Raw genomic sequence first — 70664 nt, forward strand, 5'->3', positions numbered from 1 at the left:
CTGTGATGGAGTCACCCGCCGTGTGTCAGCTGCCCCATGGGGGAGCCCACGTCCAAGTTCATGAGCAATTGCACCCTGCCAACGCCACGCAAGAGTCTGAGGCCCCATGGCCACGGCCGCAGCGGACGCCTGGGTTGCAGCCCACGAGAGACCCAGAGCCAACCGCCGGCCGAGGCACACCTATTCCTGATCACAGAAACTGCGAGAGAATCAGGTGTCGAAATTTCATGTCATTTTGTGCTAAGTTACACAGCGGTTGGTAACTGATCCGTTGCCCCGGCCCTTGACGGAGAGGCTGCGTGTGAGTCCACCACGAACAGCGTGCGCACGTCGGAGGTGCTCGGGGGGATGCGGGATCGGTCTGTGAGCTGTGCGAGGTGTCTCAGAGGCCTGGGGCCCGGCACCAGCAGGAGCTTGCTCAGTCACAGAGATGACGGGCCAAGGGCCGGGCACAGATCGCCTCGGCACAGGCCTGGCAGCACCCTGGCTTCCTGGTCCGGTCCTGCTGCCAAGCTGCCCCCCCCCCCCCCCGCCCCGGACCAAAGCCCTTGTCGCAGCCGATGACAGCTGCCCTGTGTGTGTCTCGCCTGCCCACCTGCCAGGGTCTGTCACTTTTCACTTTTGAAACAGGAGGGGAGCGAACCGCCCCTAAGCATTTTTGAGTTTGCACGTGCCCAGTGTCACTCTGCTGTACCCTGGCGTTCGGTACGGAGTCTGGAACGCAGCGGTGGTGGGGGACATATTGGGTCTGGGACACAGTGGCTATGGGGACGTGTTTGGCTTGGGACACAGCGGCGGTGGGGGACATATTGGGCCTGGGACACAGTGGCTATGGGGACGTGTTTGGCCTGGGACACAGTGGCTGTGGGGGACAGGTTCAGCTTGGGACACGGTGGCGGTGGGAGACATATTGAGTCTGGGACACAGAAGCTATGGGGGATGTATTGGGTCTGGGACACAGCAGCTATGAGGGACGTGTTTGACCTGGGACACAGTGGTGGTGGGGACGTATTGGGTCTGGGACATAGTGGCTGTGGGGGACGTGTTCGGCCTGGGACACAGTAGTAGTGGGGATGTATTGGGTCTGGGACACAGCAGCTATGGGGGACATATTGGGTCTGGGACACAGTGGCGGTGGGGGACGTGTTTGGCCTGGGACACAGTGGAGGTGGGGATGTATTGGGTCTGGGACACAGTGGCTATGGGGGCATGTTCAGCCTGGGACACAGTGGTGGTGGGGACGTATTGGGTCTGGGACACAGTGGCTATGGGGGATGGGTTCAGCCTGGGACACGGTGGCGGTGGGGGACATATTGGGTCTGGGACACAGAAGCTATGGGGGACGTGTTTGACCTGGGACACAGTGGCAGTGGGGACGTATTGGGTCTGGGACACAGTGGCTTTGGGGGACGTGTTCGGCCTGGGACACAGTAGTGGTGGGGATGTATTGGGTCTGGGACACAGCAGCTATGGGGGACATATTGGGTCTGGGACACAGTGTCTATGGGGGACGTGTTTGGCCTGGGACACAGCGACGGTGGGGGACATATTGGGTCTGGGACACAGCAGCTATGGGGGATGGGTTCGGCCTGGGACACAGCGGCGGTGGGGGACATATTGGGTCTGGGACACAGTGGCTATGGGGACGTGTTTGGCTTGGGACACAGTGGCGGTGGGGGGCGTATTGGGCCTGGGACACAGTGGCTATGGGGATGTGTTTGGCCTGGGACACAGTGGCTATGGGGATGTGTTTGGCCTGGGACACAGTGGCTGTGGGGGACAGGTTCAGCCTGGGACATGGTGGCGGTGGGGGACATATTGGGTCTGGGACACAGTAGTGGTGGGGACGTATTGGCTCTGGGACACAGCAGCTATGGGGGACATATTGGGTCTGGGACACAGTGTCTATGGGGGACGTGTTTGGCTTGGGACACAGCGGCGGTGGGGGACGTATTGGGTCTGGGACACAGCAGCTATGGGGGACGTATTGGGTCTGGGACACAGAAGCTATGGGGGACGTGTTTGACCTGGGACACAGTGGTGGTGGGGACGTATTGGGTCTGGGACATAGTGGCTATGGGGGACGTGTTCGGCCTGGGACACAGTAGTGGTGGGGATGTATTGGGTCTGGGACACAGCAGCTATGGGAGATGTATTGGGTCTGGGACACAGTGGCGGTGGGGACGTATTGGGTCTGGGACACAGCAGCTATGGGGGACATATTGGGTCTGGGACACAGTGTCTATGGGGGACGTGTTTGGCCTGGGACACAGCAGCGGTGGGGGACATATTGGGTCTGGGACACAGCAGCTATGGGGGATGGGTTCGGCCTGGGACACAGTGGCGGTGGGGACGTATTGGGTCTGGGACACAGTGGCGGTGGGGGACATGTTTGGCCTGGGACACGGCGGCGGTGGGGGGCGTGTTTGGGGTAATAACACCCGAGCAACTGCTCTAGAATTAGTCAAACCCAGATGCTTTGCTCTGAAGGTGGGCAAAAGTTCGCCCAAGATATTCCCTCTTCCCTGTTGGTGCCTGAGGTGACCTCCCTTACAGTGTCTGCTGGGGTGAAGACAAAAGGGGCAATTGACTTGGCTGCCATGCCCGCCCCTCTGGCCGTCAGGCCTCGGTGGACCCTGGCTTCTTGTCGGGGGCCCGGGGGAGAAGAGGCTTAGCCACCGGGGTGCGGGCCCAGGGAGGCTGGCGAGACTGTCTTCCCTCCGGCCTGCCTGGCAGGACTGAGACCACAGACGGGTGTAGACGACTTGGACCCACGGCAGGGCGCGTGCTGGGCCTGGAGGAGGCTGAGGCGGGCCGTCTGCCGCGGCGAGGTCCCTGGGACTTTCTGAGTTTCCGAGATGGGGGGAACGTCCTCTCTCGGTGCCGTCCGACCCGGCAGCCGCTGGCCACACGTGCCCGCTGGTCTCTTGAACTGTGGCTCGTGTGGCGGAGGAACCAATTTTAGTTTTGTTCATTTCTCCCTACTTTAAATTTAACTTTGAGTAGCCACGTGGGGCCAGTGCTTCCGTGTGGAACATGGCGGCTCTAGAACTAAGACAGTAAAGTGGGGGCCACTCGGTCTTTATGTCTGGAATCAGATCTTTCCAAGAACGCTAAAAATAACCCGTACAAAAGAAGGAATGTTGAGAGAGATCTCGCTGGGCTGCGAGGGGTGGGGAGGAGCCGAGGGCCTCCAATCCATCAGAGAGATTTCGCCATCTGTCCAGGAGACTGCTTGAGGGGAAAGAAAATTCTTGACTCATTCCTATTTTTAACAGTGTTTATCTTCAGATCCAGGAGACGCCAGGGGATAAGTCTGGGATGAACGCGCCCTGTGCCCTGTCGTTCTCATTTATGGTGACCGGGCTCTGCCCCGGACCCAACAGACCAGGTGTGTTCTACGTGGTCATGGCCACGACCAGCTGCTTTGTCACCACGGCCCGTGGTTGTAGGCCACCGTGACCCCAGCCAGAATATCATCCCCCACCCGTTAACACCATCAGGGCTCCCACCACCACCTCCAGCCTTAAATACTGCAGCACTGCCACGGCCAACTCCCTTTATCAACCTGGACTGGCCCTGGGGCCACACAAAGAAAACCCCAGTACCCGCCTTGGGAACCCTGCAGAGCGAGGCATGTCCCTGGTCCTGGTTCCCACAGTCCAACCAAGCACTCGGGGGGCAGTGGCGCGTCTAGGCTGGCCTGGCCGGAGGAGTGGATGGCAGGCAAGGAGACGGCCGGGAGGCCTGCCCTTGGTGGCACCACAAACGCTGTCCCTCGCCCCCTGCCACGGGCTCACTCTCCCGTCTGGCCTCGGCAGGGCCCCAGGGAGACCCGCAGGGATTGGATCCGAATCCCCCTTGCATTGGAGGCAGGGGCAGTGCCCCCAGAGAGCCAGGGGATCATCCACATCCACTGCCCGGCTATTTCTCATCATGCAAAGTGCAAGCTGTCCCAGTGTGACCTTCCAGTGCCCCGGTCCCCTGAGACTGCCCCCGCCCACAGCTGCTCTCGGTACCCCCCACCCCGACTCCACCTCTCCCAGCTCAGGCAGTATTCCAGAATCTCGTTACTAACAAAGTTCTAATCCAGGCAATGCTCTTCCTGGGGGTGGGGTCAGGCCGTGCAGGGTGGGGTGTTTATGACCCCAGTGTCTGAGAGATGCATGCTGATGCGCACCTCTGGGCTTTGACACGCAGATGTCAGCAAGGGGGCAGGCTTTTCCCCTGGGCAGTCCAGGACTTGTGGGTCAATCTAGTGCCAAGATGAAAGTCGGGGGGAGTGCAGACCCCCGGTGCCCTTGGGACCTCACAGGGGCTCTTTTGGGGTGAAAAATAGAGTGTTTGTGCCCTGTGCTGCGCGTCCCCCACCCCTCTCTTGGTCAGCACCTGCTGGGTCCCAGGCAACAGGCAGGGCTGACGGTAACATGCGTCTGTGTGCTGGCCGGCGGACGGATGAATGGCTGAATACCAGGCCTTGAGTTCCGGAGCCCCACAGAACCAATCTGGAACCCCAACTCTTGCTTTTCCCTGCTGTGTAATTCTGGGCAGCTTGCTTAACCTCTCTGAGGCTCGGTCTCCGTACGTGTAGATGTGGGTAATTACGGGTGTCCTGATAGGAGTCTCGGGCTGAGCACGCAGCGCTTAACCCAGCACCTGGGACCTCGGTAGTCGTAGCAAGGGGGCAGTGGTCGTCATTTATATTATTATTAGGTGCTTTACACATTCAATACCTCATGTAATTTTCAAAATAGCCCCGTGGGGGGCTTCTAACAATCCCCGCTTTATGATGAGAAAGGCTTGCAGAGGTTAGACTGAAGGAGGGCTCAGGGCCACTCAGCTCCCGTGCACAGCGCTGGGCACATGTGAGAACATGATAGGGTGTCATGATAGAATGTACTCAAGGGCAAGCCCAGGGCCCGGGCGCTCTGCCTTGAGCCCCAGGGGATGCCTGGGGCGGCCTAGCGGCTCCACAAGCTGTGTCGGTGAACCTGAACAGCGTCACGTCAACGGCTGCAGCCTGACTCCACCCCTGCCCGCCTCTGTGGACGAGATGCTCATATACTCATGCCCCACCTGTGACGTGGGGCATAGAAGCGGCTTCGCGGGTGGGGGCGAGGCACCCATCTCAGGAGACTGTGGTAAGGGGCCAGCGTGGTGCTCAGCGAGGACGAGGGTCACGTGAGAGGAGCCTGCACGTGGTAGCGGTGAGGTGACTTCGCAGAAGCTGGCCGGCACCCGGCTGGTCCGACTGGGGCAGGCCAGGCCAACAGCTAGCAGGCAGCAGGGGTGCTGGGGGGCCTGGAGCCGACGGACAGGTTCCCTCTAGGGCAAGTGCATGTGATGCCAGTTGTGGGGGACAGGCTCCTGCGTGCAGGCCGGAGACAGGAAGAAGACCAGCACAGAGCCCAGTGCCCAGGTTCCCTGCTCGGCAGTGCTCAGGGCCGAACACTCCCTGCAGGCGGCTGGGTGTCCTCCCCGCCCCAACATCCCAGGGTCACGAGTGAATGACTTCAGGGCCACCCGTTGAGTAGTATGTGACAGACAGGAGCTCCAGGATCTAAGGAGGTGTCTCTGCGGGCTTAAGGGGGTCAGGGGGCTGCTGGGGTCAGCAAGGGTCCTCTTTCTGTCTGCCAAGCCTCTTCTGAGGTGCTCCCTCCAGACCACCATCCCCTACAGGCAGCCCTCCGGATTTTACCCCGCGTAGGCGCTGGGCTGGGCCCTGGCTCTAAGAACTGCTCCTGCCGACCCCCGCCCCCCAACATGCACCAGGAGACAGGTGCTTTCAACGGCCCTCATCCACAAATGGGCAAACTGAGGCACAGAGAGGCCGAATGGCTGGGCTGGGCCCTGTAGCTGGTGTGGGGTCCAGACCTGCTTCTCTACTCCTGCCCCAGTTTCTGCAGCCTGCGTGGGTCTGCGTTTCCCTGGAGCAGCTCATCTCACCCCACCCCTGCAAGGGGGATGCTTTGTTGTCTTACGGGTGGCCCTGCACACAGTGGACCGGGCGTTCACAGGCTGCAGAGCTAGGCCAGCCCAGCAGCTCCGACGGCATGAGGAGGCAGCCCCGAGCTGGCCCTCGTGTCCAGGGCAGGAGTCAGGAGGCTCCCGGGCGCCAGGCTCCTCTTTGGGGTCTGCTGCCTCTTGGGGCTGCTCCCCGCGTTGGGGCGGCTGTTCAGGAATATGCACCAGCCCTCCTCCACGGGCCCTGGGCCCTGCCATCTGGGTCTGGCCTCCCCGAGGCTCCCGGGCACCGTCTCTCTACCCTCCCAGGGTCTCTCGAGCCGCCTCCCCTCTCCTCAGGGCCGCCCGTCCCTGGATCCAGCCCAGGACCCAGAGCCACAGCCCCTGCGTGCTCTGTGGCGGGGGGTGGCCGGCTGCTGGGCTCACTCAGATGCGGGGGAGCGGGAGCTGACTGAGGACCCTTGCCTCCAGCAGCGATGTGGAGACTGCGCGAGGGAGTGAGTTCTCCAGCGTGGCAGCCGCGGGACGCTGCGCTTTGATGCATAATTGCTGCTTTCCTGCCTGCTGGCCATTCAGAGGAGGAGAGAGAAAGCTTCCTTCATTTTATCTCGGGAAGGTGGCAGCCTTTTCTGAGATCACAGTGAGGGCGGCAATTAGACCGCAGCCTGGGGTCCGCGGCAGCGCCGAGGGACACGCAGCTCAACAGCGCAGGACGGCCTTCCTGCCTGAGCGCTCCAGCCCTGTCCTCAGGCCAAGTCTGCATTTCAGGAGGTGGGCAAGGGGCTGGCCTGGGTGGGAAGGGTCTTCGGGCGCCAGGGTCCTTGCCTAGGAGGGTCTCTACTCCCTGTCTACCCGGGGCCTCCCGTGGCTTCAATGTGGCCCCTGTGCCCAGGCTCCAGATTCACGTCCGTGGCCCTCTGCGCCTGCTGCGGCCTCCGGGCCTGCTCACATTTTGGACCTCACGGTGTCCAGAACAGAGTTCCTGGCTCCCCCATTCTGCACTGGGGACATCATGGCCTCGGTGCCGGTCTCTGTGCCCCCTCGCTCCACCAGTGCCCTCCTATACCAGTGTGACAACGCTGACCGTGGGTCACAGGCCCCCACGGGTTCTTTTCACACCCAGACTCCTGCTTGTGTCCTCGACCCGCCTCTGTGCTCCAGCTGCTAAGTCTGTTCCTTGGACCCCGGGGCTTTGGGGGCTCTTCCCCTGGGTCTCAGCACCAAGGCCACCTCCTTGGCCACCTCCCATGTTGGCTACCTTCCCCTCCCTGTCACTGTCACTCCCTGAAGGTCACTGTCCCCTTTTTACTTACTTCACTTCATGAGGGTCTGGAGGACGGGACTGTCACCTTGTTCCTGGCAGGAGAGCGCCCCTGGTGTGTGTGAATGTTCGCCCAGGCATGTGTGCTCATACAGCAAGGGGGGAAGGACACACGAGTGTGCTATGCCCACCTTAGCGTCTTGGCTTCTGGCTCTCCATCAGCCAACCCCGCCCCTTCCCGCTCCCAGGGTGACACCTCCCTCTCTGTGGTGAGCTGAGTCCCCGCTCTGCCCACGACTCTGCCCAGGAGCCTGCCGGGCCATCCGGGCAGGAGGACCGAGGGCACCATGGAACGACACCACCCAGGAGAAAAGACAAGCACACACAGGAAGGGAAGCATACTGGGACGGCATGGCGAGGGGTGCGTGCAGTCTGCGGTGGTGAGGAGCGTGTGCAGGCGGCCCGGAGTCTGACAATGAGGCTGCATTGGGAAGGGTCTTGGGGACCTCTCCAAAGCCCCTGCAACGCAGATGGGTGTGCATTTGTTCACCAATGTCACTCACGAATCATCTACTCTGTGCCGGGGCCAGGGACCCAGCCGTGAAGAAGGCACAGCCCCCGCAAGGGAGGCAGAAAACCAGCACACCCTGGCTCAAGTGTACTCAGGACCTGCTGAGGTGAAACATCGGCCCGGGCTTCCTGGAGGAGGTGACACCCACTGGAGTTGTAAAACATGGGCTGAAGAGGGGTTCTGGCAGGAGCAAAGCAAGAGGAGTGATGGTACAGTGCTGTTGGCGGGGAGGGGGTCTTGGAAGCAGGGAGGGTGGGGTTTGCAAGCAGGCAGGGGCTGGTCATGGCGGGCCTCATGTGCTGGCTTCCAGGCAGTGGCTAGAGAAGTAAGTTAAATCCCTTTTAGGAAAAGAAACAGAACAGTGAACAGAGCTGAAGCTACGGGGGCACTGGGCTCAGGGTTCAGAAATGGGCATCGGGGGCTGGATGCTTGGCTCCCACAGGTAAATGGCACTAAAGGTCTCCATGGGACAGCAGGACCAGCCAGCTTCTCGGCTTGAAGCCAGGGCTGCCTCTCCCTGCACCTACCCACCTGGAAAAGGCAGCAGCAAACAAACAAAACAAGACCAGGGGTGGCCACCTGGGGCCACAGACAGGCCAAGGGAGGCAAGTTCGATGCGGAGAAAGACTGTGCCAGGAGCCCAGCCCCAGCATCTGCAAGGGGACCTGAGGGACAGGTGCCCCTGCTGTCAGGACCCCAGCTCAGTGGTCCTGCACGGAGCTGTCCAGAAGTTCAAATAATGAGAGAAGAAGAAAGAGAGTAAGAGGGAAATAAAACGAACAAGACCCTGCTCCTCTCTATGAGCTGCGAAGCAAATCCCAAAGCATGCAAAGAATGGGATGTTCATGAAGGCAGCTGGAGACCCAGAGCGAGTGGCTCTGGACAGGACAGATGGGGTGCCATCCCTGCCTGGCAGTCAGAGGGAGTGAGGTGGGGGGACATTGAGGATTCCGCCCTCCTTATGGTGTGTCTTCCCCTGCGGCCTTGCAACTGCGGGGGAGGGGGGGTCTGTCCCCCTGGGGCAGCGCTTCCTGCAACAGGGGCTCAAGTCTGCCTCCCGCTGGGCAGCCCCATGGCGCTTGCAGCAAGCTTCACCCTCCAACTCAACCTTTCTCAGCAATAAAGGTGATAGTCTGGCTTCCATAAAAAAAAAAAAAAAAGTGAGTGAAAATATCAACAATGGGAACGTGAATTCGCTCCAGATAAAATTAATTTCATAGAACAATCTGAGGAGGACTTTAAAATAAACTGGTTCAGGTTACAAGAGATTAATGAAGGTGTAATTCTTATTAAGAAAGAATAAGAAAGTATGGGGGAAAAGGCAGGAAAGAAACCAGATCAAATGGATGTGTATAACCCAATAAAAATCCTGGATATAAAAACAGAGCCATAGGAAATGATGCCATAAACCTCGGAAGGGACATAGCACAGAGAAGAGTAATGAGTTGGATGCACTGTGCTGGAGCTCACCGATAGCACAACACAGACAGAGCCAGAAATGAACGAGCGGTCAGCGGGGTTGGGGAAGAAATGGAGGCCCTGCCACTGGATGCCATAGTAGAGAAGCATGGTTTGAAGAGATAATGGCCGAGAATTTTCCAGAAATAAGGAGCCACGCTAGTCCTCAGATCAGAATTGCCCTCAGAGAAACAGAGCCAGACAAATAAAGATGCCCCGTGCATGGCACATTGTCACGATTAAAAATACAGAGGATTAGTCACCAGCCTTCAAAGCTACCGGAAGACTTCTGCTTCCAACAAAGACAGAGGAACAGGAACTGGATTTACTCCCGTGGGAAACAAGCTCTGAATTAGAAATAATAGGAGACGGTGGCTTTCATTGCACTGGGCCTCAGGCAATGAAGCACACTGGCCTCTGAGATGTGAGATACTAATGAGGAGAACCCTAGAGTTGTCCCTGCTTACAGCCCCGAGTCTCTGGGCCACATCAAGAGGATGGGCACTCAGGCAGACCCTGGAAGTCTCCCTGAGCTTATTAAGGGGGCAGGGAGCCTGGGGAGAGTTCCCAGGAGGAGGGCCAGCGAGGAGAAGCTGCATGGGGGGGAAGGCTGAGGGCGGCGGAAGGTCCCCTTTGGCAGTCAACCAGGTACTGATGAGCACACACATGTGAGGAAAGTCACTGAGGCTGGATGGGATGAAATAGTGCCTGACACTCGCACCAGCCAGGCTGGAAGTCCGTGTGACTCATGGGATGTTTGTTGGGCAGAGCACACAGAAGGGCTTTACCTCAAGTGTGGGGATGATTGGGCATACATGGGGCACGTCTCTCATCCTGTCCAACAGTTCTAAAAGCAAGACCTGAAAATATCTAACTGTTTCTAGGTACCTGAACTGCATCCCAGAAAAAAAAAAGAGGAAACATACTTATAAGTATCTAAAAATAGCACCTAAAAAATAAAACGTTCTGTGTCTGACTTCCAATAAAAAGCCACCAGGCATGAAGCAAAGTGGGAAAATATAACCTATATGAGGAGGAAAAAATCAATTGAAGTCTATCTAGAACACAGATGTTAGAATTAGTAGATATGATATGAATACATATGTGTTAAAAATTTTAACTAGAAAGGATTAATAAATATAAATCTTAATAAAGGGAACAAAAAACCTCAGTAGAAACATGGAAGGTGTAAGAACAGGACTCAAATCAAACTTGTAAATATGAAAATGTCAGTGTGTGGGATAATATGCATTGTATGAGATTAACACAGACTTGAACAGCAGCAGAAAAGGTGAGTGAGCTTGAAGACATAGCAAGAGAAACCATCTGCAATGAAAGTGAGAGGGAAGAGATCATGTTTTTAAATATGAAAAAACCCTCACTGAGCTGTGGAACAACTTCAGATGGCCTAGTAGGCATGCAGTTGGTGTCTCCCAAGGGAGAAAAGAGCACAGAAATTGGGAGACATAATAATAAAAAAATTTTTTTTTTCTAAATGGATGTGATACAAAATACAAGCTAGAATATATTCTGGGCCATTAAAACATTTACAAGGATTTAAGTCATATGAAATAGATTTTCTGACCACATGGAATCAAACCTCAAAAAAATAATGGAAAGATATCTGAAATACCTCAAAATATTGGAAAATTAGTCATTTATAAAGTATGCATAGGTGAAAAAATTGGAAAAGGGAACTTAGAAAGCATTTGGAACCAAATTGACATGACTATGTAACATGTCAGAATGTTAGTGGTGTCATCACAGCAGTACTCAGAGGGAATTTGTAGCAATAGTTGTCTATACCAGAACATAAGAAAGGTCTGAACTCAGTGACTCAGTGCCTCGGGCTTTTGCCCTAAGAGAAGGGTGGATTAAACGCAAAGTTAGCAGGAGAAATGAAATGATAAAACATCAGATGAAAGGCAATGAAATAGAAAATGCAAAAACAATATAGAAAATCACTAAAATCGAAAGCTAGCTCTTGGAGAAGGCAAATCATTTATAAATCTCTAAGCAGACTTATTAGGAAAAAATGACATAAGACACAAATTACACCAAAATCCTTTTTTTTTTAATGTTTTTTTTTAAACGGGGCGCCTGGGTGGCGCAGTCGGTTAAGCGTCCGACTTCAGCCAGGTCACGATCTCGCGGTCTGTGAGTTCGAGCCCCGCGTCAGGCTCTGGGCTGATGGCTCGGAGCCTGGAGCCTGTTTCCGATTCTGTGTCTCCCTCTCTCTCTGCCCCTCCCCCGTTCATGCTCTGTCCCAAAAATAAATAAACGTTGAAAAAAAAAATAAAATTTATTGTTGAGAGAGTGCAGTGTAAGTGAGGGAGGGACAGAGAAAGAGGGAGAGAGAGAGAATCCCAAGCAGGCTCTGCACTAACAGTGCAGAGCCTGACTTGGGGCTTGAACCCACGAACCGTGAGCCAAAATCATGAGTCGGACACTCAACCGACTGAGCCACCCAGGCACCCGCAAATTACACGAGGATTCTAAAAGGCGAATCACTACAGATCCTACAGACATGAAATAGATTGTGAAAGGAATATCACAAACCAGTTTTTACCAAAAAAGTTGACAGCTTAGATGAAATGGATAGATTCCTGGAAAGACACACTCAAGAAGAAAGAGATAACCCAAAGAGGTCCATATCTGTTATTGAACTTTTGGTTAAGCACTTTCCCACAAAGAGACTATAGCCCCAGATGGCTGTACTGGTGAATTCTACCAAGCACTTAGGGAAGAAATAATGTCAATTCCGTAGAAACTCTTTCAGAAAATCGAACAGGAGGGAATACTTTCTGCTATGGACTGAATATTTGTGTCCCCTCCAAATTCATATATGAAGGTATAATGCCCATCACCCTGATGGCCTTTGGAGGTGAAGCCTTTAGGAAGTGGTTAGAACCTGAGTGTGAATCCCTCATTAATGAGGATAGTGCCCTTGTAAGAGAGACCCCACCCAGCTCTTTTACAGAGAGCCTTTCTGCCACGTGAGGACACAGTGAGAAGGCAACAACTATCCACCAGGAAGTGGGTCCTCACCAGATACTAAATCGGTTGGTGCCTTGATCCTGTATGTCCAGCCTCCAGAATTGTGTGAAATAAGCCCCCCAGTGTGCGGTATTTTGTTACAGCAGCCCAAGTGGACTAAGTCACCTCCCAACTCATTCTGTGAGGCCAGCATTACCCTGATGTCAAAACCAGACAAAGATGTTGCATAAAAAAAATAAACAAAACCACAGGCCAATACCTCTTATGTATATAGATGTGTAAGTTCTAAACATAATTGTGTCAAATCAAATCCAGCGATGTATAAAAAGGATCATACACCATGGCCACGTGGAATGCAAGGTTCATTTAACCTTTGCAAGTCAGTTAATTTGATTTATTACATTAACAAATGAAAAAAGAAAAATTACATAATTGTCCCAATGGTATTTAACTGAAAAGAAGTATTTGACAAAATCCAACACATTTTATGGTTAGAAATTGTCAGCAAATAAGGGATAGAAGTAGACTCGGGGTGCCTGGGTGGCTCAGTCGGTTAAGCGTCCAACTTCAGGTCAGGTCATGATCTCACGGTTCATGGGTTCGAGCCCCATGTCGGGCTCTGTGCTGACAGTTCAGAGCCTGAAGCCTGTTTTGGATTCTGTGTCTCCCTCTCTCTCTGCCCCTCCCCTGCTTGCTCTCTGTCTCTCTCTCTCTGTCTTTCAAAAATAAATAAACATTAAAAATTTTAAAAAAGAAGTAGACTCCTCAACCTGATAAAAGGTATCTAGCGAAAACTTTCACATAACATTTTTCTTAGTGATGAAAGGCAGCATTTTTTTTTTTTTGCTAAGATTGAGAGCAGTACCATATTTATTCTCCTCACTTCTATTTAACGTTATAGTGGAAGTTCCCATCAGTTCAACAATGCATGGAAAAGAAATAAGAGTCATGGAGCCTGGAAAGGAGGAAGAAAAACCTCTTTATTCACAGAAAACATGTTTTTTTTGGGGGGGGGGGAGTCTAATAGTATCTACAAAACACAACAACACAAAACTGTGCTAAGACCGATAACTGAGTTCAGCAATGCTGCAGGGCACAAGATCAGTCTACAAAAACAATCGTATTTCCATGTATGAGTAAGGATCAGTAGGAAATGGAATTTAAAGGTACCACTGGGAATAGCATCAAAGTTATGAAACGCATAGGAACATATCTGTGAAAAACATGAAATACCTGTACATTGGAAAACTAGAAAACATTGCTGGAGGAAATGAAAGAACTGAATAAACGAGGTGACCTACCCTGTCCCCATGTCAGAAGATTCAGTGCTGTTAAGATATTAATTCTCTCAGATTTGGTCTGTAGATGCAATGCAATCCCAATCAAAACCTAAGCAGTTAAAAAAAAAAAAAGCGGACTGATTCTAAGATTCCTGTGAAAATGTAAAGACCTAAAGAGAATCCAGAACTATTCACAAAAAGCAAGACTGATTATGGACACTATCTGATTTCAAGGCTTATCATAAAAGCCCAGGGGTTGAGAGTGTGCATGGGCATGGAGCTAGACAAACACACCCATGGAGCAGAACATACACACACACACACACACACACACACACGGACTAATGACTTCAACAAGGGTGCGCAAGCAAGTTCGTGCAGAAGGGATGGTCTTGCCAACAAATGGCGCTGGGACAATTAGACACCCATATGCCAAAAAGAAAAAAGAAACCTCAATCTATTCTTTGTATAAAAAGATTAATTTCAGAATGGATCATGGGCCTAAATATGAAGGAAAAACATCAACTCCTAAGAGAAAACATGGAAACAACCTTTGTGACCTCACAGCGAGCAAAGATTTCTCAGCCTGAACACCACAAAATAAATGAACAAACTCGACTCCATCGAGACTGCACACGTCTCACTGAGAGACACTGTGGAGCGCCTGACAATAGAAGCCATGGGCTGAAAGAAACGACCCGCACGTCATGTACCCGATGAAGGACTTTTATCCAGAACAGGTGCAGGATTCTCCATGCTCAATAGTGAGAAAACGACCCAATAAAGCATGGCTGCAGACTTGAATAGACACTTAAACATACATGGAGGCAAGGGAGCGTATGGGAGGATGCTCGATAGCACTTGTCTTTAGGAACCGTCCCCACGCGCACTCACTGAACGTAACAATAGAAAAAACGATCGCATCAGGTGTTGGCGAGGATGTGGGCGACAATGCTCATGTGCGGCGGACGGGGACGTACAGCGGTAGGGCCACCGTGGAAGCGCAGTGTGACGGTTTCCTAAAAGTTAGACATACGCCCACCGTATGATCCGGCCATTCTCCCCAGGAGAAGAGAGGCGTGTGTCTAAGCCAAGACTTGCACATGAATGCTCACAGCAACTAAGTTCACAAAAGCCCAAACCAGGGGACAGCCCCGCTGTCCGCGGATGCCTGCATGGGTGATCACGTCGTGGCACGTGGTACCCGTGTCACAGGATGCGGTCCAGCGGTACGGGGGAGAGGGCGGCTCGAGCGACGTCATGGGTAAATCTCAACACGATGGTACCGCGTGGGGGGCGCCAGATGTGAAAGGACCCTGAAAGTCTCCTGCGCTGCTCGCCGCAGCGGACGTGGCTTCAGTGTGTATAACCCACAGGGTATCAGTGTCTAGGACAGAGAGAGCACCTCCACGAAAAAGACAGAGAAAGCTTACGGAAAAATGGGTAGTTTTTGCATAGCTCGCTAGCGAGGAAACGAAATGGCAAATACATAAAGGAACCTCATTGTCACTATCGCTGGAACGGGGGTGACTCTGCAGGCACGCCATTCCACCCGCGTGGGCTGGCAGAGGCTGGGAGCCGGCCCACAGCCGTTCGAGGGTACGGAGCAAGGGGTCTCTGAGCCGCCACCGCGGACGCGCCCCAGCACCGCCGCGCGGAGAGCAGGGCGGCCGGTGAAGCCGCCCGTGGCCCGTGCCCAGCAGTGCTGCTTCCAGAAAACCCCTCACGACATGTGCAGACAGACACGTCTGCCCGTCCACGGGAGGACGGTGTGCGATTGCTCCCTGGTCAGGAAAGGCCTGGTGTGGGGGAGGGCAGTGAGGATTTGAGCTAGAACGACCCTTCCCCACGCGGCTGTCTCGCGAACGAACGCTAGCTGCAAGGCGTTGCACGGCGTAACCCACTATTTATGTAAAGTTTAAAACCCTACAAAAGAACATTACATATTGTTTATGGGAACATAAAAATGCAGTAAAAGTAGGCAATGCTAGCACATGAGAAACATCTCATTCCAGCTGCGGGTGCTGTCTCTGGGAGGGGATGCGGGGAGGTGGGAATGGGGAGAGTGACAGAGGCCAGGCGAGGGCCACCTCCGCTGTGACAGGCCAGCACCAGGCATCCCCGGGAGGCCGGACCTCTAGCCAGCGGCCCGGGGTGCCTCCTGGAGAAGGTGACGGTTGCCTGGAGCCCGGAATAGAAGTGGATAGAACAGAGCCGGGCAGGGTGTTTCCTGGATGGAGAGACCCCCGGTGCGATTCCCTGGTGGAGGGGACACTGGACACCTTGGGGCCAGCAAGGCCGGCTCAGGTGACATGCAGGGGGCACTGAGGGCCTTGGATTTTGTCTTGGAGGCCGAAGGAGCCAATATCAGGGGTGTGGAGGAAGCAGGGGTGAGGGGAGCTGCCCAGGCCTGGCTGCTGGCATCCCCGCCCGGAGGGTCCCTCACTCTTGTCACTGCAGCTGGCTGCATAGGCTGGGCCTTGTGGCTCTGCCACACACACGAAACCCGCTGGTTCCCACTCCGCGTCTTTACCTGGGTACCACCTCTGATGCTCTTGTCAGGCCCTCGCGTCCCCACAAATATGTCCCACTGTTCAGGCGGCTTCTGTCTTCAGGTCTTCCTGCTGTCTGACTTGTCCCAGTCGATGCTGCTTTCTAAGACCCTCCCGTGCTGCAGGTGGACACCTGCTGGCAGCTTTTCCGGGTGCATCCCCTACCTGCACCCCGCATTGTACCGGCACATCCCCTCCGGCACTCCCCGGAGCCACTGCCTTAGCCGGATGACCTCGGACTGCCTTCCTCTCTGGCTCTGGGCTGCGCTGGCCATGAGCGGCGGGCAGTCAGCAGAGGAGGGACACAGGCTGGCATGCTGGGACTCGCTTCTTGCCCTGCCCACCAGTGTCAGGGGGAGAGGCTGGGGGCGGCGGGGGTGGGGAGCGGCGGAGGCCAGCAGGAGAATGAGGGACACGTGGGCCAGAGCCACTCGTCCCGTCACCCAGTCCAGGCGGAGGCCCCGCGGACCCCAGAGTGAGTTGGTTGGCTCCCTGAGTGTGGCCCGATCCAGCTGACCTCCCGCCACCCCATGTAGCCTGCCGTCAGGTGCTCTGAGGTCTGGGGCTCCTGGTGATGTGGAGTGGAAGAGATGGCTGATCAGACCCCAGGCCATTTGAAGGGTCTTCTCCTCCGTGTCCCACTCCCCAGCCCCGCCAGGGTCTCCACAGGGCCGGAGCTGGGGCGTGGGCCCCAGCTGACACCAGCACACAGGAGTCCTGCCCCAGCGCCCTGGCCAGCGGTCCTCCACGGGCTTCCACTCTGATGGGGCACATGGCCTATCTGGCCCCTGCTCCTCAGGTGCTGATGAACCTGGTCACGGGTCTTCATTGGCTGTTCAGGGACCTCCTGCTGCAAATGCCAACTTCAGCCTTTGCTCATTCCTCACCTGTCTTAACCCCTGTGTTTTCCAGAAAGGGCAGCTCGGGCTCCTGGGGGCCAGGGTGTGCCGGGATCGCCACCGTCAAATGCAGGGCAGGTTCAGAGCCCTGGAATCTGGACGCCTGGCCCCTCTCCTGCCCTCCCCTCTCCATGGTGTCTGTGAGACGGGGCCCTGCTGGAAGAATTTCCACAGGCCGGCAGCACGGAGATGCGCCCCCGCCCCCAGCCAGCCGAGGTGCCCACGAGGCACATCGAGTCCCCTGTGTGTGCTTTTCTGCTGAGCTGTCACACGGGGTATTATCTGTTGTTGCAACGTATTATTGCCACAGACACCGCACGTTAGATCTCAGTGTCAGCAAAAAGATCAAGGAAATTCATTTATTATTAACTTATGATAGATGTAAGACTGATGGCTTTGTGGGCTCTGGGCTTCAGGGGAAAGTGGGGAAAACGTGGCCACTATTCAAGGCCACTTGTCCCACCCCAGCCACTGAGGGTGGGGCCAGCTTGCAGATTTGGAAATGAGGAGCTGAGAAAATAGCATTCGTATGGCGTCCTCCGTCCAGCCCAGCACACGTTTGCCTACGACGGCCTCTCGTGTCTAGGGCGAGGCTGCGGGACGGTGAGATAGTGCATAGACAGGAGCCCTCAGACCGCCCCGTTCATGGCCACTCGCCATGTGCCGGGCACTCTTTGTTTAATCTTTGCAACAACCCTGGGAGGCAGGTGCTGTCCTCGCCCCTTTTGGTGGACGAGGGGAGTGGAGGCCGCCAGCAACTTGCCCGGCGTCTCGCCATCCAAACCCTGCACAGCTGACCCGCTGTGCACAAGGTCAGTGCCCACGGAACGGGTCTCCTTTGCCTCACTGGTACCCGAGGCCCAGGCGAGGAGACTGAGGGTCAGAGCAGGGCAGTGGCCGTTCAAGGTCACCTGAGGAGGGGCTGAGAACACGTCCCTCTCTGCTCTATCTCATCCACCCCGAACCCCACACACCTTCCGCCTGGCCTCCCGAGCCAGCCCCGCACCCTGTCCCACTGCATTTGACAGGCCACTGTCCTCTCTCTCCAAGGCCTGAGAAGTCAGCCAGGCCGGAGCCTGTGTGCCCGGGCCCAGCGCCTGCTGCAGCCTGCCCAAGGGGCCTCGGCCGTAACAGGTCAGCAGGGATGTTAGGAAAACCCAAGGCTTCGGGCTTCATCTGCCCAAGGCCGCCTTGGTCCCTCCAAGATGGCACCCCCAGGCGCGCTTCGCTCCTGGGGGCTCTGGGAGGTGGGCGGGGGTGGTGGGGGCGGGTGCAAGGTTCCTGGAAGGGGGAGGGGCCTCAGGCCGTCTGGGCACCTAGAGGATCACTGTCCCTGGCTCCCCACTCCGGGTCCCGGTCTCTGGGCTGGGCTGTGGGGAAAGGGCGGGAGTGGGTGCAGGGCTGGAGCTAATGTGAGGACCGCAACACTCGGTGACCGAGACAAATGACCTTTTAACGCTACGTTTAAAAAAGAATGAAAGTAAATGCATATATATCCACGCGGAGCAAACTAATATTTTAAATCAATACAGCAACGGCCGGGCCGGGGTTAGCGTGAAGGTGCACGTGCGTGCGTGGTGGACCCTGTGTCCATTTAACAATGTAGATGTTTATCCCCCCAGGGGTTCCTTAGGGGGAGTTTTTGTTTTTAAAATGTTGCATCGAAAGACTGTTTATCTGGATTGCCGAGCCTCTTGCACTGACTCTCCCTGGTCCCAGCTCCATGGGATCCAATCTTTATTTATTTAAACTTCTGATATTCTGTTCACCTTGGACCGTTGTGTGTGCGGTATTTTTCACATACTGCATGAAAATAATATTTATCTTGATTGCGGAGTTTCCTGGCACCCCCTGGGGTTCTGCGTCCAGGGCCAGTGCCTCGCTTCCCACTCCGGGGAGAGGAGGGCATGTCAGCTCTGGGCTGTGGAGGCTGGAGCAGCCCTGGGGCATCGCCCTCCAGCGAGGCCGGAGCCCTGGCCCGCACCCCGCCGCCCCTCCTCCCAACACCCCGGCAGCGAGGGCTGCTCCCCTGGCCTCAGTTTTATCACTGGGAGAGGGGGGTTTCTTAGCGTCCTTGCTAAGCCTAGTTCCTGGTGATGGTCAAGGGACAGCACAGTTATCTTAGAAAACATCGAAAGCGTTCCAGCTCCCAGGCAAGTTCTGTGTGACTTGGGGCAAATGGGCAATTGTAGGGCAAATGCAAAGCAAGGGACGAGCAGCGCTGGGATGACACGGTGAGAAAGGCACCTCGTGCCCCACCGTTGGGCATTGCACGAGCCGGCGTAGCTGCAAATCCCAGTTTCTTTTTTTTTTTTTTTCCAACGTTTATTTATTTTTGGGACAGAGAGAGACAGAGCATGAATGGGGGAGGGGCAGAGAGAGAGGGAGAATCGGAAACAGGCTCCAGGCTCTGAGCCATCAGCCCAGAGCCTGACGCGGGGCTCGAACTCACGGACCTCGAGATCGTGACCTGGCTGAAGTTGGACGCTTAACCGACTGCGCCACCCAGGCGCCCCAAATCCCACTTTCTTAAAACTGCTGCTGCCTTCTCTGTCCTGGGTGTGCCTGGCACCCCACGCAGGGCCGGGAGACTCTGTCGGACCCCACAGGCTCAGGGCGGTCCCGGCACAGAGTGAGCGTCAAAGGGCGGCCTGTCCTTGGTAACCTGGGGTGCTGCGGCTGCTATCCCTTTCCCTCAGGGCCCCGAGAACCCCTGCTCCCCCAGCCCCCCAAGCCAGGCCATGCCCTTCCCCCCACCCCCGCCCCCTGCCCTGTACTTCCGTCCTGATTTCTTCATTTCTCCGGCAGGCCTGCCGTGGCCTGACTAGCGTGACAGATACGCTCGAATGTGTCTAATCCTTGTCAAGAGATTTGGAGTTGCTTTAAGCAGAGCAGATGAATTAACCATTTTGGCAGGGAGGGGCTTTTCTCTGCTTTTGAGAAGTGGGGCCAACTGAGGTTGGCAGCTAGGGACTGGGGCCGGGCCTCGAGCCTCAGGTCCCGACCCCCGCCGGGGCGCAAGCAGAGGCCGTGAGGCCACCCGCCACCTGATTTTGGTCGGAGACACAGAAGGGAAGGAGTTAAGCCGTGAGCTGCCTTCCCCAAAGCAATTAATTACAGAATTGGAGAGGTAGGCCCAGACAATTACGTCCTAGACAAAGGAGACGGAGGGAGGCGAGGGTAATAACTTCAGAGGGCCTCGCGCTGTGAGATTAATAAGCGTTTGGCATTTGGGCGGCCGGCGGGGACTTGGGCAGCTCTGCCCCAGGGCCTGCTGCGTGCTGCCCCTTGGGAAACCCCCGGGCTCAGGTCACTGTTACTGTGGCGGCCGCCCCTGTTGGCTTCTTCCAGAGGGTGGGGGCGGGGCAGGCGGAAGGGGGGGCTGGGGGAGGGGGTCCTGGGGCTTTGGGATGGAGATCCAGGCTTGACCTCAGCCCCAGCCAGGACGCCTTGCAAAGGAAGAAGGCCACTGGGCTCGAGACCCCGCTTTGCCACTTATGAAGTGCTGACCTGTGACAAACGGGGTTCCTGTCTCCTCCTCCAAGTGACAATGATCACAGTGGGCCGGCCGGCCACGCAGGGTCAAAAGAGACTGTGGGACAAGGCTTTGGTGATGTTCCTGGCGTGGGGGGAAGGCTCGAGGCCGTGCCTTTCTTGCCCCTGCAGCCCCCCCAACCGCCTGGCACACTGCAGGGCCCGCCCTCCGCCGCCCACTCCAGCGCTGGCCATCAAGCCCGGGGCCCGTCCCTCCTAAGCAGCCTGACCCCCGCACTGCAGCACAGGGTGGCTGTCCCCTTCCCTACCATCTCCTCTTCCCTTGAAACGCCCCTGCCAGGGGAAAGGGAAGTCCTAAGGAGAGGGAGGTCCGGGGCTGGGAGAGCGGAGTTCATTCACTGATTAATTCACTCATTCATTCATCCCTCAGACAGCTGTTTCCTGGAGCCGGCCTGTTTGCTGCCAGGGGCCCGGGTGGGCCAGCCCAGCCTGGTGCCCCGTCCCTGCGGAACACGCCTGCAGGACCAGGGACACACGGCTGGGAGACTGGCAAATGTATTCAGCAGCCTTTCAGGGGAGGCATGCTTCTGCGACAGGACTCAGCAGGGGCAGGGAGCGAGTGAGGGCCGAGAGGGCGGGGTGGGCCCTGCGCTCTGGTGCAGGGAGGATGTGTGCCGGGGGCCAGCAGCCCGGGGCGGGGTGAGGCTGTGCGGTGTGGCCACTCTGGCCAGCGGGGTCCAGCCTAGGGACCCAAAGACCCCGCTCAACCCCAGGCCCGCAGGGGGACAAGGAGGCGGGCCAGCTCCCGGCCGGATCTGTTTCTCTAGCCGTGACACGGGGGAACAGGAACCAGTCCCAGGGCTGCAGGAGACCCCACATGCGGAGCCACGGCCCCCAGGAGGCCCCCTCCAAGGGGCTCTGCTTGCCCTCCCCGGTCGCCCAGCCTCACTGTGCCCCGTTCACGCCGGCCGGAGGGGCCGATCAGCCGCGTTAAGCCAAGGGCTTCGGGGCTTTGAGGAGCCCCCTCCCCCACACGCGTGCGCGGGCGAAATCGCGTTCCCTCCTCCACTCCTATCTCTGTGCAGCAGACGCGCGGGGAGGCTTTTAAATGCTAACTGGAAAGCCCCGAACCGCCGGACTTGGGCAGGCAGGTGCCTTTAATTCTTCATTTTCTCGCCCCCGGCGCCACCCCTCGCGGGCCGCGCTTTCTGTTTAATTAGGGGAGAGAGAAAATTGTGACATCAACTCAAGGGCATCCCCTCCCCGATGCGGAGAAAGCAGGGAATTAATCGCGGGCCCAGCCAGCACGGCCCCCTGAGCAAATCCACTTACTGATTTAAACAGTTGTAGATAAGGTGGGGGGAGGGGCGGCCTCTGGGGGCTGCGGTGCAGGGAGCCCCGCCCCTCCGAGAGGCTGGGCCTCGGGAAGGAGCAGAGGGTCACGTGGCCCCCCGCCCCCGCCGAGCCCCGCACAAAGCCGGGGGCAGAGGCAGGTTTGTGTTCTCCGTTCTGGAAATCTGAGAGCTGGGAACAGGCTGGGGGCAGGGACAGCTGGGCAGCCGAGGGGGCGGGCTTTGAAATCTGTTAGATCACTCATTCATCCACCCACCCACCCAGCCGTCCTTTCATTCATTCGTGCTACGCGCACTTTTCCAAGGCGGCGCGGGCTTCAGGCTCTGTCCTGGGCACGAGGCTCAAGGCTAAGCGAGAGGGACCCTGTCCGCTCCCGCGGCCCAGGCCAGTCTCCTGAAGACGGCATGGACCCGATGACCGTACCCCCTGTGGCTGTGCTCGTCTCCGGTCCCCTGGACTGCCCCGTGGTTTGGCCAATGACCTAGCATCCCGGCACCTCCCTGGTCTGGTCACTGCAGTGGGGGCCTGGGGGCGGGGCGGGCGGATGACCAGTTGGTACAGGTGCCACGAGGGAGCACTCCCTCTCTGTGCCTCGTCCAGAGTCCCCAGAGCCCCTGTGACCTCACCCCTACTCCCAGGGGGGACTCCAGGATGCAGCCCTGGCAGGAAACTCCTCTGAGCACCATTTCCTCCCCCCCCCAGGAGGACACGCATAGAGGGCATGTCCCCAGCACGGGCTACATCCCCTCTTGTGCCCCATGTCCTGGTGGCAGGCCCAGCTCTTGGGGCACCGTCCCTGCCCATGTGGGAGGTGGGTGGCCCTTCTTCTGATGCGGGGTAAAGCCTCACCTTGGGGCCTCTCCTCCTCCCCACTGCCTGCACTGGATTTATCCACTCACCAAACCAGCTTCCCGGTCCAGGCTGTTGGCTTCCTAATCTGCCACTGCGATCTCTCAGGAGTCCCTGACTCAGTGAGGGTTCTTCCCGCCCCAAAGCCTTGGCAGGGCTGAGGATGGGGACAGGCGTGGGGTTTCCGTCTTACCCCCGCTCTGCCGCGCCAGGGCTGCGGCCTGAGTCGGCCTCTGGCCCCCAGTCTCCCTGTGTGTGAACAAGTGTCAGGCTGGACGGTCCTTCCCTGCTTGGACAGTGTGGGACTTTGCAGGGCTCCTGGAACCGCGGGCCTGACCCTGGAGTCCCCAAGGTGTCCACCTCTCTCTCTGCCTCAGGATCACTGCTGTAGCGTTTGGTTCCGGGACGATTCCTCATTCAGAGGTTATTTCGCTGCTGACACACCTGTGGTCAGCCGGCCAGGGCCGCTGCCATCCAAGGGCTTGTCCGGGGCCAGGACCTGCCCCACGCGGCTGCAGCTGGAGGCCTCTCCCTACAGCTGCTTGAGCGTCCTCACGAGGTGGTGGGCAGTGATGGGCAGGTGGCGGGAGAGTGACAGAGAGACAGGAGGACCCTAGAGGCCAGTCACCAAATCCAGCCACCCAGGTGGGGGGGGGGGGGGATGACTCAGCTCTGCCTTCCAGCCCATGGCCAGCCCGAGCTTCCTCCCTTCCCCGATGGCCCACCCCTCCCCGCCTCTCCCCATGCTGTTCCCAGGCCTCTTCTGGCCTGGCTGTCTCCTCTTCTCTCTGTGGGCGCTGTTGAGTCTGTCTGTCCGTCTGGTGAGCGTGTTTCTCCCTGGTCGCCTTCCCCATGTCCCACCTCTGCACCCAGGGAGACACCGTCTTCCTGCACAGTTTCGGGGGCCCTGCTGGACACCCACCTCTGCGAGCATGGGCCTCCTCTTCCTCATTCAAAACCAGCCTCTTCAACTGCTGATCGTTGAAAGGAAGAAAAACGAAGAGAAAAGAAATTCAGCCTGTGGAGAGCCGCCCGCCAGGCACACTGTGCTGTGTAGTGAGGACTGAGAATTTCAGAGCCTCTCAGCCCGGAGCCCGGCTGCCTCCTGACCGTGAGCCACACTCCCCTCCCGGCCGGTCCTCCTGTTCTGTGTCCCCTCCCTGGGCCCCCACGCTGGCAATGGGAGGTGGCCACCCACCCCAACAGGGGATGATGGAGACTCAACTGTTCGGTGGGGTGTTGACTCTCCGTGGCCCCACCCTCACCTCATCTGGGCCCAGACTCCTGCCCCTTCCCGGCGATGGGTGGGCGAAGTCCCCCGAGTGACCTCAGAGGACTCTTGTGTCACCTGCCACGGCTGTTACTCTCAGGGCCGTCCTGGGAGTAGCCGGGTCCCCATCTCCGAGAAGACCTCAGATGCGCAGGGGCCCCTGAGAGCGAGTCAGGCTTCTCCGAGACGCCCTCCTCCCCACCATGTCTGCCCCAAACGCCTTTTCTGCTGGGAGTCCCCCACACCACGCAGTCCCGGGCACCCCTAGGCCGTGACCCTCTTGGGACCCGGACGACAGAGTCCTGGACTGCGGGGTGGGGAGAGTGAACCAGCAAAGACCATCGACCCGTCTTCTTCATTCCCTCACGTCCGGAGGCACGTGTCGTCAGGACTCGGGGCACATACGCTCACTGAAAGTGTTTGAAAACCAGAAGTGTAGGAAGAAATGCCGCTGGCTGGCTACACGCTCTGTTGTAATTTTAGGGAACCTCCTTCCAGCCTTCTCCTTCTGTCGGCTCCTGTTTCTGGAATGATTGGAATTAGTGTGTCCAGCCTGCGTCTTCAGTCCGTGCTCCCTGCGTATTTTCTGTGCTCTTACGTATTCTTTTTATTGACCTCTTTTTTACTGTAAGAATGAGTCTTGCTTAGGGAATTGTCCCTGGGCGAGCATTCATATTATTTCCAGTATTTTCATATATTTTCACATAAGGCCATAATGAGCATGTTTGTGTCATAAGCTTGTTTTTTCCCCTCCATTCAGGGAACTATTGTCTCAGACGGATAAATGACAGGGAAATATTGGGCTGAACGTAAATTTATCTAAAGGTTTTAAAAAAATATTTCTTTATTTTGACAGAGAGCGAGGGAGCACAAGTGGGACAGGGGCAGAGGGAGAGAGAGAGAGAGAGAGAGAGAGAAAGAGAGAGAGAATATCCCAAGCAGGCTCCACACTCAGCACAGAGCCCATCGTGGGGCTCAGTCCCACGACCCTGGGATCATGACCTGAGCCGAAATCAAGAGTCAGATGCTTAATGGACTGAGTCCCCCAGGCGCCCCCATCTAAAGCTTTTGATATGTATTTCTTAATTTCTTGGAAGGGAACATTGATTTTCATCTTAGGGTTTATTTTTGACGCACATTTTCACTTTCATAAATCCCAAAGAATCCATTTTTCCTTTGTCCTGTCTTCTGTTATTTCTAACCATACAGGCCCCCTTCCTCACTAGAAGTGGGGTGCTCAGTCGATTCCTTGCTGACTGTCCTCTAGTCTCACTGGGTGTGGCTCACCTGTGCCACGGGGGCGTGTGGCTGAGTCGGGGATGAGCTGAGTGCCCCACCACCCAGTCTCGGTCACCAGCACCGAGGGTCCAAACCCTGCACCTGCTGAGGTTCCCCAATCTGCTGTTCCTCCCGCCTCAAAGGACTGGTTCCCCCCCACCCCCTGCCCCCTGACTCTGGCCCCCTCGCCATGCCTTGCCCTGAGCTCCGGGGACCTGCCTGCCAGTGACATGGCTGGTGGAGGCATGCAGCCCCTTCCTGCTTTTCTCCACAGAGAATGACATTTAATTTTAATTCATTCAGATTTGAGGGTGAAGAGCCACCCGTGGCTGGAGGCTGCCGTGTGGGTGGTGCAGGGCAGGCGGGGCTCTGTGGCCTCGACCCTGGCACCTCTCCCCCCCGGCAGAGTCCTCTTTCCCACTTAGCCACAGGAGCCCCGCCCCACGCTGTCCACACGACCGCCTCCAGCCGTCCCTGGGTGCCTGGGTGGTTCAGCGAGCTGAGCACCCGACTTTGGCTCAGGTCATGATCTCACAGTTTGGGAGTTCAAGCCCCGAGTCGGGTTGTCCGCTGTCAGCACAGAGCCCGGTTCAGATCCTCTGTCTTTACCCCCCTCTCCCTGCCCCTCCCCTGCTCACACCCCCCCTCTCAAAAACAAACATTAAAAAAATTAAAAATAAGTAAATAAAAACCTTAAAATAATTCACTTCTTCTGTGCCAGTGCTCACTAGCCGCATGTGGCTGGCGGCTGCCCCGCTGGGCAGGCGGGACACAGAACATTCCAGCACCACTGGCGGTCCTGTGGATGTCACGGCTCATGACCGTGGAAGAGGGGTGGGAGGCTGTGAGAGTTTGGGCGGGGAGGGGTAGGGCTGAGTCAGGCTTACTGAGGGAGCTCTGGGTGCCGTAGGAAGGACACAGGGCAGAGGACGAGGACGGTCCACGGATCAGCGGGTGGGAGGGAGCAGGGAGGGGAGAGGGAAGCAGGGGCGCGGGTGCCCAGGCAGGTGGGCTGCGTGGGGAAGAAGGAGGGGTTGTCTGATGGCCCGAAAGCCGGCTGGGGAGGAGGCTGTGGCTCAAGCCCTGAGTGGGGGTGAGTGGGGTGTGTCAGAGGCGCTCCCGGGCAGAAGGAAGTCGTGTGGGGGTCCTCCCCAGGTGCTCCCAGTCCCCTCACGCCCTGGGGGCCCCCACGCGGCTTCCGTCAGCCCTGGGGTCCTCTGGGTCCGCCGCCACGAGCTGCAGAGGTGATTGTCCAGCCGGCTCCCGCTGGTTCCCAGAGACACCCCATGAACTCGACTCCCCACAGGGCCCACCAGACGCCCTGGCCCAGCGAGTGCGCCATCCAGCCTCCACACCCTGGGAGGAGGCTCCATCCACTTCGCCCTCAGGCGCTTTGGGCTGGTTTCACCCCCACATCACTCAGCCCTGCGAGTTTTCCCCCATCAGGTGGATATTCCAAAGTTCACCGTCCCGCCCTCACTTGCAAACACACAGGGCCCGTCACAGTCTGGGCTCCCCACACAGCCATTGGGACAGCCGGTGAGCGCTGGGGCCAGGATGTGGGGACGGGAGGCCTGGGGGCAGAGCTGTGCGGCCTCCCACCCGTGTCTCCACCGCTGGCCACTGGTCTCTCTGCCCCCCACTCTTCACCCCTCCCAGCGCTGTCTCCAAGCAGCCACGGTGTCCAGGGGGCCCTCTAGCATCAGTCTGACCTCGTCAGCGTCTGCCGTCTCCTGCACAGGTGGATGCTGGGTAGACGCTTGTTGGACGAAAGTCAGATGAAGGGTGGGCACGTGACAGGCCCTAGCAGCCTGCTGTGCCCCACGGACGGGCCTACACCGCCTCCAAGCCTACTGCGCCCAGCTCTTCCCCCAGCATCGGGGCAGGAAGAGGGATCTGCGGTGGGGGTCCTCCATCAAGGGGGTCCTCCTTGCTGCCCTGTACGGGTGTGCCTGATGGTCCCCAGATGCCCTCTCTGTGAGAGTAGCTTCTGGTTTGCATGGTTGTTCGAAATTTAAGCAGAAATGCTTTCGAGTGAATGACTCAGGGCGTGGGCACTGCTGTGTGAGGCTCGTGGAGGAGGGTGGACGGCTCCCGGGGCCGGACTGCCCTCCCGCAGACATCCCGGCGCTGGATGCGTGTGAAGTGAGGTGAAGGGGCCCTGTGGTGACGGAAGAGGAGGGGGACGGGTGCGTCCCCGTGAGCAGGTGCCGGGACCTGTGGGATGCGCAGCGAGCACTGGCGGGGCGAGCAGCCGGTGGGCGTGTGGGACCGCGGTGCCATGGAGACAGGGAGACGGGCCGCTGCCCCAGGCTGCTGGGGGAGCAAGAGACCAGTCCCCGGGTCAACGCCGCGGTGTCTGCCGTGTGACCCTGTGCACAGCGACTGCGACCTGGGCCTGAGCTTTGCCATTGGAAGTTCAGGGTTCAGGGGCATGCCTCACCAGATACGCACGGAGCATCGATGCCCGGCCAGGCCGTGTGCCTAGGGCAGGGGAACCAGGGCTCCATGTGGGCCAGGGGCGGGTCAAGGGCGGGTCAGGGGCGGCCCTGGAGCTGGCAGGCCGAGGCGTCAGGGAGGCAGCTGTAGCCCATCGTGAAGACAGGCTTCCAGCCAAGCTGTCTAGTGATGGAACGCAGTGAGTCCCCCGTCTCCAGAGGCATTCAAGCAGGAGGAATGGATACTGTGCAGGGAATTGGAGCGAGATGTGTTGATTTTTTTAAATCAAGACTATTACAAGGGAATAAATGTTGTCCTTCCAGCGATGTTTGCACCTGACCCCCAGAACCAGCGAACGTGAACTTGTTTGGGAAAAAAGTCTTTGCAGATGTAATTGGGTTAAGGGTCTTCAGATGAGAATATCTTGACAGTCCCTGAATCCAATGACAAGTGTCCTTATGAGAGGCACACAGGGGAGAGACGCATTGAGATGAGAGCCCAGGTGGAGATCGAGGCAGAGACAGAGCAATGAAGTCACAAGCCAGGGAGGTCTGGGCCCCCAAAGCTGGAAGAGGCCGGAAGCTCACTCCCCAGAGGCTCTGGGGGAGCCCTGCCCTCCGATACCTTGATTTGGGACTTCCGGCCTCCAGAACCAGGAGAGGGTAGATCGTGTGTGATCCCTCGGTATGGCAGCTCCAGGACGCAAGCTAGGCCATCAGACGTCCCCAGCCCGCAGGCTGTGCCAGACCAGCCCGAGACCCCTGCCGGGCGCTGCCCCTCCCCACTGCCCGCCCCCAGAGGCCAATACTCCCACGGCCTCCCGGATGACCTGGCCTTTTCTCTCCTTATCTCCAACTGGCCACACAAGGTGCTTCTCGATTTTCCTGTCATCTGGGGCTCTGTCGCCACTCACCCATGTGCCTGCCGGACCCCGCCCTCGGGGGGCCAGGATGTCCCCATTTCAGTGCACGCCGACTGACCGTGGACCCGCCTGCGCACCAAGCCCCCTGCCGCCACCTCGTTTCTCTTCTTCTGTGAAACGCCGCGCTGTCACGGGAGTGGATAAGGGTCTTACTTTGTCATTTGCTTAGCTTTCTGTACACTTAGCGCTAATCCCACCTCCAATCCCCAGCAGTTGGGTAAATACTTCCCGTACCCTGGTGTTTCCCTCTCCGCGGGGTCTGCTCCCCTCTGCCCGGTCCTGCTGCTGGTCCTGGGAGCCCTGGGGCCTTGCCTGCTGCTCCGCGTGGTTCAGAGGGATCCCCCGGGGAAGGGTGTGGGGGTGTCTGGGCCGTCGGAGGGTGAGCGCTGACGGCAACTTCTCGCTAAGTCCGTGACTTGGCTGGCCGGGCTCCCGGGGTGCGGACCGAGCTCCCTGAGCAGCCAGGCCTCCCATGCTTGGCTTCCGGCCCCCAGCCCCCTGCTCAGAACACCGATGGCCTTTTGATTCCCCGTCTTCTGGGCGAAGCCTGTTTGTTAGCTGGTTGTTTCTTGCTCCGTCTGGGAGCTGGGTGGGTTTTCTCTTTCTCTTTCTCTCTCCGTGTACGTGCCCTGCTGTGGGTGGACTTTCTTCCAGGTGCCGACTTCCCAGAGGGCCCAGTGAACCTGGAAACCTGTGGGGGTCAGCTGGGGCCACCCTAACAAAGCACACAGGCCCCCATCTTTAACCACAGGATTTACTTCTCCGACCTCGGCGGCTGAGGGTCCGAGACCCAGAAGTGGGCAGGGCGGGTCCTCCTGAGACCTCTCCCCAGCGTGTGGATGGTGTCCTCCCCCCACCCCCGCCCCATGTCCTCATGTGGTCGCCCTCCAGCACGTGTCTGCATCCTGGTCTCCCCTTCTTGTGGGGACACCAGTCAGCCTGGATCGGGGCCCCCAGGGCCCTCCTTTACCTCAGCCACCTCGGCAAAGACCCACCTCCGAGCACAGTCACCCTGCAGCCCTGGGGGTGGGACTCAGCGTGTGGCTCTGGGGACCTGGTTCAGCCCACCCAAGGCCCCTCCACTGGGGACAATTTATTGAGTCATTTCTGGGGTGGATCCCCCCTCTGCTGTCTCGATTCTCTCTGCTTCCTGTTACTAAGACAGTCGTCCTCCAGGATGGGCCCTTTATTTCCTTTGAATCTGCTCTGCTGGAGAAGGTCCCTCCCTCCCCCTGCGCGGCCTGTACACGTGGCTTCACCTCCGCTGTCGTGCCTTCTGTCTCCCCGAGCGCCTTTTCGCCTGGTTGGCTCCTCTTGTCGCTTCCTGCTCGTGTTTCTTCTGTGCCTCTGAGGACCCCAACCCTCGCTCTGGGAGACCCTCATCTACCTGCACGGTCCATTTCTTCCAAGCTGTTTTCATCTGTGGGAGTTGGGCTCTGCTTCCCACAGCAGATGCTCCCGTCAGTGTCGGGGGACCCCGGGCTGGGTGCTGTATGAGGAAGGGACGCTCAGAGCCCGAGTGGGGGACGTGCGTGGTATGAGGCTGGCCTGCCTGCGGGCTGCACGTGGGCTGGTCCAGGCTGGCCACCTCCCGGGGGGCCCTGAGGCCATGACTTCAGGTCTTTGCTCCAGGCTGGTCGGGCTCCTGGGGAGGCCTCCCCAGTGCCCGCCCGGGCTCGGATCTCGGGAGGCTCCGTGCAAACTCCAGCTCGAGCCCTGGCTCTCGGCTGGTGCTGCTCCCGGCCGGGCCTCATGGGGCCAGGACAGACACGATTAATTCCACCTTCCCTAGAGGATAAACCTCCATCCTTCCGTTGGGTGCCCAAGGGCGGTCACCCAGCTTCTCACAGGTGGACGGGGGTCTGCGGCCCAACGGCCCCGACAGCAAACTTGTAGCAGACGCTGCCATTTTCTGCCCATCGCGGCCCCTTGGGGACACTGGGGACTCTGGGTGGAGGGCGGAGCCTCAGTGAGACTCAGGCCGTTTTCCGAATTTTGTACTTTACACACCTGTCCCATAAACCAGAAACCGCTGTAAAAAATAAAGCCTATTCAAAATATATGGCTTTCTTACCATGGCACCTAGAAATAATTAGGGTGTTCACGCAGTGCTTTCCCAAATGTTGTTCCTCTCTTTCCACGGTCCCCTGGGGTAGCGGTGTCCCTCCTTAACGCCCAAAGGGGCGGAGGGAGGTGGCAGCGGCCCGGGGATCAGCCTCAGCTGGTGTCCCGGACACCTGGCAGGTGTGGAGCTGTTCCTCCAGGGTCCGGCCCAGCCGGGTTCCGACGGCATGAGGGCCACAGGGCCCTGGGCCGGCCGCACGTCACAGCCTCCGTGTCCCCAAAGTCTTCTTTAGGTTTCTTTCCCTGGTGTTCTTCTGTTGGGTCAGCTGCTTGGAAGCTGTGGCCGCTGCAGCCCTAAGCATCACACCGTTCATTTCTGCAGGGAGAGGGGGAAGTGAGCCCGCTCAACTCACAGAGAAGGCGGGTCTCCACCAAACCCCCAGGGCTCAGAGCAGAGGGGCCTGGGAGACGGTGCGCCGGGGACCCTGGCTGCCACGCGGGGGTGCCCGGCGATCCCTGCCTCGGGACGAGCCCCCGCCCGCCCCCCTGACGCTCTGCTCCTGCCTCCTCCTCTCCCAACCCGTGGCCCGAAGCGCTAATTCCTCACGGGTGTCCCAGTTCCCATGATTGTCCGCGGCTGCAGCAGGACGTGAAATCCCTGTGACTCACTCTCCCCAGTGCGAGCTCCCTGCAAGCCGGGGGCGGGCGCCGTTTGCTGAGCTCTCCTCCTTACTTCTACTGAGACGCCAATTCTGACGCTCAGGAAGGGTCCCAAGAGTCCCCGTCCTCCCAAGGCCTCCCACTCCCTCCGTCGCGAGCGGGCCCCAGGAGCCGTCGCGGTCCGCTTGCCTGTTTGTTTCCCGTTACGCAGAGAGACCTTTCTGTTCCCAAATTCCTTACGTAGTCAGCACACAGCACGGGACAGATGCTTGTCATCGGTCACTGCAGGCATCAGGGGCTTGGAGGGACGCAGAGTCTGTGGTCTGGAGCCCAGGAGAGCCGGGCCGGGCTGTGTTCTCATCTGAGGCTGGGCCGGGGTGAGGGGGTCTGCTTCCCAGCTCACCCAGCTGTTGGCAAGACTCAGCTCCTTGTGGCCAGAGGCCACCCTCCGTCCCTTGCCACGTGGGCCTCCCCAACACGGCCACTCACTTCTTCAGAGCAGGGGAGCCTGCTGGCGGGGCCCCCTCACAGTCTGATGCGGCACAATCTCAGAAATGGCACGGGGGCTGCCGTGCCGCCTCCTACCGCCTCAAGCGAGTCCCGCCTGCACCCAAGGGGCGGGGAGTGCCCAGGGCTGAGTACCAGGAAACGGGCATCGGCAGCCCCTAGGGTCTGTCATTAGTGCTCTCTGGATGCCCACTGTGAGAATAAAGAAACAGGTGAGGGAGGCTGCTGGGGAGGTGGGCGGGGCTCACAGGTGCCGTCCGGGTTCTGGGGAGGTGGGTGGGGCCAGCAGGTGCCATCCAGGCTCCTGGTGAGGTTCTGGGGAGGCTCCTGGAGGTGGGTGGGGCCAGCAGGTGCCGTCCAGGCCCTGGGGAAGCTCTCCAGTCAGCCCCTAGGGAGGACGAGAGGGCACTGCTGTGGGTCAGTGTGAGGGCCCTGGGGGCTGTACTGCCAGGATGGATCGGGCACGGATCCTTCCGGGAGCTGGTTCGGCTGTTGGAAGTTGTGCCTTCTGGGGCTCGACGCCGCAGACATCACAGGCCATATTGAAGACTGAGCCCAGAGAAGAAGGGGCAGAATTGGAATTTCGTTTTATAAAGCTGCTTCCGGCTCCGTGTGAACACATGGAAGAAGGGGCCAGACGTATGCCGGCGAGAGGCTGTGCGACCGTCCGGTGAGTGTGCGTGGGCATCTGACCAGGCCCCTGCCAGTGGACGCGGAGGGAGGTCAGGAGGGCTGGCCAGCTGCACACCACCGAGTGAAGGGGCGCTGGGAACCGAGATCAGGCTGGGCTCCGGGAGGCGTGATTCGAGTTGCAACCACCTTCTTTTAGCTTGATCCAAGCGGAAAGATTGCTGGGGCCTCTGTGCGGTGCAGCTGCCAGATTAGGATTTCCACATAAGGTTCTGAAGCCAGAAACTTGTAGGCTCAAATACTGTGTTTCCGCCCCCAGGATCCCTTCTGTGGCATCCTGAGCACAGGCGGGGTGGCTGTCTCCAGAGGGGGCTGGAGGGGTGAGGACCCAGGCAAATGCCCATGTGGCTGAGGGCAGAACCCCACGGGGGAAACGGGGTGATGGAAATCAGTGAGAGGCAGTGGCCGGGACCCTGGCTCCCATCCCTGGAGAGAAGAAATGCTGAGAGGCCCGTGTGGTGGAGGGAACCTCAGGACATCAGGGGTCCCTTCCAGGACATTTGCTGCAAGAAGCCACAGGTGGTTAGACAGAGGGTGGTGGCACTTAGCTGTGTAGGGAAGGTTCATTTCTCTGCCAAGGGAAACTATGATTCTCTTGTCCAGACCATCCTACTTCTTGGCCTTCAATGGCATTTATTTTTCCTTCCTGGCCAAATGCTGACATATAAAACTCAATTTCATTTGGAAGAAGTCAAGCAACTGTGTGTTTGTTTAGACCCCTCCCAAAGGCGCATGGGGGGGGGCATCTCCTGCTCTGGCCCTTCCTCAGCTGGGTGGGAAGTTCAGCAGGGCCAGGTCCGCGGGAAGTTGCTGGAAGGCATCACCACAGAGCCTGACTTGATGGGGAGGGGTATCTGCTCAAGATTCAGCCCTTTTTGTCCCTGGTTAAGATCCTGACGATCATACTGAGCTAGACCGAGTGTTCCCCCCACTGGGGAGATTTTGATGGGCCTTTGGATTCCCTCTTTCCAGGTTTTTGTTTTGTTTTGTTTTGTTTTGTTTTGTTGTTTTTTCAGAACCACGAGATGGTGATAAGGGGATTAGGGAGCTGATAATAATTGATCCAGTCCTTGGAAGAGGAATAAAATTAGAGATATTTACCCATTTCTTGCCCTGGTAGGCAGACTTGTTGCTCTCAGCTGGTGGCTGCACTTTTGGGATTTGGGAGCCCCCGATTCCATTATGACATTGGAAGTGGCCAACTCTACTCATAAACATCCATTTCTGATGGAGGCTTGGGGAAAATGAAATCTGTTCTGGATGTTTAAAGAAGAGCTTTATCTGACATAATGCTGGTTTCTGATTCAAATTTTACTTAGTGATGAATTTTTAGGCACTTTCAGTGAAGAAGGAATGAATTTGCCTGGAAAGACGTCAAACCCATACCCTGCAACCGGCCTGCTCATCTGGCAACGTGAGGAGATGGTGCTTGTGATGGTGGTGACGATCATGTCTGTGACGACAATGGTGGTGGTGATGATGAGGGTGTTGGTGAGGATGATGGTGGTGATGATGGGGATGATAATGATGGTGATAATAATGAAAGTGATGGTGATGGAGATGATGGTGGGATGGCAATGGTGATGGTGTTGGTGGTGATGATGTTGATGATGGTGATGGTGACAATGGTGATGATGGTGATGGCAATGGTGATGGTGTTGGTGGTGATGATGTTGATGATGGTGATGGTGACAATGGTGATGATGGTGATGGCAATGGCGATGGTGTTGGTGGTGATGATGAAGGAAGATGGCTGGAGGAGAGGGAGGGTGGAGGTTGCCCACAGCAATGCCAGTCTACACCTTTGCTCATTCTGTTCACTTTGTGGGAGACCTCCTTGCCTCCCACCACAGATGCCGACTCTCCCTCAGTCTCGGCAGAGGTGTTCCCTCCACCAGGCAGTCTGCCGTGACTTCCTCGGGCAATGCCTCTACTCTCTCTTGTTCTCGTGCGTTTGAAGGACTCAACCTGGGAAGCAGTAGGTCATCGTGCAGACGGACAACCTGCGTGGCCCGGGCACGACTGGGCTCCTGTAACTCTTAGCTCTGTAACCTTGGCCTTGTTACCTAAACTCTCTGTGCCTCGGGCTCCTTGTGTGTAAAGTGGGGACAGTGATACGTGGTCTATCACTTAGGATTATGAGTACGAAGGCGTTAATTATTTAAAGCACTTAATGAAGCTCTTGTCACTGAAAAAACCCCACTGAGTAGGTGAGTGGTGGCGGCGTTGGGCTGCGGGAGCTGCTGGTATCACTGTGCTCCTGTTACACGTCACTGCTGGTGCTGGCGGGGGGTCAGGCATCAGTGTCACTGGTGCTGGTGTCCGTGCCTGTGTCCAGAGATGTCCACGGTGTCGAGGGGACTCCCCTTGGATGGCTTTACCCGCCCAACGCCCAGCGTCCTGGCTTAAGCCCATCTCGCATTCTCTTTGTACAGGTGAGGAAACAAAACCAGAGCGGGGCCGCATGGCTTGTCCAAGGTCACTCAGCGTGTGGGTGCGGCGCTGGGAGCACGGCCCGGGCACCTGCTTCCCAGCTTGCCCTCCATCCGCTTTCCACAGGGAGATGGTTGACTCCCCACCTGTCCAGCTGGTATCTTAATGAAACATATTTCATGGAAAATTGTGGATGGATGACTTGGGCATTCTTTCCAGAAAAGCTGTCAGTTCAGATTAGGCTCGGAGGGGTGACCGCACAGTTGGTGGGTGTCACTTAGAAATGATAATAATGTTGGCCTTTCCGAAGGCATTCTTTATGTGCAGAGACGCAGAGGACGGGCCCTTCACAGCTGGGATGGTGATGGTGGGGACGGTGTTTGTCACACGTCTCCTCCTCCGTCCGACCACGGAGAGAGCCCCGGGACCACAGAGTCGCACAGCAGTGCTGACCAGAGCCGTGGATCCTGCTGTTTGTGGCCCCTTCGCCTCTCAAGGCTGACAGGGTAAGGAGGAGCTGAAAGGTGCTTTCCAGGACCTCTCTCCGTCGTGGCAGCCTGAGGCGGCTGCGCTGGGCTTGTGGGAGAAAAACGAACAAAGAAGACAGACTTTCCTGGGGCTGAGGCCTCGGCTTCTCCACCTTAGGGATGCCTGGTCCCATCAGCCCCTTCTGGCATCCCCAGTCATTTCTGATGCCTGGTCGGTTCCACCCACATGGGTTGACTCTTTCTTCTGTTCGGCAAAACTTAAAAGTGAAGCTCTACTGTCTTTTGTTTTTGAGGCGATCTTTACAATTGTACAGAAGAAGTCATTACACTCACACAGTCACTCAGCAAACAGTAGTTGGCTCTTTGAATGGTAGGCGGGACGTGTTTATGGAACACAAAGCAGCGACGCCTAGACTCCTATGAAGCATCAGTGAAGGCTGCGTGAACAAGTGCCCTTTAGGGAGGGAGAGAGGCGAGGGAAGAGTGTTCCAGACAGAGGAACGCACTGTGGGGGCCCTGAGGCTGGACGGGCCTGGATTTTGCCGGGAGCTGAGAGGTAGAGGTGGTCGGGATGTGGCCTCCAAGGGGAAAAGGTGGGAAGAAGAGAACGTGGGGCAAATTCTCGGCTTCCCCAGGGCCCGTGTCTTCACGGCCTGACAGCTGAGGCAAGGCGATTCTCCTTGAGGTCTGGCCACCTGGACTTACCTCCCCAGATGCTCCCTTTGCTGTACTGTTGGCAACAGGATCATGTCTTAGATGTAGGGTTGTGCCGTCCGCTGCCCCACCGCACAGAGCGGAGGCAGCTGATTGCTCACTGCTGGGCCCTCGGCGGGCCCTGCCTTCCAGCAGAGGGCCCTGGCTCACCCCGCCCACCCTCTCCCTGGGGCAGGCCTCATCCAACGTCTGGTCCGGGTGCGACAGCCTTGACCCAGTCTGGGCCAACTCTGCAGGTCCCTCTCAGCCCCAGAGCTCCCCGTGGGATGAGCTGAGCCTCCGTGGAAGACGCCAGCATTCAGCCTCTCCTCTGCCGTGTCCCGTGTCTCTTATCTCTTACAGGCATTGTCTGGAGTGCCTCAACCTACACACACGCCTCTCTGTCTCAAACTGCTTCTGGGGAGCCAGTGTGAGCGTTCATTCATGGGCACAGCAGGGGTCTCAGAGGCCGGGCAGTAGGAGGATGGGAACCCTTATTGATCGATTGGTTTTCAGCCTCCCCAACTTCCAGTAGTGACCCCTGCCGTCTCTGCCGTGTTTCGGGGCATTTCATGTTCTGCTAAGTGTCCCTTACGGGGACCATGAGCCCAGGTGCCAGGCGGAGCCCCTCTGGATGCGTGTGGGAGCTTGGGAGGCTCTCAGCAGAAGGCAGCGGAGGGAGGACTGAGCCGCTTGGGCTCAAGCAGGACCCAAGGGTGGATGTTCAGCCAGGCGCACACGGGATGCCGTTCTCTGGCAGGACCTGGGTCCAGGGCTCAGGCCAGAGGCGCAGATGCACACGGTCATGGGTGACCGTGAGTCCCCGTCGCACGGTTTGTTCCCACTCGCAGGGGCAGGGGCAGGGGAGGGGCGGGGAGGTCGGCCTCCCAGGGCTGGGAAACCAACGGGCAGCCGACCGGATGCCTGGGCGGCTGGTCTCCGCAGCTGCATCTGACTTCACGGTGGTCGCTTTTCTCTCACGCGAGCCAGTGCGGCCCCCTGTCGGGAGAGGCCCCTTCCCTGGGCAGGCCACGTGGACAGAAGGGGGGTCGAGGGTGTGTGTGGCTGGTCTGGCCCTGCTGGGGACCTGCCATCCCCCTTCTCTGACACGTCTGCAGGGCCGCTCGGCCGGTGCTGCTCACACACGGTCCAGTCCGCTGAGGTTTGGAGCCCATCTCTGGTTTTTAATAGCGAGCGCATTCGCCTGGGTAGACTAGGGCGGGGCCGGTGCCCGGTTGAGGGAACGGGGTCAGCACGGGATGAGACCCATTCCCTCCCTCATTAATTAGAGAATCATCCCAAGCAAGCCCAGTTTGAGGTCTCTTGCCGCGGTCGGTACCATTGTAGATGCTGCTTACGCTGTGAGCCACGCAGGGTGTGAGTCCGGGGTGGGGGCTCGACAGAGCGGTGACAAGGAGGCTCGATGGCAGTAAGTGCCCCCACCACATGATGCCCAGAGTGTGCGAGCTCATTGGTGGCATGGGGGCCCCGTGGCGCCCCCTCAGAATTCTAACCTCCAGGAGCTCCAAATGTGCCCTGGAAGGGGGTCTTTACTGTCATGATTAGGGTAAAGGAGGTCACCGGGGCCCTGATCCAGTGTGAGTGCTGTCCTCACAAGAAGGGGACACCAGCATACAGACAGGCACAGAGATGCCTCCTGAGGTCACAGGGAGGGAACAGCCATCCACATGCCAGGACAGAGGCCTCAGGAGGGCCAGCCCTGTCCTCGCCAGGGTCTCAGACTTCCGGCTTCCAAGGCTGGGAGATAATAAATACCGTGGTTTGGGCGGCTGGTGTGGTGCTTAGTGAGGGCGGCCCGAGCCGGCCGAGACAGCAGGCTTTGAGCTGACATCTGACTGGTAACAGGTTTTTGGGGGTGAGCCCCCCAGGGAGAGGGCACAACAGATAGGGAGACCCCGAGGGGGCGCAGCAGGGCAGCTGTGGGCAGTGTAGGAGCTGGGGTGATGGGGGGGGCCAGGGGTGGGGGTACTGGGAGCATCCAAGCATGATGGGACACCGCAAGGGGCTTTGCTGGAAAAGAAAAATGTTGAGAACAAACCCCAGAGAACCAGAAAGGATTTAGTCACCAGCTGCCACGTCCCCGTCGCCCCAAGTGAAAAAAAAGTCCCTTCCTGGGAGCCACTGACGGTCATAAATTGGGGAGAAATCAGTCCACGTTTTATACCTTTCTCCACGCAAGGACCATAAACAATATGTTCTATTGTTTTCTGTGTTTAAACATTCCCATAACTGGGATGATGGTGTAATGTTCCGGAATTTCTTTGTCCTCAACATTTTATCTTTAAGATTCATCCCTGTTGTGAATTCAGGTTTATTGCATACGTTTAAAAAAATTCTTTTTTTACGTTTATTTATTTATTTATTTATTTATTTTTTTATAAATTTTTTTTTCAACGTTTATTTATTTTTGGGACAGAGAGAGACAGAGCATGAACGGGGGAGGGGCAGAGAGAGAGGGAGACACAGAATTGGAAACAGGCTCCAGGCTCTGAGCCATCAGCCCAGAGCCTGACGCGGGGCTCGAACTCACGGACCGCGAGATCGTGACCTGGCTGAAGTCGGACGCTTAACCGACTGTGCCACCCAGGCGCCCCTACGTTTATTTATTTTTGAGAGACAGAGAGAGACAGGGCACAAGCGGGGGAGGGGCAGAGAGAGAGGGAGACCCAGAATCCGAAGCAGGTTCCAGGCTCCGAGCTGTCGGCACAGAGCCCAACGTGGGGCTGAATCCCACGAACCGCAAGATCCTGACCTGAGCCGAAGTCGGACGCTCAACCGACTGAGCCACCCAGGCGCCCTATTTCTTACGTTTTTAAGGGCTGCTGTGCACTTCATCATGTGAAGATCTTCAAACGCACACATTCCTTCCCTCACCAATGGGCAATTGGCGCACATCTAGTGTTTGCTGCTATAACTCACAGCGAAAGTAACTGTCCTTCGTCAGGCTTGTTGTGCGGTGCGTGCTGTTCGAGTAGTTTTACATACATCTGCCCGTGGAGCCTGCACAGTGAAGTCCGGAGGGGAAGCGTCCACTTCGCAGCTAAGAAAACCGAGAGGCAGAGAAGGTGCGTGGCTTGCTTAGAGCTAAATGGCCGGGAGACACGCCAGGGAGCCTGCCCAGGGTTTGGGCCCTTTGCCACACTGTCGTGCTGTCCCCCACCCCTGACTTCTGTAGGGCGCACGCGTGGGTGAGAACTTGCAGGGTCTCACGCCTCTAGCTGACTCCAGCACTGTGCTACCGTGTGCTCACGCCGACACAGGCAGACCTCCCTGGACCTTACGCCTGGAATCGTCAGACTTCTGGGGTTTCGCCGTCCTGATAGGTGTGCAAATGCTGTTTCAACTAATGCTGAGTTAACCATCACATGCGAGTGAACAAGTATTTATATGTATATGTGATTGTGATTTCCTCTTTTGTGAACCCTTTATAGGTTTGGTCTGTTTTTCCGTTGGGTTGTTTGTCTCCTTACTGACTTGTAGGTGTTCTTTATGTATTCTGGCTACTGATCTGTTATCTGCTACATGCTGTGGAAGTCTTTTGTCGGGAAATCACTTATCTTTCAACTGTGTGTTTATGGTCCCTTTTCAGAAGAGAGTTTTATATGTGGATACGTCCATATTGATCATCTTTCCCCTCTATGTCTCCGTTTTTGTTTTATTTCAGAAATTGTTCTTTACTGTGAGGTCATAGAACACTTTTCTATGCTTTAATCTTTTCCAAGTTTTGTTTATCACACTTGGATCTTTACTTCTCCTGGATTTTCACTTTCCTCAACATGTCTAGTCAGTCATCCAGGCGTATTTGCAGTTTGACGTCAGACTGAACATCAGATGGCTGCTCTCGGGCCCGCTTTCTCGGCCGTCACCCTGGTGGAAATGCTTGTCAGGTTTCGTCAGGAAGGACCGGCTTCTCATGGGTTCAAGCGGAAAGTCTCAGCACGATCACTGCCACACCAACGTCACCAAATGCTTCCGTGAAGGCATGAGGGGTCCATGTGGCCTGGACTCCTGGAGCCCCGAGCAGCCAAGCTGAGGGGCCGATCTGGAAGGGATGGGCGAGGTGGTCAAAAGGTGGGGCTGAGCCTCTGGGAAGGGCTCAGCCCAGTTCCAGGCCCACAGTCCTGGACAGAGAGCATGAATTTCAGAGGTGTTTGGGCCGGATGTGTACCCTGCCCCTGCCACTTACAGACAGTGGAGCCACCCACGAGGTTCCCAGCCCGCGTAGGCGTCAGTGTCCTCCCCTGAGCAGTGGGGCCACAGTAGCTCCCTCACAGCATCCTCGGGGGCATCCTCAGTGTCCGGCTCTGGGTGCGAAGTGCTTCTTCCCTGACCGCCCCGTCTGATCTACGAACAGGTTGGTTTCCCCTGCAGCAAAGGGCTTCTTAAAAGCTGGTAAGAAAGGCAAAAGAAGAGAATGAGAAGGAAAATGCCAGAACCCAAGCCTCCCTCTCCTGGACCTGCTTGCCCTCGGCAGAGCTGGTGGGGCGAGGGCTGGCGTCGCCACAGCTGCTGGGGGTGGGGCGGCCTTGGAGCTGGGGGCAGAGCAGGGGGACCCCGACCTTCCGGACTGACTTCCAGGCAGCCTGTGCATCGGGTGGGTGGGCAGCATGCAGAGGGCTGAGGGGAGGGCCTGGCAGCTTCTGGGCCCCTCTCCTCTGCTCTTTCTGCTGGTGGGATCCGACATGCAGGGGCCGGATGCTTGCCCGAGGTGGCGGGCTGGCAGGGGGTGGCATGGAGATCAGCCTAGGGCTGGGCAAGGAGGTACAGAGTGAGCCGGGGCGCCGGGACCTGGAGAGAGGCAAGGCCGTGGGCCCACCTGTCCTCTGCCCAGTCCTGACATCCTGCAGCTCCAGCCCGCGTGGTCTGCTGAGCCGGTGTTCAAGGCCATGCTTCCCCTCACCTGCCTCCGTCCTTGACTCTGTAGGTAAACGAAGACCCCGCTTTGGGACACCCCTGCCCTCCACGAGCCCAGCTCCTCGGGGCCGGATTAATGGCCCGTCCTGGCTTGTTGTCATTTTGTAGCGTGCACTCATCGGGACACCAGGAGACCCCTGGACAGCGTCAGTGCGAATTTCTCAGGAAGACCCCCTTCCAACACTGCCCACGGGCCTCGGAATGGTGTGTCCCCCCCGGCCCCGTGCGGGCTGTGATCGGTCCCCGCCTGGCTCAGCGCTGGCCCGGAAGAGCTCTGCAGCTAGCTCAGCCCCCGGTCCCCAGGGGCGCTTCCTCGGCAGGAGAGGCTCATCTCAGGGCAGCCCCCCCGCCCCGGCACCCGACTGCCGGTGACGCTCCGCTCACCAGTACTGGCTTTATGCCTGGTGGCAGGCGCTGGCAGGGAACAGGCTCGCAGGCCTCCCCGAGCGCGAGGGCAGGTGCCACCCGCCCGAGGAGCAGCTGTTTGTCATTAGCACCGAGCGGGGCTGCTGGCCGCCCACCTGCACAGCCGGATATGTCTGCGGCCAGGCGACCATGCTGCGACGCCAGGTGCCGGCCACTGGCCGGGGCGTGGACCTCTCAGAGGGTCTCGGGGATCAAGGCCCGGCCCACACTCCCCGGAAGGCAGGGCAGCCGCGGCTGCGGGCTCCCGGGCCCCTTGTCTCATAACCCTGCCTTCCTGCCTCTACATCCGCCCTTGCTCGGGTCCCAGCCTCCTCGGAGGGCCTGATCTCCCTCTCCAGAGCCAGCAAGAAGGAAGCACGGGGTTTGGAGCATCTGGTCTCAGGACACAGTAACCCGTTTCACTGGCTTGGGCCTAAGAGGGAGGCCCGGACACCCCAGGACATTATCATCTTTGTCTTTCAGCTCGTCTGTCATCCACGCTCTGAGAGCAGGCTGGGCGGCTCCAGGAGAAGGGGTTCCCAGTCGCCCGGTGCTTCTAGGACCTGTCCCGGGATGGAAACCTACTGTTATCCCCAGTCCGGGAAAGATGACGCTGGTCCTGGGCGGGCTCCTGGAGCTGGGGGTGGGCACGGCCTGTCCCACACCCCCACGTGGACCAAGGGTTGGGAAGGGCTGCTTCCCCAGGGTAGCGCCGGCTGTCACCATCGGGCGGGGAACGGATGCCCTCCTCCACCGCCAGGGCCCCTGCCCTGAGCCGCACTCCTGAAGACGACGACCTCCCGCGGGTGTCCGTGCTCCCCTGCGAAGATCGAGCCCCCGGCTGTTCCCCTCACGAGGCGCTTGTGAAGAACACAAACGCACATATTTGCAGGGCGCGAACGGAGCAGGGAGATCCCGGTAAACAATGACAGGAATGACAGGAGTCCCCGCTGTATCTGCAGTGATCTTGAAACGTAACATTGTGTTAATTTGGCAAAGATGGCTGACACCTGGTAGACAGAAAAGCCGCCTCCATTATGTGCGGAGACCGGGAGGGCAGAGGGGCCAAGTTACCAGCCTCCCTTCTCCCGAAGTCGAAGAAGAAACAGAGGTTCAGGGAAGCCCTGAGCGCTGGGTCTCGGGAGGCCCCCTGCTCTTCCTCCGGCCCGTGTGCCCCAGGAGTGCTCTGTTTGCTGCGTGCCTGTGCCGTGTCAGCTGCCACGATAAGAGGTTTGCAGAACGTGCTTCCGTCAGCCCCATCCAGTAGAGAGAATGTCAGCCCACTCTATAGATGGGGAAACTGAGGGCCGTACTTTGTGTGTTTCCCATCTCTAGAGGATGCCTTCTTCAGCAGGACCCACTGAGGTCACCACCACAAGGCCTTCTTTAGGCAGAGACTTAAACGGCTCCTCGAATAGGCAGAGCTGAATTTTTGCCTAGAGGCTGTGTGACCTTGCCTCAGTTACCCCACCTCTCTGAACATGAGCGTGTCCTCATCAGCACAGGGCGAGCTGATCATTCAGGATCCTCGGGATTGTTGCTGGGGAACAGGGGCCAGGGAGAGTGCCGGCAGATGGGAAACTCCTGACTGAGTGAGAGGGAGAAACTCGGTTGTGATGCTCTGGGTGGGGGTACAGAGGGTGGAGAGAGCATAAGAGGGGGCCGTGTGGCTGTGGGGGTCACGCTTCATACGGTGTGTGAGGGGGGAGGCTACCAGGTGGAGAAGGACATTCCAGGGAGCAGAAGCCACCGTGCAAAGGCCCAGAGGCCAGGAAACTCGCTGGGTGGTGGAGGTCCAGAGCTGCCTGGCTGCCGGGGACATGAGGCACCCAAGAGGGTGCAGGAGATGGACAGGCAGTTTCCAGTCATGAGGTGGGGAGCCTTGAATGCCAAGACTAGTAGTGGAGATGTGGCATGTGAGGACCTGGGGCCGCGAGGGCATGAGGGAGGGTGGGGTGCAGGGGCGTCCAGGCAGGGCAGCCGAGGGGCTGCTCCAGTGGTCCAGAACCAGACAGGCCAGAGCACAGGCGGCGGGGATGGGCTGCCTCATGGGGAAGGGCCCGCTGCCCTCTCCTCTGGCCACAGCAACTACTTCCCAAAGCCCATCCTGTTGCTTTGCTTCAGTGACTGAGAAGGGCCCCAGCGAGTCACATCTGATTGGGGGTGGGATACAGGCCACAGGTGGGTGTGGGGCATCTCAAGACATCAGCTGGAGGGAAAGAGAGGGTTCTGCTGGTACCGGGGGGGTCGAGGATAGGGTGTGAACATGCATGGGGTGGGTAAGGAAGCTGGAGTATGAGCATGAATGGCGTAGGACACGAGGCTGGGGTGTGAACATTCACTGGTGGGGGCAAAAGGCTGGGGTGTGAACATGCACTGGTGGGGTGGGAGGCTGGGGTGTGAACATTCACTGGTGGGAATAGGAGGCTGGGGTGTGAACATGCACTGAGGGGGCAGGAGGCTGGGGTGTGAACACACATGATGGGGCAGGAGGCTGGGGTGTGAACATTCACTGGTGGGGGCAGGAGGCTGGGGTGTGAACATGCACTGAGGGGGCAGGAGGCTGGGGTGTGAACAGGCACTGAGGGGCCAGGAGGCTGGGGTGTGAACAGGCACTGAGGGGCCAGGAGGCTGGGGTGTGAACAGGCACTGAGGGGGCAGAAGGCTGGGGTGTGAACATTCACTGGTGGGGGCGGGAGGCTGGGGTGTGAACATTCACTGGTGGGGGCAGGAGGCTTGGGTGTGAACATGCAGGGAACTCTGGTGGAGCCTGGGGTCATCAGTCACAGTGGATGGGGAGCGTCTCCCCCAGCTGTCCCTGGGTAATGAGGGGGCAGACTGGGCAGCGACAGTGAGCCCTGCTCCCACAGTGAGCAGCAGGGGAGGGCAGGCCTGCGGGGAGCTCGGAGAGGGGGTGCTTCAGAGTCTTTTCTGCCCCCCCCTGCCCCGTCCCCAGATTGCATGATTTCTGTGGCCCACAGATGTCGAGTTTCTGGGCTTCTAATAACCAGGATGCTGGGCTGCATAGACGGTGTCAGATTAGATGTATTTATTTTACCCCAAACTTAATGGGAATAAAATTCGAGGTGACTTCTAAGAGTCTGAGCTTCTGAAAGGATGCATCCTTAAAATTCTAACACCCTAAGCTGATTTGGGGGGAAGATTTGATGATTCCGTGCTTCTGAAAGCCTGTGCTTCCAAGAGCCCCGCACTCTCTAATTCCGTGTCTTCCGCGAGGCCGCAGTGGCCAAGCGCGGCTGGCGCGCTGAATGGCGACAATGCCGTGCCTGATGGGATGCTGCCGCTAATCTCCCCTTTGAGGGGCTTTGATGAGCTCCGAAGGCGGACGCGCGGCTCCGAGCACAGCTGCCTCAATCAGAGGGGAATTTTGCTGAGCTCCGGGGATTTGGAGGCTCAGGGGAGAAGCTAATAGCAGCTGTTTTCTGGAAGGCGATTAGAATCTGGAGGAGAGCGAGGCGTTAATAAAGAGAGGGGCGTAAAACCCGCAAGCAGTCCCACCCCCCCGAAAAACCGGTGCGCGGAGAACCTGGGCTTTGCCCTCCCCTCGGCACGTGGGCAGGACACGCCCCCCTCCCACCGGGCCCCCGAGTCCCTCTCCCAGGACCCCTCCCGAGACCTCCACGGTGGTGGTCCTTTAGGCTGACAAAGCCATCCGTGTGGGCCTGCCCTTGGCTACCGCTCTGCTGGGGGAGCACCCCACCCCGCCGGCACCCCTTCCCCCTCCAGCCTCGCCCCGGGACGGGGCTTCCTGCAGATGGCCCTCCACGTTGCCCGGTAAGGCATAGGCCCGTGTGGTGGGGGCCGGGGGGAGAAAAATTAGGCAACTACCCCAAGTGTGGATGAAGTGATTCTCCAGACTTGGACTTGAATGGGAAGGGTCAGCTAGAGAGGTTGCCCTGCACTGAACCTCTGGGCTTTCCAGGCACGCGTTCACGCACGCCTGCATTCGCTCATGTGTACATTTGTTCCCTCACGCACTCTGGGCCTGGGACTGTGCTGGGATAGTGAGATAAAGACCTCAGTGCCAGACCTCACTGTACCCAGACTTGTCACGTATGGCTGCTGGAGAGGACGGGGTGACTCCATCGCGCAGGCAGGACCCAAGCTCCATGGAGCCCTGCACTGGACAGAGCTGAGAGGAGAAGGTAGGGGCCTTCCCGCCAAGGGTCTCACGGAGAGAAGGAGGCAGTCGCTGCGGTGTTCCAAATTCACCTGCCGAGCCAGGGCCCCAGCCCTGTGCTCCCATCCCATCCCAGCTGGAGCCTCTTGACCTGGGCCTGTCTTGAGACAGGGGGATTCAAGGACTTCAGAAGTATCTTGTGAACCCCCCGAGGTCAAGGATTTGTCTCGGTCTTGAGTTGTGATCATCCTGTGTCTTTCCTGGCCTCGGTGAACGACGGATGGTACATTATACCTCCTTCCGGCCCAGCGTCCCCAGATTCCCTGCCTGGCTTCCCCCGAGGTGTAACCCTCAGCCTCCTTTCTGTCAGCTCGGCCCTGGCCTCGTAACCCTGAGGGGTTCCCGTCTCCTGGTGGCACCTAGTGAGTAAGAATGCCCACCCTGCAGGCTCTGGGTCCTTGGGCCTGTGGACGTGCCCCCCGGAGCAGGGCACCGGCCACGTGATCTGCACGCTTGCCCAAACCCACGCTCGCGCGGGCCCAGCCTGCCGTGGACCTCCTCCCTCGGATACGATGTCCCCTCTTTCCTAATGGGTGTCCCCCAGCATCCTGGGCTCAGGCCACTCATTTTCCAGAGTTGGATGGATTGGCAGCCTGTCTGGGCTCACGGTGGCACCGAGACCCCCCCGGGCACGTAGCCATCTGGCGTAGGGAGGTTTGCAGAGACCAGCTGGCCGGACCGTTCACCCCACGGAAGAAGTTGGTCGTCCGCCACCTCGCTTTGACCTCAGGTGGGGGCCAGGGTCTCAGCCTACAGGACTGTCCTTTCTCCGGGGGACGCTCTGTCTGCAGGAGTCTGTGGGGTGAGCCACTAGCCTCCGCCACCAGCCCGGGTGCTGGCGAGCGAGAGGATAAGTACTGTGAGCCCCTCAGGGGGTTACGGTGCCACGCTGCAGGAGCACGCCCAACCGAGGCCACGGCTCTGCCCTCGCGCCGTGCGCCCACACCAGGAAGGTCACATCCGGTCTTCCGAGCACCGAACTGTCAGAGGGAAGGTGAAGCAGCATCCCCGTCCCTGATCCCAGCAGGGAGGGTCTGGGCTGGGAGCATCCGGCTTAGCTTTGTGACTTCGAGTCTGAGAAGGGCTGAGCCCTGGCCCTCAATCCACCTCCCATCCAGGGCAGGACGGAGAAACCCGAGTCCACGGTGAAGCCGGAGCTCTGTGTCTCTGCACGCCCCGGGATCGGGGCCCGAAGCCCCATCTTCTGTCTGGGCAGAAACAGAGCAGGGGACTCACAGCCCTGCGGCCGGGTGGGGCCCTGCACATCACCTGGACCGCGTCCAGCAGGGGCGCTGCCCCTTCATGAACAGAAGGGCCCTTCGGAGCCTGAGAGGCCCTCAGACACCGTCGCTTCCCGACCTACTCCTGTCCTCCGCGGGGACCCATTTCTGGAGCACCGAGAGCTGGGGCTCGGAGAAGTGGCTGCTTGAGATGCACCGAGCATCCGGCTCCCCGTCCCTCTCCTGCACGGGCTGAGATGGCAGAGCAGGTGCTTCCAATTAAACGGGGCCTCTTGATCTCCCGGGGCCGTGGCTCGGCACGTGCGTTCATTGGCCCCGGAGCCCACTCCCAGCAGCGGTTCCCTGGGCTGCCTTGCCGAGGCTGCGGAATCCTGTGTTTCAAAGGCAACCCCTCCCTCCTCAGCCCCCCGCACGTTTCCAGGGGTCCCTGGTGTGCAGGGAGAGCACCCACACCAGGGTTGTGGGGCAGTGCTGCGTGTGGGTCACTCTGACAGGGCTGGGACGCAGAGCAGTCCTTTGGTGACAGCTGATTATCCTGCCACATGGCCCTCAGGGGCTGGTGCTTAATGGCTGCACCTGTGCCTCTGTCCCTGGGAAGGTGGGCTCTGGGGGAGGGGGGGGGTCCCTGGGAAGGCGGGTTCTGGGGGAGGGAGGCCCTGGGAATGTGGGCTCTGGGGGAGGGGGTCCTGGGGGAGGGGGGGCTGGGGAAGGTGGCCTCTGGAGGAGGGGTTCCCTGGGAAGGTGGGCTCTGGGGGAGGGGTGAGCAGCCTCACACAGCCACGCGGCAGATTACGCTGTGCGGGCTTGGCTCCCTGGCTCGACTGTCAGGACCTGTCAGAAGTGGCACCTTCCAGGACGGAGGAGGAGGGGAGGGCGCAGAGCACAGGGCTCCGGCCAGCCCAGCTCGGGACTCTGCAGCAGCTGCAACAGAGGCTGGAGGCACCCCACTTTTCCAGAGGCCCTCATGAAGGTCCTCAGAAGGCTTCTGTAGTTTTGAGTTTACCCAGCGTCTGTGTGCCGATCCCGGAATGGGATCGTGCTGTGGAAAGGGTGCAGCAGAGGGCTGGACCGGACCAGGAACTCTGACGACATGGCGTTCGCCGTTGGCAAGAGTCCTGGCATCCACGTCGGGCTGCGTTTCGGGCAGCTGAGCGACGCTTCCATTTTACAGCAGAGAATCCTGAGGCCCCCACCTCCCCGGCTTGTGCGTCACAGGCGAGGTCACACCTGTCTACCGTGGGCGTGGCTCCTGCCCCACAGTGACTCTGCTCCGATCCCTCACCCTGCAGACCCCTGGCCCTTCGCACCGCTCATGTCCGTGCCTCCGTTCAGTCGGCTGACCTTCCAATTGTAAAGGATTTCCGATCCTGACGATGCCGCGGGCACTGTGGTGGCAGAGGCAATGGGCGAGCTCGCCCTTTCCTCCTCCTTGTCCCCTAGTGGAGGTGCTGTGGAGCGTCTGTGACCTCCTGTGGGGAACGGCCTACAGCTGGACAAGTTCAGCCTACAGCTGAACGGCCTACAGCTGGATGACGGAGTGGGGGCAGGCTTCCCTGGGAAGGCCGTCCTGGGGAACGTGTAGGGGCCCAACAGCAGTACAAGGAAGGGAAGGGCAGTGCTGACAGAGGACAGGCATGTGCAAGGGCCCGGGGCCGAGGAGCACCCCGGAGGAGCACTTCGCTCTCAAAGTCCTGAAGGCTGGAGGGCGAGCTGGGTGGTGTCCTCACGCACGGCTCAGCAGCTGGGCAGCGAGGCTCTCCACAGGCCCCTAGGTGGGACAGACAGACAAGGGTCAGAAGGTCAGGTCGGCCCTAGCACTGTGTCTCTGGGCAGCCCCGGAGGACGGGGGCAGGGAGGGGCTGGGGCAGTAGTTGGGATAGCAAACCAGGGTCCTGGACAGCAGGGTGGGAAGTGGGGGGCGGGCCCGAAAGGCGACTGGAAGACGGGACTTCCTTCTACTAAACAGAGACCCACGTCAGAGCCCTGGGCGCGATCCCGGGGTGCGCTTGCCAGGCTGCTGAGGGGCTGGAGCTGTGTTCAGACGGGAGGCGGTGATGGGGAGCAGGGGAGGGCAGGGTGTGTTCTAGGGAAGGAGCAAGAACACGCTTGACCACTGCCAGCATGGAAGCTTCTGGCCCCAAGCGCTGGGGAGCACAGGAGAGGGGCAGGGTGGATGGCAGGGGACCGGTGCTGAGCCTGGAGGACTGAGCACGTGGGGGGCTTGCTGCAGCAGGAGAGGGGAGGACCCAGGGCCAAGGGACCCTTGGGAAGGGTTCACAGCCGGCCACCACTTCAAATGCTCCTCTGGGGACACGGTGTGGGGATGCAGTAGATCCCGGGACGGGACTTCTGGAGGGTGATGGAAGGTGATGGAGTGGGGCTACAGGTCAGACTTGAGCGCTGAGCGTGGCCACCGGGGCTGGGTGACGGTGGCTCCCGTGTGGTCAGTGCCAGCCGTGCTGGCAGTCTGCACGCGTTGGGCCCCCCATCCCCCGCCCCCTGACTCGCAGATGCTGCTGTGGACAGTAGGGCACTCAGACTCAGGCCACTGGGCCACTTGTCCCACTTCACGCAGCATGGCAGGGGGGCACTGGAGGTCAAAACAACCTTGTGTAATGGTCCCTGAAATGACCCATTCATACAGTGGCCAGGGTCAACTTTCCAGAGCACACGGTCCATCCTGTCCAGCCTGTCATCTGCGACCCTCTGCTCTCCAGTGCCCCCGGGAGGCTCTCTGTGCTCAGCGTCACCCCCAGCTCTCACCTCGATCCCTCCCTCCCTCCCTGCCATCTGACGCCCGCAGAGATGAAGTGACCCCTCTCCTGCCACGCATGCTGGGCTCTGCCTTCCTCCTGCACAGGGCAAGGTCTGTGGGGCCAGGGATCCCTCCTTTTCATCCGCCCGGAACAGTGCTAGGTGGGCACAAGGGGGTGCTCACAGTGTTTGCCCAGTGGGCAGGTGCGTGGGTGAGTGGAAAGAAAGGTAGGAAATGGAGAGCTATATACACAGGGGGGCACAGTCAGAGAGCTAGAGAAACGAAGAGAGACGCACACACAGAGGCACAGGGAGATGGGACCCTGCAACCCCTTCAGGCCCTGAGTCTGGACAACTGTCGCCGCGTGGCGGTGAGGTGCAGGACACAGCCACCTGCTGGCCTCTTGTCGTCTGGCCACAGGCCGAGCATGTGGATGCTCAGGGTCAGCAGACTATAGAATCCGTCCCGGGCCGAGTGGGCAGTGGGATGGGCTTGGAGCCAGTGGCGTGGGGAGGGGGGCAGAGCCAGGGAGGGAGAGGGCAGCTCAGACATCCTGCCCTGCTGGTTTTCTGGGTTGTTCCTGGACACTCCTGCCCCGTCTGTCCCTCACAGTCATGTCTCGCTGTAGGGACAGGTAGGACAGGTGTCTTAATTTGCCACAGCCCCGCTTCCCTGTCCCCATCTGCACCATCAGGGACATCGAACGTCAACAGCATGGCAAGATGTCGCCATGGCCCCGTCACCTGACTGCTCGGCACCTGTCCTCCCCGGGCGGACAAACCGTTAAGTGCTGGGGCTCCAGGCGAAGGCTCTGGGGACCACTTCTGCCCTGGGCCGTCAGGTCCCCAGCAAACACAGGATGTGAAGTCCTCGGCCGGCTACCTGCGGAGCGCCCCTCCCACCAGCGGGCGCCCCTGGGGAGCGTGTTCGGAAGCAGGAGACTCTCTGGGTGCTCAAGGGGGCCTGAGAAGTGGGCCCATCCACCCTGCCAGTTAGCACTGAAGATGGTCAGAGCATATGCTGTGCTATTTTTGCCTTTCAATAAAATCAACAGTAAATTTTTTTTTAACAAAGCACCAGGCACCACTGAGAGCAATTAGCATCGCATCACGGACCACATGGTGGCTTTGCAGAGGCACACAGACGCAGCTGCCTCGTGCTGCGTGCCCTGACGTGTCCTCCGTGATTCACGTACCTGCTCGGAAGGGAAGCGTGCAGGCCGGGCCAGGGACCGTCCCTGCCCAGCGCCCGGGGGATTTCCTGCTGCAGAGCCCGGCCACGGCCATCTTCCCATCTTCCCCCAAGAAGCAGTATTTGGTAACCAGGGCAACGCAGGGCTGAGAACACGGAGGGCTCAGGGCTCAGCCCACGGCCGGGAATCAGGAGTGAATCTGTGACCGGAGATGGGGGCTCAGTCTGTGACCAGGGATCAAGCCTCAGCCCACGACAGGGGATGGGGGGCATGTTGGGCCAGAGGTCAGGGCTCTCTCTATGACCAGGAATCAGTTTGCTTTGTTATGATGATCAAGGCTCAGTCTGTGAGCAGGGTGGGGGCTCAGGGTGTGACCAGGGCTCAGTGTATGAAGGATTCAGGCCCAGTCAGGGCTCAGTCTGTCTCCTCCTCTTCTTCATCTCCAAACCCTCTTGCCCTATTATGCTCCAGCCACACCGGCCTTCCTTGTCATCAATCTCTTCTGATTCAGAGACTTTTGTAATTTTGGTTCTTTCTGCCTAAAAAATTTTACTTTCCCAAGTGACTGGATCTTTCTCTTCTTCAGTTCTCAGCTCACTGTCGGGTCCTCAGAGAGACCCCCCCCTTCCCCCCCCACAGCACCCTCTTATGGGTGCCCTGTCCCACAGGAACTGGGGGGGGTGGTTCTGTCCACTAGGAAATGGGTGCTGTCTCCCATAGGAAGTAGGCTTGCTGGGCCAGCCCTGTTCTGGTCCAGGAGAGGGATGCTGCACATGGGGATGGGGACTGGGCCCCATCAGGAGGTCCCTAACTGGCAGTGAGAAGCCCCGTGCTCCTGGGGCCTCCCCTCAGGACCACCCCCCCCCCTACTTCATCGACCCTGCAGACCTGGCCCCAGCCCAGGGAGCCTGCCGCGTGCCGCTGTGTCCCAGCCCAACCGGGGGGTGCGGCGGGAACAGGGCACAACGCCGCCCGGCCACGGCAGGGCTCATTTACTGTTGCTTAAAATAAAACAACCGTGAGACATTGTCTTTAGAAAAATGAAAGTGTGAGCGACCTCCCGTATGTAGCCAAGTACCCGCGACAAGATAGCGGGCACTTAGGCGGCTCCCGGGGGGACCCGGTGTTAACAGTTCACCCCGCTTGCTTGCGGTGTTTCTGAAGGACCAGAGGAGAGGCCACCCGACCCACGGAGGGGAGCCTTCCTCTCTCCTGGACCTGCTGTCCGGGAGCCAGTGTGCTCGTCCACGAAACAGAATATGGCTGTGTGCGCCAGAAACCCGCGTGCGGGGGCTGTACCGCACCTTCCCTTTCATGACTTTGTTTCCCTTTTCACTCAATAGCGCATCTTGGAGTTCGAGCCGTGCTGATGGCGCCGGATCTAGTTCACTCGTAACCACCGTTGGGCCTCTTGTCGTGCGAACAACCAGTATGGACACGTTTCCCCGGGCAGAGACCTTCTTTCCGCGTGACATTGCTCTGACGAATAAGCCTCTGGGAACAAGCGTCGTCGTGAGCGAACGCACGCCGTCGCCGGCAGGGAGCCACCCAGAGCGGAACCGTGCGGTCCTCGCGGGAGCTCGCGCCACCTCAGCCTCCGCAGGAGCTGCCAAATTGCTCTCCAAAGTGGCTCCGACAATTTACCGCCCGCTAGCGATGGTGAGAGTTCCCGTCTCTCCGCGTTCTCGCCAACGTTTCGTGTTATCAGACGCATCAGCATTTGCCAGGTGATGGGTGTGAAATGCTGCATCGTTAAGGCTTTATTTTGCTTTTCCCCGATTCTGGGTGTGGATGAGCACCCCCCCGCCCCCGGCCCCCGCCATGCCTTACTGACCTCTTGGGTCTCCTCGCCGGAGAGCTGCCTGGTTGCGCACTGGCGTTCTCATCCTCTGTCCATTTTCCTCTTGGGTCGTTTGGTTTCTTCTGATTTGTGTGTTTATTGTATTGTCACCACCGAGATGCGATACAAACATTCTCTTGTGCTTTTTAAAAACGTTTTACAGTTTTGCATTTCACATATAGGTCTTTACTCCATCTGGAACTTATTTTTGTGTTTGCGATGAGGTAGACATCTAATTTTATCTCTTTAGTCATTTACCCTGTACTGATTGTGGCACGCACGGGGACTGGGGCTTTTAACATGGCTTCACGGGCTCCGTGAACCCCGAAGATCATGACAGTCATAAGCAAGGTTGTGTGCCCGTGTCTGGACATTTTTCTGAGGAGGGTGCATAGACCTCACCTGATTCTCTAAGCCGTCAGGGACCCCAGATAATTCAAACAGCCCTGCTCGCTGCCCAGAGCCACTCTGTGAGGGGGTGAAGGCAGGGGCAAGGTTGTGGATCTTTCTTCTCTGAGGATCCTTCTTCTGACACTGTCCTTCTTGGGTTTGTTCACTTTTGGCATTCACCTGGAGCCGTTTGGCATGCCTGGGCCTCTCCCGTTAGGGAGGATGACACCCCTCCCCCCCCCCGAAGAACCAGGAGGGACGTGGGTATGAGACGATGGTCCGGGAGAAGCCGGCCCAGCCAAGTCCAGGGCTCTTTCCTATCAGACTCGGACTCCCTGGGCCGCCCTGTCCTGGTGGGGGCAGGAATGAGCACACGGGGAGGGAGCCAGGGTGAGAGGCCTACCCACCCCTCCCCCTGCCAGGGAGGTTGGGGCCCCGGTGCTGGTTGAGAGCAGAGCTGGTTGGAAGACTGTGTGCACGGTCCCCTCTCCTCTGGCCAACACCGGCCGTGTGGTGGCCGTCGGCTCGTCCATAACGGGCCTGGAGTTTGGGGAGACAGAGCTTGACCCCAGAGAGGCCCTGTACCAATTTAACAACCAGCTGAATTTTAAAGAAGTCCAACTTAACAATACTTTCCTTTTAACTTAGTGAGTTTACTATCTTGTGTAAGAAACTTCTGTTGGGTTTTCAACCCCAGCTTCAGCTCCGCCGGCCTGTGTGAGAGCGAGGAAGTCACCTGGGCTCTCTGAAGCGCAGTCCGCGGGCTGCTGGTGTTGACGAGGTCACGCGTACGCACTGCCTGTCCCGCACACGAGGGGACACGGGGGCAGAAGTGACACCATCATCCTACGAGCCACATGTTTGTGACCACCCTGTGCCGGACGGTCCCACACTCCCTGTCCTTCTGTCCCGGTGATGGGCCCAGGAGGCGGGCGTCCGGGGGCCCTCTGTGGGGGCAAGGAGGGGCCTGGGTGTGCCCCGAGCAGGGAGCTCCCACAGGAATGGATTCCTGCTCCTGGAATGAACTCCGCACTGAGCCAACTGGGGGAGACCAACTGGGAACTTTGTTTAATGTTTATTTATTTATTTCTGAAAGAGACAGAGGGCGAGAGGGGAGGGGCAGAGAGAGAGGGAGAGAGAGAATCTCAAGCAGGCTCCGGGCTCAGCCCAGAGCCCGATGTGGGGGTCGAACTCACCAACTGGGAGATCATGACCTGAGCCGCGATCAAGAGGCAGATGCTCAATGGACTGAGCCGCCCAGGCGCCCCATCTTCTGGGAGCTTTTCAACCCAAACGTGCCAGCTTTCCCCAGACGGCGGGTCCCAGGCCTGCTGGTGCTGACACGGAGCAGACGGTGGAGCCTCTGGTGTCCCTGTGGCGCGTGGTTCCAGGGATTCTCCCGCGGGAGGCAGGACGTCACCAACTGAGGAAATGCCACCTCGATGCGTGTGTGTCCGTGTGTTTACCTAAAGCATGAAACTTACAATACAGACAGATTTACAGAACAGGGGTGATGCCAGCGCTGAGCTCCCACACACCCGATGCCTGCTCTACCCCGTTGTTAACATATTAGTATTGCGTTGTCACAATAGGGAACCGATATGGAGACATTATCATCAACAAAGTCCAGAGTAAGAATTCCTCGGTCTTTGTCTTCTGTCCTGTCCTGCCCCAGGAGCCCCCCCACCCCGCCCCGGGGACACCACACTGCATTTCGTCTCCTGTCTCCTGTGGGTGCTACAGCTCCCCAGACGGGCCCTGTCGTCAGTGACCTTGGCAGCGGTGAGGAGCGCTGCTCGGGATTTTGTAGACGGTCCCCTCTCCCGATGTGCCTGATGCTTTCCTCATTTTTTGACTGAGGTTATGCATCTGGGGAGGAAGGCCACCGAGGTGAGTTCCATTTTCGTCACACGCATCGAGGGCACCTGCCATCAACATGACTTACACGACGATGCTGGCCTTGGCCATCTGGCTGAGTCGTGTTGGCCACAGTGTTTCTGCACGGTCAGGGTGCTCTTTCCCCATTTCCAGACTGTCCTCTTGGGAAGGATGTCACGGCGTGCTGCCCACACCTACAGAGAGGGGCCCACGTGCCCTCCTGAGGGCAGAGTATCCACATTATCTGGGATTTTCGGGCCCAGAGCTTTGTGTACTCTCCCCCAGTTTCTTGCGTATGCCATAACTTATTTCTATCCATACGGCCTCATGGATATTAATTTTGCACTTTGCTTTATAATCCAATACAATATTATTTATTTTGTGGCCGAAGTCCTTCCAGCCTGGCCACGGGCGCTCTTCCAGCGGGCTTTCGCCCCGTCCGAATGTCTCCGCGTGGACGTCTCCTACTTGCCTACACAGCAGGAGGCCCCGCGCTCACTTCGAGTGCCCGGGGCTAGTCCTGGTCCCGGAACCGGCCGTTTCTCCAAGGCGCCCGCCTCTCTGGGCACTGGGAGTGCCTGGTGCCTCCGGACGTCACCTCCCCTGGGCCCTCAGCCGGCAGGGCAGGGACACACGCTGTGGATGGGCACACAGACCTGGGGACGTTTCTGTGTGCTTCAGCCCGTTTCTGGGTGACCCAGAGGCACCTCACCTGTGCTTGGGCTCCGCACCGTCCCTGGCACCCCATGGCCCGCTCCGGCCCGTCCTGCTCACCTGTCACCTCCACTCATGGTGAGAGGCCCAGCTCCCACCTCCGTGTCCACCACGGAGGGTCCCGGCCTCCGCACAGCAGCAGTGACTTGTCAGCCCGGCCCCGGGGACCCAGTTCCCACTGGAGCAGACATCTGGCAGCGCCCCTGCCCCTGGTGGCAGACTCGCTCCCTTCAAAGTCGCTCAGGACAGCACCTCTCCCCACCCCCTGCAGTGAGCACGGTTCATGTATCTGTAATACAGTTGGATTGTTGGGACGCATTTTCTCACTCTATCCTGAGATCCCCTGAACCTCAAAATGTCTTTAAAATTTACATATATTAAGGTTCACTCTCAGGCTCCCAGGGTTTAGACAAATGGATGATGTCATGTACCCACATCACAGCCTCACACACGATACTCCGCCACCTGGGGGGCCCTCTGTGCACACCCGCCCCACCCCTCCCGAGCCCCTGGCAGCCGCCGACCTGCTTACTGTCTCCCTAGTTTTGCCTTTTCCAGAATGTCCCATAAATGGGACTGTATGGCGTGCAGGCTTTCCGACTGGCGCCTTTCGCCCAGCCGTGTGCGGTCAGGACTCCCCGTGTCTGCTGTCGCCCGACGGCCCTCTCTTTTTGTCACGGAGGAGCATTTCACCGTGTGCAAGCTACAGTGTGCTTATCTGTTCACCCGCTGAAGCACAACCTAGTTCCTCCCTATTTTTGGCAATTCTAAGTAAAGACACTATAAACATCTGCATGCAGGTTTTTATGTGAATATACGTTTTTAAATTAGTTGGGTAAATACCTATGGGCATGATTCCTGGATTATATGCTAAGACTATGTTTAACTTTACAAGAAGTGGGCAAACGGTCTTTGAAAGAGGCTGTGCCAAGCAGGGAGGTCTTTTCTCACAAATTCCTTTGCTGCCCCCGCCTGTGGTGGGAGGGGAGACCCTCAGGGGTCAGGCCGTCAGTCTGTGCCTCTGTGGCCACAATGTCCGTCCGTGGTCCCCGATGGAGGTCTTTGTTTAAGATGATAGAAGCCAGGGGTGCCTGGGGGGCTCAGTCGATTCAGCATCCGACTCTTGGTTTCGGTTCAGGTCATGATCTCAATATTTTTGGGTTTGAGCCTTGTGTTGGGCTCTGTGTTGACAGCGCAGAGCCTGCTTGGGATTCTTTCTCCCTCCCTCTCTGCTCCTCGCCTGCTCTCTCTCTCTCTCTCAAAATGATTCTAGAGGCCATCCCCTCTCTGTCTCCGATGTCCTGCCTTCAGAGGATGCTGGCCAATGACTGTCCCGTAATGCAGGGCCAGAGAGGGGCAGCATGTAAGCCAAGAGGAAGTAGAATAGGCTGGGAACCTTGACCCTCACCAGACCACTCTGTGCCTGGGCCGCCTGTTTGCAGACAGTGGACACGTCCACTGTAGACCCTCCCAGGCTGTGTCCCACTCCGGAGAGCCCGGAGGGAGGGGAGGGAGCACGGCTGGCAGGATTCCCAGCTTTCCCACCTGTGTTCTCACCCTGTATAATTATTAATCCTCTCCCTTATGTATGACTGGGGATTTACACAGGAACAGGTGATCATGCCCCCGATCTGGCCGTGTCAGATGGCAAATGGTGAGGAGGTCAGTCCCATGCTACCTAAGTCGTGACTGTAAGCACAGAGGGAGCCTGTCCTGCCAGCCCAGAGGAAGGCAGACAGCCCCAAGGGGCCACAGGAGCCCCACCCCACAAGGAATGGGATTGTGCCAACCATGCACATGAACTTGAAAGAGGCCCAAGCTCCAGATGAGACACAGCCTGGCTGACTCCCTGGAGGGGCCAGCGAGGCCCTGGGCAGACCAGCCGCCAGCCTTCCCGGGTCCGAGATAATGGATCGTGTGTCGTTTGTAAAACTGTGTTCTGCTGCGATAGATAATTGGCACAGGGGTCCCCAGGCCTCCGTCTGCCTCTGCCCCAGGGGCTGCCCCTTGGCCGCTGTGCATTCATGTGAGCACTTCTTTTTCAGCAGAAGAGAAAAAGGACTTCAGTTTAACCAAATATGGGATTTAGGAGAAGCCCTCGTAACCTTCCGCGCACAGGCACCCCTCGCTGAGCTGTGCTTCCCAGATAGCGCATCTTTTGCAGACTGAAGGTCCAGGACGGCCGCGGAGGACGGCCCGCGGAGGCGGTGGGGACCAGAGAGCCAGGATCAGAAGCGGAGCCTGAAGACGGGACCGAACTGCTGTCATCTCAGGATAAAGCTGACGGGCGAGGAGGTGCTGCTCGGGGAGGAGCAGAGAACATGCTTCCTGGGGATGGAAGCTCCTCCTGGCGAGGATGCCGTGGAGATTGTTGGAAGGACAACAGAGGATTTAGAATATTCCGGAACCCTAGTTGGTAAGGCGGCAGCAGGGCTTGGAGGACCGTCCCCACTTGGGAAGGAAGTTCTGTGGGTAAAATGCTGTCAGACAGCGTCACCTGCTCCAGAGAAATCGTTCGTGAAAGGAAGCGTCCGCTGTTATTGCAAACTTCACGCTGTCGTCTTGTTTTGAAACTGGCCACCGCCGCCCTGGCTTCAGCGGCAGCCACGTGGACCAGCCAGCAGCCGTCGGCCTCGGGGCAGACCCTCGGCCAGCAGAGAGAAGCACTGGCTGAAAGCTCAGATGAGGGCTAGCGATTTTTAGCAAGAGAGTATTTTTTTAAATGTTTATTTATCTGTGGGGGGGAGGGGCAGAGAGAGGGAGAGGGAGAGGGGGAGAGAGAGAGAGAGAGAGACAGAGAAACCCAAGCAGGCTCTTGGATCCGATGCAGGGCTGGATCTCACGAACCATGAGGTCATGATCTAGGCCGAAATCCAGAGTTGGACCCTTAACTGGCTGAGTCACCCAGGCGCCCCTAGCAAGATGGTGTTTAAAAAAAATTTTTTTAATGTTTATTTTTGAGAGAGAGAGAGAGAGAGAGAGAGAACAAGCAGGGGAGGGGCAGAGAGAGAGGGAGACACAGATTCCGAAGCGGCCTCCAGGCTCCGAGCTGTCAGCACAGAGCCCGACGTGGGGCTAGAACTCATGGACCGTGAGATCATGATCCGAGCTGAAGTGTAGCAAGGGAGTATTTTTTTTTTTTTTAATGTTTATTTATTTTCGAGACAGAGAGAGACAGAGCATGAACAGGGGAGGGGCAGAGAGAGAGGGAGACACAGAATCGGAAACAGGCTCCAGGCTCTGAGCCGTCAGCCCAGAGCCCGACGCGGGGCTCGAACTCACGGACCGTGAGATTGTGACCTGAGCTGCAGTCGGACGCCCAACCGACTGAGCCACCCAGGCGCCCCGCAAGGGAGTATTTTTAATGAAGGTACGTGCATTGTTTTTCGGACACAAAGCTGTTGCATGCTTAATAGACAACAGTGTAGCATGAACATGACTTTCATAGCCACCAGGAGACCACAAATTCATTTGACTTGCTTCGCCGTGATGTTTGCTTCGCCGTATGGTCTGGAGCCCAGCCCGCCCTCCGGGGTGCGCCCGGGTGCCGATTACACCATCATGTCCAAAGGGGCCCCGATGTCAAGCGTACAGGAAAGCTGCCTGGCACCTCGTGCCGGGCGTCACTGCCGTCGGCCGGGGGACCCTGAGATTCTGTGCGGAGATGCGAGCGTCCAGGGTTGCCGTTCGAAACAAGCAATAGGGCCACCACGTGGGCTCTCGTCAGTGAGACGTGTTATGTGGGGATTAAACCTGACATTCCTCCCTTGCCCCCGACAGGCTGCTATTAAATCAACGGCATAGCAGAATCTGGCAAATATAAGAGTCAAAATAATATCCTTCCTGGAGTAAAATAATAGACCAAATCTGCCTACAGAATGTGATATGGCAAACCCTGTCCGCCCACATCTAAGTGACCCCAAATGGACGAAAGCCCCCTCTTCCGGCCTCCTGCCTCCCGGCCTGCACCCGGGAGCTCTGGCCAGCATCCATCGGACCTGTGGGAACTCTCTTCCGCGTCCTCAGCACAGACACTGAGCCCCGGAGCTGCGGCCAAGCTCCATCCAGGACCACAAATCCTGGGTCCCCACTCGGCACCTATTTCCTGAGCACCTTGCGGCCATCAGGACACGAGGGAACATGTCATGTCCCGCCACACACTCCCCGTGACAAATGTGATTCCATTGCAGCTTCGGCCTAAATCCCGTCCCCTTATCTCAGCAGACTTGAAAATCCCGAGGTGGGGCTGCTGCCTTCTGGGACTGTCTGCACGTCCCGGCCAGAACCGCTTGGGAATATCAGGCCCAAGACCATGGCGTGGAGGCAGAGGGGTTCAGGAGATATTATTCTGGGGGACGAGAAGGGGTGGCTGGGGAGTGAGGGACACTGATCACCCACACAAGGGTGCACGGTTCAGCTGGTCCCCACTGCAGCCCAGCCGGGACCCTGTGAGAGGCCCACGGGATGTGTCCCAGAGGTGTCCCCCGAGGGACGGAAGAGAGGACTCCCCTTCCCCACGGGACATGGGCTGTCTCCTGGGCTGTGGGTGCCCTCCCCTCCAGGTCACGCACACCTGTGTGCTTGGCGGGATTCTGGGCCTCCCCACGGCCAGGTGTGTCAGCATCCGGGTCGGCTGACCCAGACACCTGCGGTCCTGGAGGCCAAGGCTGGCTGCGTCTGAGGCTGTGAGGGAGGGTGTGTTCCCAGCCTCTCTGCTTGGCTGCTGGACTGCTGTCCTCACCTTCACACACATTCTCCTTCTTTGTCTGCCTTTAAATTTCCTCTTCTATAAGGACACCAGTCAAATTGGATCCGGGCCATAGGAAGCACAGGAGACAAGGGACCTTGCCTGTATCTCCTCCAAGCTCGGGACTGTGAGCCACGCTGCCCACTCCCAGGTGCCCTCAGGGGGAGCCACTGCCCGGTGCCCTCGGGGGGCCTCTGCCAGGTGTGCCCAGGGACGCTGGGGATCACTCGTCTTTTCTTAGAAGGAAATCCCTCCTCTTTCGTCCTCTTCGGCCTCAGAAAGCAGAGAGGCTGCCGCAGCCTCCAGACGTGGGGAGCGGCCCCTGGGCCCTGGGCTCACTTCCCTTAATTCCTGGAGCATTGCCTTAAATGCTCAGTGATCTCCGGGTCTTTATCCTTTGCCTGTGGTCGGAGGGGGTGGCAGGCGGAGCGTGTGTGTGTGTGTTGTGTGTGTCCGTGCGTGCACATCGTGTGCGTGTGTGCATGTTGTGTGTGGGGGGGGGGGGAAGGGAGAGAATGGAAAATCGGTTCACAATGAGTCAACTCTCCACCCCAGTCCTTCCCCGACGAGACGATTAGACGCTGTGTGAGGAGGACAGGTTAGCTTATTTGTGACTATTAATCCCTGATGTGCCTCTTGTTCCTTCTGGAAGGCTCCCAGACGTTCACATATGGGCTTTCCAGATGGGCAGGCAAGGCCAGAACTTCAGACACAGCAGCCGCTGCCCGTTGTCATGACCCCCGTCAGCACCACCTCCATCGTCCCCACCATCAGCCCCGACAGTATCTCAAGCGCTGTGACAACACAGGGGTGCATAAACATGTCGGGCCTGGGGAATTCTGGGAGATCGCGGAAGGCCACAGGAGGTATGTCTGCCCAGAAGGCCTCAGGCTTCTGGCAGAGTTCAAAGGCTAACATCCTCCCAGGGGCCGGGAGGAGGGCAGGAGCCCCACAAGCAGGGGCGCAGCAGGACCACCCGGGGCTCATGAGAGAGCAGTGAGTGCCATCTTTGGGGAGCTGGAAGGCTGGGGGGGGTGTTGCAGAATGGAAGATTCTGGAAAAGCAGGGAGGGCTGGGGCCGTGTCGCCGGCCCCAAGTGGGGAGTAGAGGCTCGAAGCCCGTGAAGCCTGAGGGCAGATCTGGGGTGCTGACTCCATGGATGTCTCTCCTGGACTTGTTTCCAGCACAGTGGCCGGGGACACCGGGGGCTGCGGGACAGGGCAGGTGGCCAGGACAGCCGGGCTCCAGAAGAGAGTCGGGTGTGACCTGGGGGAGCTCCAGGGAAAGGCAGGCACAGCTCAGACTTTCGTGTTCACCACTCTGTCCTTCAGATGACACCGGCTCCTCTCGGGCAGGGCTTCCCGCCCTTTCTCCTGAGGGGACACATGAGGACTTGTGACAGTTTGTCTAGCACCTAGTGGATGCCGGCGGAGTCAGTCTGCCTCAGTGGGGGGCAGAGACCTCATCCACGGGGGCCCCAGCTCGCCCACTAGGGCGACAACAGTGTCTCCAGCTCTGTCCCCAGAGCCTGGCACCGTAGCAGGTGCAGAACCAGGACCCAATCAGAGCTGCTCGAGGGAAGGAGGGGCTCATGTGTCCTCAGCGGGTCTTGCAGGAACAGGAGAAGGAGGCAGAGGTGATTCCAAGCTGGGAGGCGGGCCGCTGGAAACCGACGGGTGCCGTTCTCAGAGAGATCCGAAGCAGAGTTAGTGGAGGAGAAAATATGATGACTGCTACCTTAGTCATTCTGAGCGGCCCCTGCACGGCGTCACGTGTTGGAGAGGCAGATGGGAACACCAAGCAAGGGAGGGCCTGACGCCCTGGGCACACAGGTGGTGGGTGACAGGCAGGAATGGACGAGATCCCGGGGAAGCAGGGCAGGGAGAGGGATCCTGGAGGACAAGGGAGGGAGGGAGCCACCCACGCGTGGGTGAGGCATGATGACAAAGCGCAGAGGGGGGGATCAGATGGAGGCCGAGGGCCCGAAACAGCATCAGGGGAGGGACGGGGACGGGGGCCCCTCCTGAAATCAGGTGCAAAATGTATTCCTGTAAATTGATTCAACCCATAAATGTTGTAAGGGGAATTGGGTCTTTAAGGGAAGCATATGGAAACGTCTTTTGTGAATAATGCCTCCCAACCTCCTCGGAACTTTGCAGATGTATTTCCCTGCCCTTTATCAGGGAGAGTGTCCATAATAGTTCTGCCAGAAGGCAAGGCAGGCATTATGATTTCCATTTTGGAAATGAGAAAAGTGGCTTCGGTGACTGTAAGAGCTGGCCGTCCAGGGAAGCTCCCCCCTTCTGCTCCCGGATTGTCCCGCTTCTCGGGTCGTCCACAGGCTGGGGGTGCGTCGCTCACCGGGTCCAGTCTCTCCTTCCTCTAGTCCTGTTTGGGGCCCTCATCTCTGCTGGTCTCCAGAGTTCTGTACCCGTCCTTGACCCCAGCCTCTCTCACAGACGCTTACATCAGCCTCGGTGTATCCTCAATAGCATAACCCTCGGGCTTCCTAACTTAGTTCATATTTAATGTATTTCATGCAAAACAGACCCCCTACTTCCATAAATGGCACGATGCAAGCTTCCTCCCAGGCTGGCCTCCCAGCCTCCTGCGGTCGCCATCCACAGGCACTGGGCACTCGGTTCCTCCAGGCCCGGCTCGTCAAAACCACCCACGCGCGTGCCCTCCACTCTCCGCGGGCAGAGGCCAGCCTCCTTCAGTGGGCGCCCTGACCGCATGGAGAGCAGACACGGTGAGGCACGAGGTCAAGGGTGTCGCTGGCTAGGAGGTGGAAAAGCCCCAGTGGTGGGGGGGCAGGACCAACAGGGAGGATAAAGCCAGACGTAGGCATGAGCCGAGCATGTGACAGAGCGGTGAGCAAATCAGACTACCCGTCCCCGGACGCAGAGAGGGACAGACCCAGGAGAGGGAAGGTTTTGAAGGGCAGAGGAAGCCCGCGGATTTAATACATAAATCACAAAGCCCTCTTTTCTCTTCATCTTAACTAGACAGGCTGGTGATGAACCGAGTCTCTGTTCTCCCGCCAGTCACGCTCGATTTCGGCCAAAGGAGTTCTGAGCAAGTGCGGTGGCAGAGCCAGGGGTGGAGAGGTTGACCCAACGGTGGTGCACGAGTGGGGCTGGCCGCCCTCGGCGCCTCCGAGGCTGCGGACAGGGGGTTGTATACATCGCTTCTGCGATATTAGCTGGTAAATAATGCATGAGTCTGGATGGCGTTCGGCAGAAAGAGCTCTTTCAGTGCAAAATGTTACAGCCAACAAAGTTTAATAAGACAAGGAAGCACGTCTCGGAGAACAGAGACCCAGTCTCTGTGGCGATGTCCACTCGGCCCAGCCGGACGGCTCCAGAAAGCTGGCATCTTAAGGGCGAGGGAAAATAAAATGAGAACAAAGCTCCCGTCACAGCCTTGAGCGAACCGTGGGCGGTGTTTGCTAAGCCTCCTTGAGCCTCAGTGTCCTCCCCTGCGAGCATCTGACCCCAGGGCGACTGTGAAGGTCCGACGAAGGCCAGATGCTGTCCCAGACTGTTGGGGCTGCTGTAGCAGAGCCCCACGGTGGAAGCTTACTCCTCACGTGCCGAGGGCTCGAAGTCCAAGGTCAAGGTGCCGGCATACTGGGCGCCGAGCGAGGTCCCTCTTTCTGATCCATACACGTGGTCTTCTCCTGCTATGTCCTCACGTGGAAGGGGGGACAAGGGAGCCTTCCAGGGCCTCTTTTACAAGGACACTGACCTCATTCAGGGTGCTCTGCCCTCGAGACCGCATCACCCCCCAAGGCCCCCCCATCCCAATACTGTCACATGGAAGAGGGGGTAGAATATCAAGCTACGAATTTGGGGGAGACACAGACATTCAGTCCAGAGTGACTATGTTCTTTGAACGATGTGCTAAAGGTGCAGTAGCGTCAGGGCGCCTGGGTGGCCCAGTCAGTTAAGAGTCCGACTCTTGATTTCAGCTCAGATCATGATCTCATGGTTCCTGAGTTCGAGCCCCGCGCCAGGCTCTGCACTGACGGCACGGAGCCTGCTTGGGATTCTGCCCCTCCCCCCACATGCGCTCTCTCTCTCTCTCTCTCTCTCTCTCTCAAAATAAATAAAAATAAACTTAAAAAAGCACAGCAATGTTGGTGAAGGGGGCGGTGCAGCCCTTGTGTTTGAGACTTTCTGTTTCACCTTTTCTGCGGGTTATCAGTTTTCCTAGGTCCGTAGCTGCTTCCTGGCCACCTGGGGGTGATGCCCAAAAGGACACGTTCTCTCTCTCTCCGTGGAGCCCCACGCGTCACCCCATCGTGGGCCCGCAGACGCTGCTTTCGATGAAGCCTAAGCATTGCCTTTTCCTGCTCGCCCGGTGAGGAACAGTGGCCTAGGGTGCCCGCAGTGCAGGAGCAGGAGAGACATCTTCCCCCGTGGCCACAGCCTGTGAGCTGCAGGGTGAGCTGAGGGCTGTGTGGGGTGTTTGGCTCTCAGCGGCTGTGGCGACAGTGGCCCCCTGCACCGGAGGGATGGTTTGGACGGCATGTCTGGCCGCATGGTTCATTTTTTTTAAGTTTATTTATTTTTGAGAGAGAGAGAGAGAGAGAGAGAGAGACAGAGCATGAACAGGGGAGGGTCAGAGAGAGGGAGACACAGAATCCAAAGCAGGCTCCAGGCTCCGAGCTGTCAGAGCAGAGCCCGACTTGGGGCTCAAGCTCACAGACCACGAGATCATGACCTGAGCCGAAGTCGGACGCTCAACCGACTGAGCCCCCAGGCGCCCCTGCACAGCTCCCTTTTATTCCTGTCTACTCCCTGCCCTCCTGGGGATTCTTGAGCTGTCGAAACTCTGCCCAGTAAACTCCGTTAGTGCAGGACTCAGCCACCCCTGCAGGCCAAGCTCTCAATGCACAGAGTTTCTGCTGCAGCCACCGGGCATCCCAGCCGATGGCATGTGCCCCGCCCTCCTCCAGCGCTACGGGGTCCGGGGTCGGCGGTTCAGGCGAAAGCATCCAAGCAGCCTGCGAGTCCTGGCCATGAAGGGCCGTGCAGGTCAAGGGCGGCACCAATGCTGGAGGTCGGTCTGGACCCCACCCCCCCTCCGCCTGCTGTTCTCTGGGCTCCCGTCTGTGGTGACTTCACCCCCCCGCCGTGGTGACTTCACCCCCCCGCCTTCTTTCTTTGGTGTTTCCAACTACATGACTGTTATGCCTTTTGATACCACGGATCTTGGAGATTTTGTTTCCATTTTGTTGTTTTTTTTCCTTATTTTCCTCCGTGACTTCAGTTTGAAAAGTTTCTGCCGGCCGCTCCTCAAGCTCGGGGAGCTTTTCTCCGCGGTGTCTGGCCGGCACCTGAGCCCCTGGAGACATCCTTCCCTTCTGTTCCGTGGTTGCCTTCTAGCACCTTCTTTGGATGCTCCCTTCGCATCTCCGTCTCGCGGCTGACGAAACCTGTTGGCCTGGCAGGTTGCCTGCTTTTTCCATATTAATTGCAGTCATTTTCAATGCCCTATCTGATCGTTCTAACAGCTCTGTCACATCCGCGCCCGGTGCTGATTCTTTCTCTGTCTGTTCGGATGTGATTTTTCTGGCATGCCTTCTCATGTCTTGCTGAGAGCCTGGCGTGTGGGATCGGGTACAGGAGCCGAGGCAGAGAGGCCTTTACTGTGAGGACTCGAGGCAGTCTGGCTGAGAGCCACACGCTCGCCGTAACTGAAGGAGCCAGAGGCTGGTGGACACTGATGGGTTTTCTCAGCCCTTTCTTCCGTCAGACCTCGGGAGAAAAAATATTCATTCACGAACGCTGCCCAAGGCCAGGATGTCCTCTAGGCCTGGGGTTCGGTGACGATGAGGAAGCCGTGTCCCTGCTGCATCCGAAGGGCTCACAGGAACGTGGAAAATATGAAGCCTGCTTGCCACCCGAGCTGTGCGCCAGATGAGGGAATGACAGTGGATGGCGGCAGACGGGCAGCTACAAGGATTACGGCGGAGGCGACGCTGGAACGAGGCATTGAAGGTTGTCCAGGAGTTGTTCAGGAAGCAAAAGGAAGGGAAGGGCCTTTTACGCGTTATGTTTAAAGCAGGTAAACTGGAGGGAAACGATGATGCGGATCGTGAGGACCTCACTGGGATAAAGGGAGGCCCCCTTCGTGTGGGACCCACCGCACACGTGCCTGCAGAGTTTAGGGGAGCACAGCCTCCTGCACCCCCGGGAGCCTGACACAGGGCGGGTGAGAAAGAAGTATCCGTGACGTCACAGAGTGGATTTGAATTTGGTTGAACTGAAACTAACCCAAGTTAAAGAAGCAGGAGAGGGCACGGGTCACCCCGCAGCGCGTCCCACGGCGGCTTCCAGAGCCTCCGGGGTGCAGCCATTTGTGCCCACCCGCACATGCCCGCCTGCAAAGTACACCTCTGGGGAGACAGACACGTACCACTCGTGTGGACCTGACCCCAAGGCTCCTGTTTTACAGCTGTGCACGCTGGGCCCAGAGAGGGGGCACGCAAGACCTGTCTGCAGTGCGCCTGGGGTCTGGTTAGCCTCTGTCCCCGCCCACGGGTGGTCTTGGCTTCTCAGGGGTCTACGCACAGGGGTACCCTCCATGCCGTCAGGAGTCCTCTTTCCTGCTCTGCCCCCCATCCTGGAAAGACTTCTTTACCTCTTCGGGGATGGAGACAGCAATTCACACCCAGAGGCCTCACTTGTCAGTGGAAAATTAACCACCCCGGGGATATTCCTGCCCCGATTCCTCCCTCTGGGACTGTCCTCGCAGGGGAAACAGGAACACGAGCCCTCAGACCGGACGCTTCTCCCAACCGTCACTGCCCTCGGCCGCTGTATCAATATTCATCGAGTTCACGGGGCTGCAAACACGCGTGAGGGATTAAACCCATTTAGCTGGGACCTGGGTGCGGGCCGCGTTGCGAGCGGCTTCAACATGTCCGCCTGCGTTCGGGCGCTCACTCCCATTATCAATTCATGATGTGTCTGCCGGAATTAGTAAATCCCTTTCATTTACTTACGTAGGAGAAAACGTTTAATAGCTGCCACATGAAATTTGCAAACTGCACTCCATCTGAGGCTGATTAATAAAACACCATGGAAAATACGTCAGTCATCCTGGGACTTAAATTAGTGCCGCATTCCACTTGAAGCGTCCTCTTTGGCATCACTGATACGGCTGCACCTCCCTCCGTGCCCTTTCTCCTTCGTCCCTGTTTCTCTCCTCCCAATCTCTGCGGTTCAGTCTCCCCACTGGGGAAGCCACACAGGAGAGTGATGAGGTTATGGATGCTGCTCCAGGCGGGCGGGGGACTCCTCCGTCCCCCGGCCCCCAGCGCCAGCGCGAGTGGGGGCAGAGCGCCGAAAGGAGCCATCATGACCGGAGGGACTCGTCTAAAAGTAGCTGCAGCCTGGCAAACAAGGCTTGTTGGGATCTGGGTGGAGTGATTTGCATATGTTGTTTTATGTGATTATCAGGACCACTCAATAGGGGTCTTCTGTTCCCTCTGTTATTCAGATGAGGCTGAGGGGTATTAAATGGCCCCACCAAGGCTACCCAGAAATAAGAGAGGGAGCAGGAGTCTGAACTTTCTAACACGGCAGGCACTTCTTGGGGTCTTCTAATCCCACCCTATGTTATGGACGAAGGAATTGAAACGAGGAGGCTGCTGTCCGAGCTGTGCGCTGGCGGGGGGCTCCGGGGCTGGGCCTGGGTCTCCCACTCCTTGGAATTCGTCACCTGCAGAGACTCGTGGAGACGCTCTGTGCTCCAAGCTGTGTTCTGGGTGTGCAGAAATAAATATGGTCCAGCATCCAGCAGAGTCATTAAATAAGCAGTTCTGTGAACATGCTCCGTCGGGAGAAGGTTGAGTTGTTCCCGAGCATTGATATAGAGAGCAGTGACCTGAATGTCAGCTGGGAGAAAATAAACCTTGTCCAGACCCCCTCATTCTGGCCAAATTACTTCTCAGGTGTATTGTCCATGAAGTGGAAATAATAACGCATGGCCTACCTACCTAACAGGATTTTGTGAGGATCAGATCTGGAACATTTTCACACGAAGGACTTCTGGAAGAATTCAACCCCACATGTGCCCAACGGGGCCATCTAGCCAACCCTGCAGATGCTAGTGGTTGTCATAGCCTTTGGGGACACAAGTGTTGCAGACCAGCAGGGCATCATGGGATCCCCAGTTGCAACCCACCCATTCAGCTAGTAACACACCCGGAGCCTTAATTGTTAACAGATTTTGCATTACCCCTCAAATTACACACCCATTAGTGGCAGAGTCTGGTCATGATGGAGGCATTAAGGCGTGACACCCTCAAGTGATGGGAGTCACAACTGGGTCCCAGAGGAAGTGAAGGCTGGTTTCAGGAGCTCATGGAAATTCAACAGCCTCCCCCCACCCCTTATCCTCACTTCCAGCCAAGTTTTCTCTTTAACACCTCCTCAGAATGAGTGAAAGTGACTTTGACCGTCTGGCGGTCTGCTTACAACCACAGGTTATGACAGTGAGTCAAAGGGGAGCCTGACAGCCATCAGACAATGGGACACATCTGAATACGCAAGGGCTGTGTGTTACACCCCCTCCTGTGCATAACATCCTTCCCCACAGAGGCTCTCCCTGACCCCCTAAACTAGACTGTACCTTCCCTGTGTGAAGCGTCTGCCATGTCCTACCTCTTTCATGTGGGTTATGCCTATCCGCAGTCCTTGCCTTGGGGTATTCTCTAGGAAGGGACAGGCAGTGGCTTGTTTGTCTCACTGTTTCCCACACTTAGCACTGGGTTCAGATCATAGTAAGTGCTTAGTAAAGGTTTGTTGAATTACGGGATGAGCTTTAGCTATGTAGGATCTAAACTCACCACCAACATTGACTGTGTTTATGGCAAGACAAGGCAGTAGGATGAATCATTCAGTGAGCCCCACCCCTACTGATGGAAACACCAGAGAGGACTGGATAAGTGGATTCTGCCCTAGAAGCAATAGCCTCCAGTCCACAAAGAAGGCCCAACCCCAGGGGCCAGAACACCGCAATGGGCTAAATGATGCTGGCTGCTAATGGCTCCTACTGGCACTTGGATATTCTCTTATTGACCCCACAGATTCCAGATCCCTCCAACCATTCCAGAGGCACTCTGCTAAAGACCAAGGTCCTCTGTCATAATTTTATTTTTGTAAACTAGTTTTCTGATCCCAGGCTCTCATTGCACAAACATTCCTTGGGAACGTCTGCAACTCAGTACAGGCAGGGTAAACCGAGATGAATCAGCTGGAGTCCCTGCCCTGGAGGTGTTCACAGTTTAGTTTGGAAGAAAGTAGTGTGCCCAAATAATTAGAGTACAGTGTGATAAATGTGATAATTGAGGTAAGAACAAAGCTGTGTGGAAGCACAGAGAATAAAGTGAAACTCAGCCTGTTGAACTGGCTTGAACTTCAGAGACGATGGAACATTGAGTGAGTTTTGGTTATGAGCCCAAGTTCACCCATCATCTGCCCAAGGCAGGGGAGGGAAGGGAGAGCATCCGAGGCAGAAAGGACAATGTATGCAGAGGCTCAGAGCCACAGAAGAGATTTCTGTGGAACAATAACTAATTTCCTGGGACTGGATACTAAGCTGCTTGAGATGGAGTGTCAGGCGCTGTAGCCAGAGAGGTGGGTTGGGGTCAGACTTTGAAGGGCTTTGAACGTCTTACTAAGATTATTTGACTTTATCCTGTGGGCCACAGGGAGCCCTTAAAGGGCTTTAAACCGGAGGAGCGACATGATGAAATTTGTGTTTTAGAGAGATACCTCTGGCAGCAGCTTTCCATTATTAATGCAAAACTCCCCACCGTGAAAGCTTAGAAGGCAAGGACGTCTTAAACCAGCTTCTCTACCAGCCCACCTCCGTCCTGTCATCATGTTGTGAGAGGAAGCATAGCATTCAAGACTGGAATCTGATTCTTGTCTCTGGTTCCCTGAGTGATGTTGGACATGAATGTGAATCTCGGGATCCTCAGCTCTAAAATCAGTACTTACCCAAGCCATCTCATGGCACGTGGTTAGGCTCTGATGACAAAAAGGATGTGAAGAGTATTTCTGATTGTAATTGGCTTTATAGATGTAAGAGGCTGTTACTTTTATTTTATGAAAATGAAGCTTCCTACCAAGACAAAGGCAGATAGATATGCTAATAGGGAATAACATTTTGGACAGGAATGGAGTTTGACAATCATCCACTCCAACCCCCCTCAGCCTACAGA

Source organism: Prionailurus bengalensis, chromosome F2, assembly GCF_016509475.1.
Source record: "Prionailurus bengalensis isolate Pbe53 chromosome F2, Fcat_Pben_1.1_paternal_pri, whole genome shotgun sequence".
NCBI classification, from domain to species: domain Eukaryota; kingdom Metazoa; phylum Chordata; class Mammalia; order Carnivora; family Felidae; genus Prionailurus; species Prionailurus bengalensis.